The sequence below is a fragment of the Molossus molossus genome, unplaced genomic scaffold, assembly GCF_014108415.1.
Source record: "Molossus molossus isolate mMolMol1 unplaced genomic scaffold, mMolMol1.p scaffold_m16_p_18, whole genome shotgun sequence".
In the NCBI taxonomy this organism is placed as follows: Eukaryota; Metazoa; Chordata; class Mammalia; order Chiroptera; family Molossidae; genus Molossus; species Molossus molossus.
Window position 1 is genome coordinate 24,049,244 of NW_023425353.1, and position 70,766 is coordinate 24,120,009.

The window sequence follows — 70,766 nt, forward strand, 5'->3', positions numbered from 1 at the left end:
TTCAACGCTGCTGTCGACCTGGCAGGTGGCTGGAACCTCTTACAGCCTCAGTTTCCACATTAAGGAAATGGCCACACCCAGTTCTCAGTTCCCACCCTCTTTGTCTCGAGACCCTGGTTATTCCCAGCCTCGACCCAGGGAGGAACACTCTTAGATGGCCCAATGGCGCCCAGTCACATTTTAAAAGAGACATTTTTTTACCTCCCGGTGACTGTGGCTGCCAGGAGCCGCCGGGCTTCCAGGGGCTCCGGGATGTGTGTGTCGCGGCCAGAAGTCAGTTCCCTCCTCTGTCTGTGTGGATGCTGCTTCCCCCTGCCCAGACACAGACGTGACCCTCTACAGGCTGCCGGGGAAACGCACTCAGACCGATGGGTCAGTCAGTCCGGGCAGAAAACAGCACCCTCAAATTAGGATCAGTTAAGGGGTGCTTAACAGAAGGAAATGTTACAGAAGTGCGGGCAGTGTGTACAGAACCCCCGAGGGATCGTGTGGTTCCTTGGAGCTAGCAACAGCCACGCCAAGGCAAGGCGGAAGTGGAAGTAGGAGAAAAATACCCCAGCATCCCTCCTTCCTTCCCTCTGATGCCCTGAGCAAAGCGAAGCTCCTCCTTGGCCAAACCCAAAGCTCTGTGTTCGTCAAACCCAGTGAAGATCCCACTGATCAAACCCAAAGCAAACCAAGGGGCAGCACAGCCACGCAGGATGGCCTCCCACGCCTGGCGGGGCAGATGGAAGAGCTCCAGCCCAGCCAGCCTCTGGGCATTCCTTAGTCATTGCCCCTGGCCAGGAGTGTGTACGTCCACAGAGAAAGCCCACGTCACCCAGCACTGAGCTTCCCGTGAGGTGCCCCACCTGACATGGTGGCACCCCTTAGGCCTCAGCCCTGCCCTCGGCCACATAGTGATCAGCTTTGAAACCAGCACTCCCTCCCCGACTTCACATTCCCCTCCCTAACTGTGCAGAACAATCCAGAAAGCACCTGCCCTCTGTTCCAAGGGGTTATCACAGCATTTCCTTCCGACCCTACAGCGCCCGGCCCGGGGAGGCGGTCTGGCAAATCATTTCCTCATCTCATTTCACGGTTTACCATCTGTATTGCACAACTCAAACTCAGTATTAACTGCAACGCCTTGTTTGGGGCGTGTTGCAAAGAAATCATTTGCCTGATCGATCAGGATAAACGCGTGTCTGTCAGCGCGAACCCCTTCCCGGCGCGGCCCACTGGCTTCGCCTGCAGCTACGTGCTCGGGGCAGAGCGACGGAGGCTGTTCTGCAGCTGTATGAGCGGCCACGGAGGGCATCTTTCAGGAAAGTCTCTGAGTCAAGCCAGAGGAATGAGAAAAATAAGCAGATGCTTTGAGCCAGGAGGATTTCAGTGTTTGCATAATCAGATCGGGTCTGCCCCCCTACGAGAGTCTGGATTCGCTTGTGCCCAGGAACAAGCTCCAGCCCAAAGCCAGCGCCTACCTGTGCCGGGAGCTGCCTGAGCCCGACCACACCGGCTCTGCGGCCCCGCCTGTCCTGGTCACTCCAGTGCTAAGGGGAGAGGCTGTGTTCTGCCGCCTGAAGCAACTGGCCTCCTGTGCTCTGGGACCCACTCCGCGCTTTCAGGCAGAGTCACCAGGGGCCGCGGGGCTGCAGGAGAGAGGAAGGGGGTCGCCTGATGTTCCTGTCCTGCCTCAGACTGAACTCAGGCCGGTGCAGACAGGGTCTCCAGCCCAGCCCCTGCATCCTCGGGGGACACGCCCACCAGGGTCTCAGGTTCCCGTGTGACACTGAAAGGTCCCAGCTCACTGTCTCAGGGTGAGGGGGTTGGCTGTGGGACCCCCATGTCTAGGATGCGCAGAAATGCTGCCCCTGGACCTTGGTGGGTTTGCTGCCTAGACTCCCCTCTTCTTCTGGGAGCAGCACCCAGATGTTCCCAAAGGAGCCAGCCTTCCCTCTCTGGATCCGGGAGGTCTTCGTGGGGCTGGTCCCACTCTCCGGACCAGGCCTGGCTACTCAGCTCAGCCGTCACCCAGGCACGAGTCTGCTCTAGGCAGGCCCACGGCAGGCCGGGTGGCCCACGGAGTCTCAGTCCTGGAGCCTTTCCGTGGCCTCCCGGCGGAGGACCTGCGGGGAGAGTCTGTGGATCCTGGAACTCGGGCGGACAGCTTGCAGCAGCGCACGAGGCAGGCACACAGGGCGCTACAGGCACTGTTTGAACCTCCGGGCCCACCGTGTGCAGTTCTGCCGCCAACACAGTGCGTCAGCGGGCCGCGGAGCTTCGGGCCCTCGCTCCCAGGGTCCCCGTGCCCACGTGTACATCCAGGTTCCTTCTGCTGAATCCACGTTACTATTTCTCGGTGACATCGGCCACGTCTGTCGTCGGCTCCTCTGCACCTCTTCCTCGTCCGCTGCTAGGGGTCCTGCCTTGGTCTGGAGGCAGCAGGACGTGATGGATGAGAGTCCTTGTCAGTCGCACAGGGACATGGCACACCAAGCCGGCGAATCTGGCATGAGAGCACGGAGCAGGACCTCAGGGTGGCCAGAGCTCAGAAGCTGGGAGAGGAGACTCACGATGTGCACAAGCGGTCTGAGCAGTGAGAAATGAAATGGGACGGAGCTCAGGACACAGCGAGCCCACCAGTCAGCAGTTAGAGAGGGGACAGAGCCACAGTCAGGCTGTGGCCTCCGGAATAGGCGGAGCTGCCTAGGTGACAGCAGGGAAGGAAGAATGGCAGTGAAGATGAGGAAGAAGGACCTGCTGGGTCACATGAGCCCCCTGTGTTCTCAAAGCGGTTCTCCTCAATTCCCTACGAGAAAACCCAGAGACTCTGGTTCGCAACCGAACTGTCACATGACTTCTGGCAGGAAATTCAACCTCTGTGAGCTCAGATGTCTCCTCTTTGAAATGGGACTTAAACGAAATGGGCCCCAAAGGAATAATAAGAGCATCAGATTGAGACAGTAGATAGAAAACAGTTTCTTAAACAGGTGGTAACCTGCAGTAATTTGAAAAGCGCTTTCTTGCCCTGGCCGGTTTGGTTCAGCAGTTAGAGCCTCGGCCAGCGTTTCAGAGAGACCCGGGCTCAGATCCCCCTAAGGGCGTGTACCTCCGTTGCAGTATCTACCTGGATACAGTTGGGTTGTGCAGGTGGAAGCCACTCGATGTTTCATATCGATGTTTCTCTTTTTTCATTCCTCTCTCTCCGTCCCTCTCTATCTGAATGAAAAATTTTTAAAAATGTCCTCCAGTGAGAATTTAAAATTTAAAAAAAAAGGCGCTTTCTTCCATAATAAGAGGACATTATACAAGACCCATAATGCCTTATACCAAGATAGGAACTCGTTCTGATGAGGAAAAGGTGCTGAAGAGGAAGGATGTGGGGACTGGTGGTGCTGAGGAGGAAGGATGTGGGGACTGGTGGTGCTGAGGAGGGAGGATGTGGGGACTGGTGCTGAGGAGGAAGGATGTGGGGACTGGTGGTGCTGAGGAGGGAGGATGTGGGGACTGGTGGTGCTGAGGAGGGAGGATGTGGGGACTGGTGCTGAGGAGGAAGGATGTGGGGACTGGTGCTGAGGAGAAAGGATGTGGGGACTGGTACTGAGGAGGAAGGATGTGTGGACTGGTGGTGCTGAGGAGGGAGGATGTGGGGACTGGTGCTGAGGAGGAAGGATGTGGGGACTGGTACTGAGGAGGAAGGATGTGTGGACTGGTGGTGCTGAGGAGGGAGGATGTGGGGACTGGTGCTCAGGAGGAAGGATGTGGGGACTGGTGCTGAGGAGGAAGGATGTGGGGACTGGTGTTGAGGGGGAAGGATGTGAGAATTGGTGCTGAGGAGGAAGGATGTGGGGACTGGTGTTGAGGAGGAAGGATGTGGAGACTGGTGCTGAGGAGGAAGGATGTAGGGACTGGTGCTGAGGAGGAAGGATGTAGGGACTGGTGGTGCTGAGGAGGGAGGATGTGGGGACTGGTGTTGAGGGGGAAGGATGTGAGAACTGGTGCTGAGGAGGAGGATGTGGGGACTGGTGGTGCTGAGGAGGAAGGATGTGTGGACTGGTGGTGCTGAGGAGGGAGGATGTGGGGACTGGTGCTGAGGAGGAAGGATGTGGGGACTGGTGTTGAGGGGGAAGGATGTGAGAATTGGTGCTGAGGAGGAAGGATGTAGGGACTGGTGGTGCTGAGGAGGAAGGATGTGTGGACTGGTGGTGCTGAGGAGGGAGGATGTGGGGACTGGTGCTGAGGAGGAAGGATGTGGGGACTGGTGGTGCTGAGGAGGAAGGATGTGGGGACTGGTGCTGAGGAGGAAGGATGTGGGGACTGGTGCTGAGGAGGAAGGATGTGGGGACTGGTGGTGCTGAGGAGGAAGGATGTGGGGACTGGTGCTGAGGAGGAAGGATGTAGGGACTGGTGGTGCTGAGGAGGAAGGATGTGGGACTGGTGCTGAGGAGGAAGGATGTGGGGACTGGTGCTGAGGAGGAAGGATGTGGGGACTGGTGCTGAGGAGGAAGGATGTGGGGACTGGTGCTGAGGAGGAGGATGTGGGGACTGTGGCTGAGGAGGAAGGATGTGGGGACTGGTGCTGAGGAGGAAGGATGTGTGGACTGGTGGTGCTGAGGAGGGAGGATGTGGGGACTGGTGGTGCTGAGGAGGGAGGATGTGGGGACTGGTGCTGAGGAGGAAGGATGTGGGGACTGGTGCTGAGGAGGAAGGATGTGGGATGGTGTTGAGGAGGAAGGATGTGGGACTGGTGGTGAGGAGGAAGGATGTGGGGACTGGTGCTGAGGAGGAAGGATGTAGGGACTGGTGCTGAGGAGGAAGGATTGGGGACTGGTGCTGAGGAGGAAGGATGTGGGGACTGGTGTTGAGGAGGGAAGGATGTGGGGACTGGTGTTGAGGAGGAAGGATGTGGGGACTGGTGTTGAGGGGGAAGGATGTGGGAACTGGTGGTGCTGAGGAGGGAGGATGTGGGGACTGGTGCTGAGGAGGAAGGATGTGGGGACTGGTGTTGAGGGGGAAGGATGTGGGGACTGGTGCTGAGGAGGAAGGATGTGAGAATTGGTGCTGAGGAGGAAGGATGTAGGGACTGGTGGTGCTGAGGAGGAAGGATGTGGGGACTGGTGGTGCTGAGGAGGAGGATGTGGGGACTGGTGCTGAGGAGGAAGGATGTGGGGACTGGTGCTGAGGGGGGTGGGTGTGGGGACTGGTGCTGAGGAGGAAGGATGTGGGGACTGGTGCTGAGGAGGAAGGATGTGGGGACTGGTGCTGAGGAGGAAGGATGTGGGGACTGGTGCTGAGGAGGAAGGATGTGGGGACTGGTGCTGAGGAGGAGGATGTGGGGACTGGTGCTGAGGAGGAAGGATGTGGGGACTGGTGTTGAGGAGGAAGGATGTGGGGACTGGTGTTGAGGAGGAAGGATGTGGGGACTGGTGCTGAGGAGGAAGGATGGGGGGACTGGTGCTGAGGAGGAAGGATGTGGGGACTGGTGCTGAGGAGGAAGGATGTGGGGAATGGTGGTGCTGAGGAGGAAGGATGTGGGGACTGGTGCTGAGGAGGAAGGATGTGGGGACTGGTGGTGCTGAGGAGGAAGGATGTGGGGACTGGTGGTGCTGAGGAGGAAGGATGTGGGGACTGGTGGTGCTGAGGAGGAAGGATGTGGGGACTGGTGCTGAGGAGGAAGGATGTGGGGACTGGTGCTGAGGAGGAAGGATGTGGGGACTGGTGCTGAGGAGGAAGGATGTGGGGACTGGTGTTGAGGAGGAAGGATGTGGGGACTGGTGTTGAGGAGGAAGGATGTGGGGACTGGTGTTGAGGAGGAAGGATGTGGGACTGGTCTGAGGAGGAAGGATGTGGGGACTGGTGTTGAGGAGGAAGGATGTTGGGGACTGGTGTTGAGGAGGAGGATGTGGGGACTGGTGCTGAGGAGGAAGGATGTGGGGACTGGTGTTGAGGAGGAAGGATGTGGGGACTGGTGCTGAGGAGGAAGGATGTGGGGACTGGTGCTGAGGAGGAAGGATGTGGGGACTGGTGTTGGGGAGGAAGGATGTGGGGACTGGTACTGAGGAGGAAGGATGTGGGGACTGGTGCTGAGGAGGAAGGATGTGGGGACTGGTGCTGAGGAGGAAGGATGTGGGGACTGGTGCTGAGGAGGAAGGATGTGGGGACTGGTGTTGAGGAGGAGGATGTGGGGACTGGTGTTGAGGAGGGAGGATGTGGGGACTGGTGCTGAGGAGGGAGGATGTGGGGACTGGTGCTGAGGAGGAAGGATGTGGGGACTGGTGCTGAGGAGGAAGGATGTGGGGACTGGTGCTGAGGAGGAAGGATGTGGGGACTGGTGGTGCTGAGGAGGAAGGATGTGGGGACTGGTGCTGAGGAGGAAGATGTGGGGACTGGTGCTGAGGAGGAAGGATGTGGGACTGGTGCTGAGGAGGAAGGATGTGGGGACTGGTGCTGAGGAGGAAGGATGTGGGGACTGGTGCTGAGGAGGAAGGATGTGGGGACTGGTGCTGAGGAGGAAGGATGTGGGGACTGGTGCTGAGGAGGAAGGATGTGGGGACTGGTGCTGAGGAGGAAGGATGTGGGGACTGGTGCTGAGGAGGAGGATGTGGGGACTGGTGGTGAGGAGGAAGGATGTGAGGACTGGTGTTGAGGAGGAAGGATGTGGGGACTGGTGTTGAGGAGGAAGATGTGGGGACTGGTGCTGAGGAGGAAGGATGTGGGGACTGGTGCTGAGGAGGAGGATGTGGGGACTGGTGCTGAGGAGAAAGGATGTGGGGACTGGTGCTGAGGAGGAAGGATGTGGGGACTGGTGCTGAGGAGGAAGGATGTGGGGACTGGTGTTGAGGAGGAGGATGTGGGGACTGGTGGTGCTGAGGAGGAAGGATGTGTGGACTGGTGGTGCTGAGGAGGAAGGATGTGGGGACTGGTGTTGAGGAGGAAGGATGTGGGGACTGGTGCTGAGGAGGAAGGATGTGGGGACTGGTGCTGAGGAGGAAGGATGTGGGGACTGGTGCTGAGGAGGAAGGATGTGGGGACTGGTGCTGAGGAGGAGGATGTGGGGAGGTGGTGCTGAGGAGGAAGGATGTGGGGACTGGTGCTGAGGAGGAAGGATGTGGGGACTGGTGCTGAGGAGGAAGGATGTGGGGACTGGTGCTGAGGAGGAAGGATGTGGGGACTGGTGCTGAGGAGGGAGGATGTGGGGACTGGTGGTGCTGAGGAGGAAGGATGTGGGGACTGGTGCTGAGGAGGAAGGATGTGGGGACTGGTGCTGAGGAGGAAGGATGTGGGGACTGGTGCTGAGGAGGAAGGATGTAGGGACTGGTGGTGCTGAGGAGGAAGGATGTGGGGACTGGTGCTGAGGAGGAAGGATGTGGGGACTGGTGCTGAGGAGGAAGGATGTGGGGACTGGTGCTGAGGAGGAAGGATGTGGGGACTGGTGCTGAGGAGGAAGGATGTGGGGACTGGTGCTGAGGAGGAAGGATGTGGGGACTGGTGCTGAGGAGGGAGGATGTGGGGACTGGTGGTGCTGAGGAGGAAGGATGTGGGGACTGGTGCTGAGGAGGAAGGATGTGGGGACTGGTGCTGAGGAGGAAGGATGTGGGGACTGGTGCTGAGGAGGAAGGATGTGGGGACTGGTGCTGAGGAGGAAGGATGTGGGGACTGGTGGTGCTGAGGAGGAAGGATGTGGGGACTGGTGCTGAGGAGGAAGGATGTGGGGACTGGTGCTGAGGAGGAAGGATGTGGGGACTGGTGCTGAGGAGGGAGGATGTGGGGACTGGTGTTGAGGAGGAAGGATGTGGGGACTGGTGCTGAGGAGGAAGGATGTGGGGACTGGTGCTGAGGAGGAAGGATGTGGGGACTGGTGGTGCTGAGGAGGAAGGATGTGGGACTGGTGCTGAGGAGGAAGGATGTGGGGACTGGTGCTGAGGAGGAAGGATGTGGGGACTGGTGCTGAGGAGGAAGGATGTGGGGACTGGTGCTGAGGAGGAAGGATGTGGGGACTGTGTGCTGAGGAGGAAGGATGTGGGGGACTGGTGTGAGGAGGAAGGATGTGGGGACTGGTGGTGCTGAGGAGGAAGGATGTGGGGACTGGTGCTGAGGAGGAAGGATGTGGGGACTGGTGTTGAGGAGGAAGGATGTGGGGACTGGTGCTGAGGAGGAAGGATGTGGGGACTGGTGGTGCTGAGGAGGAAGGATGTGGGGACTGGTGGTGCTGAGGAGGAAGGATGTAGGGACTGGTGGTGCTGAGGAGGAAGGATGTGGGGACTGGTGCTGAGGAGGAGGATGTGGGGACTGGTGCTGAGGAGGAAGGATGTGGGGACTGGTGCTGAGGAGGGAGGATGTGGGGACTGGTGCTGAGGAGGGAGGATGTGGGGACTGGTGCTGAGGAGGAAGGATGTGGGGACTGGTGCTGAGGAGGGAGGATGTGGGGACTGGTGGTGCTGAGGAGGAAGGATGTGGGGACTGGTGCTGAGGAGGAAGGATGTGGGGACTGGTGCTGAGGAGGAAGGATGTGGGGACGGGTGCTGAGGAGGAAGGATGTGGGACTGGTGCTGAGGAGGAAGGATGTGGGGACTGGTGCTGAGGAGGAAGGATGTGGGGACTGGTGCTGAGGAGGAAGGATGTGGGGACTGGTGTGAGGGAGGAAGGAGGTGGTTGGAGGAAGGATGTGGGATGGTGCTGAGGAGGAAGGATGTGGGGACTGGTGCTGAGGAGGAGGATGTGGGGACTGGTGCTGAGGAGGAAGGATGTGGGGACTGGTGCTGAGGAGGGGGATGTGGGGACTGGTGGTGCTGAGGAGGAAGGATGTGGGGACTGGTGCTGAGGAGGAAGGATGTGGGACTGGTGCTGAGGAGGAAGGATGTGGGGACTGGTGCTGAGGAGGAAGGATGTGAGGGCTGGTGCTGAGGAGAGGATGTGGGGACTGGTGCTGAGGAGGAAGGATGTGGGGACTGGTGTTGAGGAGGAAGGATGTGGGGACTGGTGGTGCTGAGGAGGAAGGATTTGGGGACTGGTGCTGAGGAGGAAGGATGTGGGGACTGGTGCTGAGGAGGAAGGATGTGGGGACTGGTGCTGAGGAGGAAGGATGTGGGACTGGTGCTGAGGAGGAAGGATGTGGGGACTGGTGGTGCTGAGGAGGAAGGATGTGGGGACTGGTGCTGAGGAGGAAGGATGTGGGGACTGATGCTGAGGAGGGAAGGATGGGGACTGGTGCTGAGGAGGAAGGATGTGGGGACTGTGCTGAGGAGGAAGGATGTGGGGACTGGAGCTGAGGAGGAAGGATTGTGGGGACTGGTGCTGAGGAGGAAGGATGTGGGGACTGGTGCTGAGGAGGAAGGATGTGGGACTGGTGTGCTGAGGAGGAAGGATGTGGGGACTGGTGCTGAGGAGGAAGGATGTGGGGACTGGTGCTGAGGAGGAAGGATGTGGGGACTGGTGCTGAGGAGGAAGGATGTGGGGACTGGTGGTGCTGAGGAGGGAGGATGTGGGGACTGGTGGTGCTGAGGAGGAAGGATGTGGGGACTGGTTCTGAGGAGGAAGGATGTGGGACTGGTGCTGAGGAGGAAGGATGTGGGGACTGGTGCTGAGGAGGGAGGATGTGGGGACTGGTGCTGAGGAGGAGGATGTGGGGACTGGTGCTGAGGAGGAGGATGTGGGGACTGGTGCTGAGGAGGAAGGATGTGGGGACTGGTGCTGAGGAGGAAGGATGTGGGGACTGGTGGTGCTGAGGAGGAAGGATGTGGGGACTGGTGCTGAGGAGGAAGGATGTGGGGACTGGTGTTGAGGAGGAAGGATGTGGGGACTGGTGTTGAGGAGGAGGATGTGGGGACTGGTGCTGAGGAGGAAGGATGTGGGGACTGGTGCTGAGGAGGAAAGATGTGGGGACTGGTGTTGAGGAGGAAGGATGTGGGGACTGGTGCTGAGGAGGAAGGATGTGGGGACTGGTGTTGAGGAGGAAGGATGTGGGGACTGGTGTTGAGGAGGAAGGATGTGGGGATGGGCTGAGGAGGAAGGATGTGGGGACTGGTGCTGAGGAGGAAGGATGTGGGGGACTGGTGCTGAGGAGGAGGATGTGGGGACTGGTGTTGAGGAGGAAGGATGTGGGGACTGGTGTTGAGGAGGAAGGATGTGGGGACTGGTGTTGAGGAGGAAGGATGTGGGGACTGGTGCTGAGGAGGAAGGATGTGGGGACTGGTGCTGAGGAGGAAGGATGTGGGGACTGGTGCTGAGGAGGAAGGATGTGGGGACTGGTGCTGAGGAGGAAGGATGTGGGGACTGGTGCTGAGGAGGAAGGATGTGGGGACTGGTGCTGAGGAGGAAGGATGTGGGGACTGGTGCTGAGGAGGAAGGATGTGGGGACTGGTGCTGAGGAGGAAGGATGTGGGGACTGGTGCTGAGGAGGAAGGATGTGGGGACTGGTGCTGAGGAGGAAGGATGTGGGGACTGGTGCTGAGGAGGAAGGATGTGGGGACTGGTGCTGAGGAGGAAGGATGTGGGGACTGGTGCTGAGGAGGAAGGATGTGGGGACTGGTGCTGAGGAGGAAGGATGTGGGGACTGGTGCTGAGGAGGGAGGATGTGGGGACTGGTGCTGAGGAGGAAGGATGTGGGGACTGGTGCTGAGGAGGAAGGATGTGGGGACTGGTGCTGAGGAGGAAGGATGTGGGACTGGTGCTGAGGAGGAAGGATGTGGGGACTGGTGCTGAGGAGGGAGGATGTGGGGACTGGTGCTGAGGGGGGAAGGATGTGGGGACTGGTGCTGAGGAGGAAGGATGTGGGGACTGGTGCTGAGGAGGAAGGATGTGGGGACTGGTGCTGAGGAGGAAGGATGTGGGGACTGGTGCTGAGGAGGAAGGATGTGGGGACTGGTGCTGAGGAGGAAGGATGTGGGGACTGGTGCTGAGGAGGAAGGATGGGGGACTGGTGCTGAGGAGGAAGGATGTGGGGACTGGTGGTGCTGAGGAGGAAGGATGTAGGGACTGGTGGTGCAGAGGAGGAGGATGTGGGGACTGGTGCTGAGGAGGAAGGATGTGGGGACTGGTGCTGAGGAGGAAGGATGTGGGGACTGGTGTTGAGGAGGGAGGATGTGGGGACTGGTGTTGAGGAGGGAGGATGTGGGGACTGGTGCTGAGGAGGAAGGATGTGGGGACTGGTGCTGAGGAGGAAGGATGTGGGGACTGGTGCTGAGGAGGAAGGATGTGGGGACTGTGCTGAGGAGGAAGGATGTGGGGACTGGTGCTGAGGAGGGAGGATGTGGGGACTGGTGTTGAGGAGGAAGGATGTGGGGACTGGTGTTGAGGAGGAAGGATGTGGGGACTGGTGTTGAGGAGGAAGGATGTGGGGACTGGTGCTGAGGAGGAAGGATGTGGGGACTGGTGGTGAGGAGGAAGGATGTGGGGACTGGTGCTGAGGAGGAAGGATGTGGGGACTGGTGCTGAGGAGGGAGGATGTGGGGACTGGTGCTGAGGAGGAAGGATGTGGGGACTGGTGCTGAGGAGGAAGGATGTGGGGACTGGTGCTGAGGAGGGAGGATGTGGGGACTGGTGCTGAGGAGGGAGGATGTGGGGACTGGTGCTGAGGAGGGAGGATGTGGGGAATTGGTGCTGAGGAGGAGGATGTGGGGACTGGTGCTGAGGAGGAAGGATGTGGGACTGGTGCTGAGGAGGGAGGATGTGGGGACTGGTGGTGCTGAGGAGGGAGGATGTGGGGACTGGTGGTGCTGAGGAGGAAGGATGTGGGACTGGTGCTGAGGAGGAAGGATGTGGGGACTGGTGCTGAGGAGGAAGGATGTGGGGACTGGTGCTGAGGAGGAAGGATGTGGGGACTGGTGCTGAGGAGGGAGGATGTGGGGACTGGTGTTGAGGAGGAAGGATGGGGGACTGGTGCTGAGGAGGGAGGATGTGGGGACTGGTGCTGAGGAGGAGGATGTGGGGACTGGTGCTGAGGAGGAAGGATGTGGGGACTGGTGCTGAGGAGGAAGGATGTGGGGACTGGTGCTGAGGAGGAGGATGTGGGGACTGGTGCTGAGGAGGAGGATGTGGGGACTGGTGCTGAGGAGGGAGGATGTGGGGACTGGTGCTGAGGAGGGAGGATGTGGGGACTGGTGCTGAGGAGGAGGATGTGGGGACTGGTGCTGAGGAGGAAGGATGTGGGGACTGGTGCTGAGGAGGAGGATGTGGGGACTGGTGCTGAGGAGGAGGATGTGGGGACTGGTGCTGAGGAGGAGGATGTGGGGACTGGTGATGAGGGGGAAGGATGTGGCGGAATCCCCCCATGGTGCTGAGGAGGGAGGATGTGGGGACTGGTGCTGAGGAGGAGGATGTGGGGACTAGTGCTGAGGAGGAGGATGTGGGGACTGGTGGTGCTGAGGAGGGAGGATGCGGGGACTGCTGCTGAGGAGGAAGGATGTGGGGACTGGTGGTGCTGAGGAGGGAGGATGCGGGGACTGGTGCTGAGGAGGAGGATGTGGGGACTGTGGTGCTGCGGATGGAGATGCGGGGACTGCCTGCTGAGGAGAAGGATGTGGTGGGAAGGTGTGAGGAGGAGGATGTGGGACTGTGCTGAGGAGGGAGGATGTGGGGACTGCTGCTGAGGAGGAAGGATGTGGGGACTGGTGCTGAGGAGGGAGGATGTGGGGACTGGTGCTGAGGAGGGAGGATGCCGGGACTGGTGGTGGTGAAGAGCAAGATGTTGGATATTGAGCCCCAATTTTTTGAATTTCAGTCATATCTTTGTTCCTTATCTTAGGAAACAAGAAGAAAAAAATTTTTTTTGACCTTCTATTTCAACGTCTCTCAAATGAGGAAAGGAATCAAAGTTTCCCTGTAGTTCTAGAGTGGATTCCAAGTGAAGGCAAGAGAAGTCAGTAAAACATGGTAACTAAATAAAGAATAACAACAATAAAACCACGCTCTAGTGAGCTTTTACTCTGTGCTGAGCACTATCTCTTTTAAGCCCCAAAATACAGAAGTAACAGGAGCAGTAATAATTGCTGACCTGGGATGAACACTAATTAGTTCCGTGGACAGGGGAGAGCAGGTCCTGCCCTGGCCTCCCAGGCTTCTCGTGTCTCTAGTCCGCCCGGAGCCCAGGCGGAGGGGACAGGCCTCCCTCCCACTCTGCAGACGGGCAAGCCCTGGTACAGAGACTGATACATCCAGGTGGACTTTGAGCACACAGCTGGGGCTTGTTCAAGCGCCGAGGGGAATCTACCACTCACCGTGTGTGCGTTGTGAGGGTGTGCACACTGCACACGTCACACAGTGCATAACACGTAAGTGAGTCTGGTCCCGTGCATGAGTAGCGGAGCGAGGGGTCACACGGGACTCTGTTAGTCACCTGGCCCATGACCGCGACCCCAGCGGGGAGCCATGGCCAGGGCCCTCACTTGCAGTCCAGAATAAAGCTCTTTCTGCTCTCAGGTGTGCGGCAGAGGCGGCCGAGGCCCAGCCCGCGTTGGCAGCGAGAACGTGGGGCCCAAGGAGAACAGTGCATTTCCCCTGGGCAGCTGCGGGCCGGGGCCTCCCACCAGCCTGGACAGGGAGCCTGCTGTCGCTGTCAGCTGGTCTGCACACTGGTGCCCTGGAGTCCCTGGGGGCCCCCCTGCTTGCACGCGCGCACACACACACACACACACGCACACGCACACACTACATTTGCACCCAGGACTGAAAGCCAGACAGCCTGGCTCTGCACGTCCCTGGTGAGAACAGGGCCTGGCACGTCCTACGTGCTGGTAAGTGTTTGCCATGCTCAGTCTGCTGCAATCCGTGCAGAGGGAAACAACTTGGAGCTGTGTTGGCGCCTGCAGGGCCAGGTCAGAGGAATCCCAGAGCTCTGTCTACAGCGACCCAGGGGGAGGGCACGTGGGTTCCGTTAGTACAAGGCCTCCTGGGTGCAGTCCGGGGGACTGTTCGGCCGTGAGCCTCCAAGGTGAGATGCTTGGGCATCTAGGTGTCTGGGGGCATCGGAAAGAAACAGGCAAGTAGAGCATCTCTCCTTCCGATCTCTTCAAAGAACCAGGACACCGGCAGGGAGGTCAGACCAGAAGGAAACGTTGCCACACCCAGGGAGGCAGGAGAGAAGCTCCCTTCATTCACAAGAGCGGAGCCCCGTGCTGCACACCGCCCTCTCAAGGGGCAGGAGGAGCGCCCACTCAGGGAGCCCCCAAAGCTGCCCTGGACCTGACGGAGCCATTCTGGCCTCATCACTGAGATTCGCAAGTGCGTGGTGAGGGAAGCATTACATCCCCACCTTACGGAGGGGGACCCCAAGGCTCCCGATGAAGCTGCGGTGGCCTGTGGCCCCAGCAAAGACCAGCAGAAGCAGTCGGTTGGTTAGCACATCCGAGAAAGATGTGGCAGAGAACGCGGGACTCAGAAGGCTCTGGGGTCCCGGGGGCTGGATCATGACGTTCTGAGGCCTCAGAGAAGCCTATGGGCTCCCAAGGAAAGGAGAAAATCGGTGAGGGAGTTAACAGAGTTTCGGGAGGTCCAGAGTGAGCAGCTCGGGTGCCATCTTTCCGAGTGCCTTCCCTGCTGCCCACGGGCAGGTCTAGGCCCTCGGGGTCTCTGCAGCCTCCACTGCCTCAGCCCTAGCCTGTTCCTTAAAGGATGAAACCTCGGAAGCAGGAAGAAGCCAGGACAAAGGGACTGCCCTGGGCACCTGGAGCTCAGTCCTGTGGGGAGCACTAGGGGGCGACACAGAACACATCAGAGTTGTCCCTTTATTCGCCAACTCACCTGCCGCGGGTGGAGGCTGCTCCTGGGGCCAGCATCTCCGCAGCCCCTCCCACCGCCCAGCTCAGCGAGGCATCGTCACACGCCCGGGCACCAGGAGTGACCAAGGCAAGAGTCTCTTCCGGCTCCTGTTGCTGAGTCCTTATCCTGTCTACCTCCCCCACTAAACAAGGCAGAGTGTGGTAGCCAGACCGCCCGTGTTCAAATCCCTGCTTCTCCCTAGACGTGAGAGCTTGAGTTAAGTTCTCTGGGCCTCAGATCCCGTCTCTGTCAATAACGCCCGCCTGGCAGGAGTCTCGTCAGTTTATACGCATGACCGAGAACAGCACTTGGCACAGGGGTGCTCCTCTAGAAATGCTCACTGTGATTTTGAAGACCAGGAGTGTTCAAGGTCAGGTCAAGGCCTGCGTCACCTTCGTTTCCCCTGTGCCGGGCCGAGTTTGTGCCTGGCCCGGAGAGGTGGCTCAGTTCATGTCTAAAACAAATGAATGAGCGCGCTTCAGTAGCTAAGGAGTTAACTTAGACCATTACTTCTAGTCTGGCTTTCCACATGTCGCTATTGTTTGCCACGATGTTCCTTCGAAAGTATAAAACAGTTTTAACTGGAGTCTCTAATGAATAGAAAACAAACGAAAAACATCTCTGAAGACACTTTCTGAACTCACCCTCATTTCTCTGCGAGGGACCCCATAACCCAGGGACCACTGAGAAGGAGAGATCCTCATGGAGTTCTGATTTCACCCACAAGAACTCACTTTTACAGGGGACACTGCTCTGAGGTTTCATGTGCGTACACCTGCTGCCCTCTGGTGGACAGAGTTAAAAGCAGCAGGGAGCCTTGGAAATCAGGTGGTCTCCCTACAACCTCTCATGGCAAGGGAGCTCTCTGGGATCCCTTTTATAAGGACACTGATCCCATTTATGATGACTCTAAACTCATGACCTAACCACCTCCCAAAGACCCCGCCCCCTAATCCCATCCCATTGGGGGCTAGGATGTCAACATAAATATTGGAGGATGCAACATTCATTCTGTAACACCCTCCTTCCTTTCTTCCCCCAGTGCTGAGGGTCTGAGATCTTCCTTCCAACATCTGCCCCTCCTTGATCCCCTCACCTATGGTCCACTCAGGTCTCTGTTGAACTCCTGAACCAGGAGCACCACCCACACTGTTCACTTCGTCTCCCGCCATCCTGGCTGCCGTCGCTCCTGTTTACAGATGGGACTCTGGGCAAGTCGCAACTGAGCCAGGATCTGGCTCCAGACTGTGCCCACGGCGGCAACACCGTGTGGCTTTGTACCACACTGTGCTGTCTCCCCTACAGACCCCTGGAAGTCCCACCTGACTTCCCCATCACGGAACAGAAACTGTCACTAAAATGACAATGACTAATTTGGGCTTAAAAGATTAACAAGCTCCTCAGATCCTAGTCACATCTTTCTTTCAGCTAGAAATTTCAATTCTGTCAATGATGAGAAAAAAAGCAAAGAAATACCCCAGACTTGAAGACAGAAAGACAGACAGCAACACCCTCCTCCACTGGGGACCAGGTAGAAGGAGGGGACCCCAAATCCAGATGTTTCAGGGCCCTTCTGCACCAGACAGAGCACAGGGAAAATACCAACTACCCGGCGTAGCCTAGACAGAAATTTCCACGGGGCTTTTTCACTCTGAGAAACACTTCCTCAGAAAATAAGCTCACGTCAAGGGTTTCACTCGAAAGGACGGAAGGAATTTTCCAGGAGTGTCCTGTGGTCTGCTAGAGACACAGCCCATCCCTGAGACTCCCAGAGACTGGCTTGTTCCAGTGGGCTCCTAATTCCCACGGCAGGAGGTCCAAAGCGAGGAGGGGCAGGTGTCAGGAGGGGTCTGGGCCCCACCCCGCCCCGCCACCACAGCAGCCATGCTTTCATACCTGGGTCCCACGCATGATTTTGGGGGGGGCGGGGGGCGGGCGGCAGGGGGATGTAAATGACGCCATGAAACAAGGAAAGAAACAATGAGATCCAACCCAACTCCTCATAACGCAAAAAGAACAGTGACACCCAGGTCGAAGGACCCACGGAGCCCCACAGAGCTGGCGAGGCCTCCTGCAGTTAGAATCCAGCGCTGTGTTGACGCCACAGCCAGCACCCTCATTCGGTCCTGGGTCCCACTAGGCGGTGTCTAGTGATGGGCGCTGTGCATAGCGATGAGCTCAGCACAGGTCTGCCCACGAGGCTGGCGGCCCAGTGGAGGCGGACACGAGCCGCGGATCACGTGGTGTCTGCGAGCTGTGAGCTCTGAGGGGGTCCCTGAGATCTGCCCGCCCTGAGGGCCGGGGAGCCATGCCGGGGAGGGGGCCTGGGCTGCACTGAAGGATGAAGAAGGTGGGGTCTCCGGCAGTCACTGCGGAGCAGGAGGCTGGCTCACCCGCCACCTGGGGAGGCGCCGTGACAAGCATGCGGCACTCCCACCCCTGCCCAGGTGCTGAGCTCCCACTGACGCTCAGCCCTGAATACCTGGTCTCTTCTCCCTTTCTCCCCACCTGCACGGGAAGCCATGCCAGCCCACCTCACAGATGGGAAAACTGAGGCTCCGTGAGGCTAACAGAACTGCCCTGGGTCACACAGCTGGCAATAGCAGGGCCAGAATTTGAACAGAGTCCATATGGTTCCCACGCCGCGCTGTTTCCACAATCCCTGACCGCTAGGTGGATGCAAAAGGAGATTCTGAGTACAAGCCGCCAGGGCCAAGCTCCTGTATCTACAGGTTTTTCCTGCTGGGAAACGTAATTCCACTTGGGCTGTTTGTCCCAACCATAAAAACAAACACAGTTCTCTCATCATTCTTCATATCTAGGGCTGCACGTGAGTGGAAATTGAAGTCTGCCGGGGTGCCACAAATTGACCACGTGTGGAAGACTGGAGTGTGGGGAAATACTAAGAATGACAGGGACCTGGAAAGGAGGGAGGGAAACCAGGTGGGGGAGGAAGTCCCTCCTGCCCTCTAAGCAGTGACCCTCCCTCCCTGGCAAGCACTTACAGACATGCACCCTACACACTCATACTCCATGCACACAGATATACACACACAGCACGCATGCACCCACAGGTGCATATTCATACACATACGCCATGCATGCACCCACACACATACATATACACATGCATCTGCAAACACACATTCACCATGCATGCACAAATATGCACACAGATATACATACACCATGCACACATACACCATGCACACACACATATACACACACATACACTTATAACCATTAACACCAACGTGGGTCTTAAGCATTCTCATTTTATAAAACTCCCTGACTCCCACATTGATTCTTGTCCTCTGCATGCATGCTATCCCATGGTCTTAGGGCAGAGACTTCTGCCCTCAGTGAAACCTCCACTAAGCCCAACATGGCTCTGGCCACCCAAGAGAGACCCAATGACTGTTTAACAGGGCTAGTGTCCTCCTTTGGCAGGGCAATAAAGAAAAAGCAAGCCACTTGAGTGTGATGTTCTTCTAAAACAAAACAGAATTGTGAGCAGAGCCACATCTGTGGTGGCCGGTTCTGGGGTTAGGGCTGTGGGCTGTCGCCCCCCCCCATCCCACCCCATGACGTCAGCTGGGCCTAGGACGACACAGTCCGAGCCAGCACAGTCCTGGGATAAGAGAGAGGCAGAAACAGCAGATTAACTTATCCTGGCTGCAGCGAAGCACACACAGCCGCTATCAGCTGCCCAGAGCAGTCTCCACCGGGGACTTTGCCAGGACCATGGGACGAAGGGGCCTGTGGCTAGTGGTTCACCGGGCTCAGGTGGAACAGTGTCCCTTTGGATCCACTGATTCCCGCTAGGTTTTCTCACTGGGCCCGCAGGCCAACCATGTATATAGCCCACTGGGCCTAAACTTTACATAGCCCCTATTTATCCTAAAATGACATAATATGCTATTTGCATGTAATACACTAAATGACATAATCTAGCACCTGCATACCTTTTTTTTTTTTTTAAGCAATTGAATGCCCAAAGTGAAGTATCAAGGACAAATGAGAATAAGGTAAATTGTAATATGTGTATTTCCATCTGTGGGCGCTCGGCACGGCGCAGGAGGAGCCCCAGTGGAGTCAGCAGACAGTTACAGGGCTGGACTTCAGAGAAGTAGAGGGTCAGAGCCCCTCCAAACAAGACGCGTAGGAAAACCAAAGACCAGAGACTAACGTCAAATAAAAATCGGCCTTGTGTTACGTGATCACCAGAGAGTCTGTTTAACTACGTTCAACAGGAATGTCAGCGGGTTATCTACAAGGCATGCAAGGTGTGAATGACCCCGTTGTGGGGATGTCTCCAGGCACTGGGGACCGGCCAATAGTGTCACTTCTGATCATGACAACCACCAAACCTGTCCCTTCCATTTGTACAAGGGCCCCTAGAGGCAGGAGCGTCCCCTCTAAGAATCACAAGGGGAGGAGGTGTGGGGACACGGGGGACTGGAGCACACAGAGCTTCAGGAGGAAGAGGAAGTGGGTCGCCTTGGGGACCCTGTTCCCCGAGCCCACCAGGCCCTGTCCCTGCTACTCTCCTTAGCCAGCCCCCCACCCCAGGGTGCAGGAAGCAGCAGCGGCCTGACAGAAGAGTGGGAGCCGGGGCTGGGAGGTGGCTGGTGAGAACGCAGGTGCTCATCTGTGCATCATTTGATGCTGGTGCCTGGGGAATGGCCACCCCATCCAGCTGTGGGGTCCGCAATCTCCCAGCCCACGGGGGACAAGGGCTGCAGGCAGGAGCTTGGGAGTCAAGTGGGGGTATAGACTGGCCCTCTTGGGGTGTAGCAATTCCCTTCTGGGTCAGGAGCAAGCATAGTAAAATGACAGGGGCCTCTGGTTAGCCACAGCCAGGTGCACAGTGGCCCCCCCAGAACCCCCACCCCTTCCAAAGGCAACTGGGCATGCGGTGTGCAGGGCGTCCCCTCCACCCACCCAGCCAGGCTGCAGCGGGGGGAACCCCTGCACACGCCTGGGCACATACGTCCTGCTCAGTGGGCAGGTTCTAAGGTCAGCACGTAACGTAAGTCCCTGCACGCATCCAAAATCACTGCCCAAATCTCCCCTTGCACGGGCACCCCGCCAGAGGTCAGCATGCAGACCCTCAGCCCATCCAGCACAGCAGGCTTGTTCTCCTCCTTGGGAACAGACCCCTATTCCTTCCGCATGAGGGGCGCTGGGCCTCACAGCGCCATGTCGTGAGGAAGCCCAGGCTGCACCGAGGGGCCACACGTGGGTGCTCCGGCCGACAGCTCCAGTGGACACCCCAGCCCACGACCACCGCAACCACCGGATCTCCGGGGGGAGCAGCCTTCAGGTGACTTCAGCCCCTGCCCACGAGTCATCCCAGCCTTCAGATGTTCCAGGTGAGGTCCCAGCCATCACGCAGCAGGGGTAAACCATCCCCACGATGGCCATGTCTGAATTCCGGACCCACAGAATGGGGAGTCAAACCCCGGAACATAAGGGCACCTTGTGCCTCCGTGCACTCTTCGGGGTGTGCTGAGGGGCAGCGGCCTTGTGTGCCTCTCAAAGACTCCTCCTGGGAGGGGCACCCCAGAGCAGAGACCGACCCAGGGAAGAGCGAGATCAATCACGGCACTGGCCTGTGCTTTGTGCCCCCACCATTTAAAGTGTTTGTCCTAAAACGATGTGTGAAGTTGAATTTTTGTAGATGAAACAGGATGGATTCCACCAGAAAGACTTGTGGCTCAGCAGACGGCAAGGTGAATTCTCTGGAAGGACAGACACAGCAGGGTTGGTGAGCGATTGTCCAGCGTAGCCAACGATGAGTGGACTCAGAGTGGACTCAGAGACCGTGGTGGTCCTGCCTGGTGACTGTGAGTGGCGGGCTGGGGGGTGAGCCGAGCTGGCTCAGAGGATGGTGCAGCCACAACAGTACCGTCCAGGGTAGTCCGCCACATACACTCTGTGGTCGGTGCCGTAGATGTAGTACACGTTAGTCTTCCCTTGGTACCAGTAATGAACTTCTGTGAGGGGGATCAGCTCGACGGTCTGGCGCTGAGGAAACAATTGGCCAGGAAAACCTCAGTGTTCTGTTCGAGTCACTCACCTGCTCAAGAACTGTCGATAGCTCCCTACTACCTGCGGGATGAGGTTCATGCTCTGGAGTTGGCATTCTGCCTGCAATCTGCCTTTCCCGATGTAACTCCCACCACACTCCTTCATGTACCCTAAGCCCTGACCCAAACAGAACCGCCATCCGATTCTAGGTTTTATGAAGTGAGGCACAGGCGTCCCCAGAGGAATCGTGGGATGGGTGGAGCATCACCAGCCAAACAGGACATCTTCCAGAAACATTAATTTTTAGATGGAGGTCGGGGGTAGAGAAAGGTAGAGGATAAAGTCATTTTAAACATTTTTCTGTTACAACAAACATGGACATATTAGGAAGTGGATTATACAATTTGAAATAAATTTTCAGGTAAATATTGACTCCAAAGAAATTCCAAAGTTTGGTCGGCTGTTTCAGGCTACTTTCTCAGACCCCTCCCTCCCTCACCATGATTTTGCACTGACCTTCCTTTGAGAACAGTCTTTCTCAAACATTCCCCTCCTTTATCAAATGGGGAAAACTGAGGCCCGTGGGTTCATGGACTTTCCAGTTTGGAAGATCATCCAGGTCAAGCCCCATCCCCTTGCCATAGCTGGGTCTGTTTAACGCTCAAATCTCCTCCCCAGCATCCACCTCCACCTACGCCCGGGACACTCACTCCCTCCTACAGTATGGTCCTAAAGTCCCTCCTTCCCTGGCCCCTTCTCTGAGCAATGGCTCCACCACCTTCCCAAACTGAGGGGCCCTAAATGGAACCAGCAGCGCCGCCTTGGGAGAGACCCCCCCACTGAGGCACCCATCCCATTAGCTCTCGGGGCTGCTTGGCTATTGACAACTACAGATGCAACTGACACAGGAAAGTTACCCCTCATCATGGAAGCAAGCTTTCTTGGGGACATCCTGTGGGCCAGGCTCTCTGTCAAAACCCCTAAGTTCTTCTGCACTGACCCAGACCAGGTGTGGGGGTCCCAAACCCAGAGGGAGGTGGCTGGCTGCCCAGGGTCAGACCCTCTGACTCCCTCCTCAGGAAAAGAGCCAAGTGGGCGGTGGGAGGCCCTGGGGAGGGGTGGGGAGCAGCCCCCACTGTGCTGGGGAAGCCGAGAGGGGCATGACATTGTGGCAGGCAGGCGATCAGAATCAGGGTGTGCGTTTTCCACGAAGCTTTTTGTGGGAGCTCGCACTTCCTTTACCTGGACCTGTTTCCTCACCTGTGAAATGGGGATAAAACTTGCACTTCACAGTTGTTGAGGCAATGAAATGAGATTGTGAGACTGAGTTTTCTCCATCTGCTGGAAACTGGTCTCCAAGTGATAACTTTGGAGATAAAAGGTAGATGACCTCTCTTGACATTTCGGTTCAGAGGACCGGAAATATGAACTAAGAGGCAAGAGCTGATGGGAGCCCACGTCACTGCTCGGAAGGCCTGGACAGCGGTATCAGGACCACTCCTGTTTCCAGACTTTTCCACTAAGATCAAAGGGAGAGCGCACCCCACCGCCTCCACCACCCTGCGCTCACAGCTCAGCTTACTCTCCGGAGTCCTGTCCTTGAGATACGGAACCCTCCCCCTCCCAGGGCGGAGGTTGAGCCTGAGCCGAGGATGAGGATCGGGTGGTGCTGAAGAAGGAAGCCCGGCCTGCTGGCCTCCAGGACACCCTGAGGTGCGGGGGACGCTCAGAGCCCCCTTGGGGTCCGCAGAGGCTAGGCCGGGGCCTGCACTGCGCCCGCCCATGCGCGGTCTCTCCCTCCGCCCTGTCCGGCTCCGCGGGTTCTGCGGGGAGACCTTCTGCAGAGCCCAACCGAAGGCAAGGTCCCACCCTGCTGGTTTCCCAGACGAGGACACTGAGGCCCACGGGACGCGGAAAGGGCTCAGTGCCAGCAGTGCGCGCCTGGGCTGGCAAGCCGGCCCTCAGCTGGTACATGATTGTCCCTGCAGGGCCTGGCCCAGTGAGAATGGCCCCAAGTCTCCCCCTAGCCGCTGTCCCTTCAGCCTCCACTGACCTCCAAAGAGCTACTTGAGTCTCTTGAGCGCAGTGAAGACCGTTGGGCTTGGAGCTGGGAAGCTCGGGCTCTGTTCCTGGGCTCCACTAGGAGGCAGTGTGACCAGTTCCTGCCGCTCCCTGGGCCTCCTCTGCTTTACTGGGAAAGTCACAGGTTTAGACTAGACCTGGGACAGCCCATGACAGCCTGCAGGCCAGAGCAGGCCCACTGGCCCACACAGTGTTCTGAGCATTTTTTAAAATGTTGTTGTCAATATTGAAAAGTTAGAAGGTTTCATATAAAAATACAGACTTTAGAAGGTCTGAAATCTTGACCTCTGTGCCTACATGAAGCTGATGGTAGCCGGCCCCTTCAGATAAGAGGGTTCTCCCATCCACACTACCGCAGGGCTCTGGAAGGCCTGAGTTTGCAGTATCCCAATTCCATGATTTCTGAGGTCCATTCCAGCTCCAAGATGGTCATTTATTGATTTTAAATTAAATGTATCCTCTCTTCTGCAAATAGGGGAGCTTTGCAGAGCAAGAGGGGAATATTCATGTAAAGGGGACAGAAGGAACAAGGGCATTTTGATGACTGAGTTTCAAGGACTTAAAGAAAATTGTCTCCAATCAAAACAGCATATTGGCAGAAAAACAGACATACAGACCAATGGAACAGAATTAAAAGCCCAGAAATAAACCTACATATATATGGGCAAACCATTTTCAACAAAGGAGCCAAAAATATACAACGAGGAAAATAAAGCGTCTTCAACAAACTGTGCCTGGAAACTGGAAAGCCACATGCAAAAGAATGAGACTAGACTACTACTTGTCACCATACACAAAGGTTAATTCAAAATGAATCAAAGAACTAGAATATAAGAGCTGAAACAATAAAATAGAAGAAAACATAGGTACTAAACTTAATGACCTTGGTCTTAGAGATGATTTTATGAGTTTGACCCCAAAGGCAAGGGGAGTAAAAGCAAAAATAAATGAATGGGACTATATCAAACTAAAAAGCATCTGCACAGAAAAAGAAACCATCAGCCCTGGCCAGTTTGGCTCAGTGGTCAGAGTGTTGGCCCACAGACCAGAGAGTCCCAGGTTCGGTTCCCACTAAGGGCACATACCTCCATTGCAGTTTGTCCCCGACCCCAGTTGGGTCATGTGGGTGGCAACCAGTCAATGTGTCTCTCTCACCTCGATGTTTCTCTCTCTCTTCCCCCCTCTCTCCCTCCCACTCTATCTGAAGATAAATGCAAAAAAAAATGTCCTCAGGTGTGGATTAAAAAAGAAAAGAAAAAGAAACCATCAACACAACAAAAAGGCAACCAACTGAATGGGAGAAGATATTTGCAAACAATACCTCTGATAAGGGGTTAATACCCAAAATATATAAAGAACACATACAATTCAGTAACATAAAAACAAACAATCCAATTAAAAACTGGGCAGGTGACCAGAATAGATACTTCTCCCAATAAGATATACATATGGCCAATATATATATGAAAAGATGCTCAACTTCACATTAGGAAAGTGCAGATCAAAACAACAATGAAACACCTAGTCTAACAGAAAGACATGGGAAGAACTGAAGTGTCCCTTCTTTGTGACTAGACAAAGAAGACGTCGTTTGTACAATGAAACACTACTCGGCCATAAGAAAAGATGAAATATTGCCATTTGCGATAAAGGGATGGATCTTGAGAACACCATGCTAAGCGAAATAAGTCAGATGAAAACAGTTGAGAGTCATATGACTTCACTCATATGTGGGATATAAAACTGAAAGCAACAAATGAACAAACACTCACAGACGGCAGTATGGTGATTATCGAAGGGGAAGGGGTGGGGGAGGGTCAAGGGGGTCCAATATGTGGTGGAAGGAGATTTGACTTGGGTGGTGAGCACACAATGCTATATACAGATGATGTATTATAGAATTGCACACTAAAATCTATATAATTTTATTAACTGATGTCATGCCAGTAAATTTAATGAAATTTCAAAAGAGAAAAAGAAAATTGGCTCGTCCTTACAAAGTCCTGAGGCCATTTTAGCATTTCTTTCTCCACAGGTGAGAAACTTGGACTTCAGAGAGGAGGAAGTAGGTGGCCCATGACCAGGTTAGGGTGCAAAAAAAATAGGATCTGAGCCCACTTTGCAAGACTCAGGCCCCAGCTGACAGAACCCCTCACCGAACTGGCGCCGGCTTTCCCTGTCCAAACCCCCACCTTGCAGGGCTTCCAGCCAGCAGCTGCAAAGGCCGCTCCTGGGAACGCATCGTACACCACTGCCACCTAGTGGCTACCAGGATACAGTACAAAGCCACCCTAACTCCTGGGGCCGCGGGCGGGCACCACTGCCACCTAGTGGCCACCAGGATACAGACCAAAGCCACCCTAGCCTTGGCTGCCACCGGACACTTGGGAGGCTTGGGGAAGACAGGCCTGGGACTTGGGAAGTGCCCTGAGGGGCAGGACGCTGGGTCCCCATTCTTCCCTGGATCCCTTCCTCTCTCCGAGTGTGGAGGAGATTCGGATAAAAATCACACGGAGCCCCATTCCTGCTTGAAACCCTGCAATAGCTTCCTTCCACTCTCAGGATACCAGTCCAAACCTGTCACCGTGGACAAGGTGGCCTGCCCTGCTCACTGCCTCCAGCCACACTGGCCCCAGCTCAGTCCCAGTACCCCGTGTTCCTCAGGCTGGGGCTCCTCCCCACCATTCTGAGCCCCCAGCAGAGGGAACATCCCATTTCCTCCCTTCTGTGACCAGAGAGACAGTGCCCTTGGAGACCCACCTGGCCCTAGAAACCTCGCCTCCCAAAACCCCAGGTCCCCACCCACTCACCTGCTGAAGGACGCGGGCTCTGGAGGCCAGGGTGGCGCTGTGTTGGGCAATGCCCCGCTGGGAGGCCAGAGAGATCTCCCGCAGGGGGAAGTCCACAAGGGGGTACACCTGGGGAGAGACACCACCGCCTCGCTACTCTGACCAAGTGTCTGCACCTGGAGCCTGGGCAGTGGCTTTTAGGCGAACGGGAGCGAGCCCAGATTGGGGAGGGTCTGGGCCTCACAGCCAGAGGGTGGGGATTGCTTGAGTGCCACAGAGCCTTGATTACCCACATTGTGTTGGGAATGCCACCAAAAGGGGACTGTAGACAGGGTGCTCCCCCACCCGCAGCCCACTCAGCCACCCAGCAAGCCTCTGAGGCCGCCTGGCATGGGGTGGGGTGCAGGTTTCTAGGGGGACGATGCCTGCCATGAGCCTTTAGGAGCCGCAGTAAAGGGGGCAAAGAAGGGAGGCTGAGAAATAGTCTTCATAGGAAAGAAGGAAGACCTGACATCTCAACCTTGAGGCATTATGCTAAGTGAAATAAATCAGACAGAGAAAGACAAACACCATATGTTCTCACTTGTGTGTGGAACCTGAAAAAACAAAGCAATCAAACTCATAAATACAGAGAACAGATTGATGGTTGCCAGAGGCGGGGTGAGGGCAGTCAAAAGCTACAAACTTCTGCCCTGTCCTGTGCTTTCAGTGGTTAGAGCGTTGTCCCATGGACCAAAGAGTCTTGGGTTCAATTCTGTCCAAAGCCACATACCCCGGTCGATGGGTCTCTCCCACATCTCTCTCTCTCTCTCTCTCTCTCTCTCTCTCTCTCTCTCTCTCCCCCTCCCACTCTATCTGGAAATAAATGGAAAAATATTTTCAGGTGAGGATTAAAAAAGGGGGGGGGGGGAGCCTGGCCAGTTTTTGTCAGTGGTTAGAGCATCGGCCTGCAGTCCTGAGAGACCCGGGTTCGGTTCCCGCTAAGGGCATGTACCTCAGTTGCAGTTTGTCCCCAGCCCTGGTTGGTCGTGCGGGTGGCAGCCACTCGATGTGTCCCTTTCACGTCGATGTTTCTCTTTCTCTCTCTCTCTTCCTCTCTCCCCCTCCCACTCTATCTGAACAAAATATGGAAAATGTCCTCGGGTGAGGATAAAAAAAAAAAAAAAAAAGGTACAAGCTTTCGGTTATAAAATAAGTCCTCGGTTTGTAATGTACAGGACGGTGACTACAGTACCTAGTACTGCGCTGGATGTTTGAACGTTGCTGAGAGAATAGATGTGTATCATCAGGAGGGCATTGCCAGGAGAAGCCCTCTCCAACCCAGAAAGCATGAGGTGGTGGCTTCCTTGAGAGCATGGTATATGATTAATTAGAGGGAATAGCTCTTAAAAGTTCTCATTACAAGAAAAAAATAAATTATATAACTATGTGTGGTGATGGATGTTAACTAGACTTCTTGTGGTGATAATTTCACAATATATACATATAGCAAATCATTGTGCTGTACACCTAAAACTAATATAATGACATATGTTAATTATATCTCAATTTTTAAAAATGCATGTTACAAAGTGAAAGAAGCCAATCTGAAAAGGTCACATATTGGAAAGAAAGAAAGAGACGGAGGGAAGGAGCGAGGGAGGGAAGGAAGCCTGGCTTAGCACCTGCCCCTCAGAGAACACAGCACAGGGACCCTGGTCGGACATCCATCCCATAAAGGCCGAGCACCCTGCCAAGGCCTCCAGCAGGGCTGGCAAACCTGTCTGTACAGAGCCACATGGTAAACATCTCAGGCTTCGTGCCCAGAGGGTCCCCTCTCAACCACTGACTCGGACCTTGCAGCACAACGCCAGCCACAGACAGCACGTAAGCAAACAGGCTATGTCCCAGCAAAACTTCATTTATAAAGGCAGGCCGAGGGCCGGAGTTTGCCAGCCCCTGGCCAACAGGCCCCCCCTGATCTGCTGCCAGCACGTGTCATGTCGCAGCTCCTCCCTCTGCCTGGCTCACCGCCCTCCAGGCGCCGCTCTGCCTTCCTTCAAGGCCTCTGCCATGCCCTTCCCTCTGCTGGACACCCTCGCTCCGAGGGCCACGCAGTCGCCCCACTGCCCTCCGTCAGGTCTTTGCCCACCGTCACCTCCCTACCCTGAGCTGAAACACCCTCTGCCCCCGGTCTCCTCACCCTGGCTGCGTATTTCTCAGGGACTCTAACGCCGTGGTGAAGTGTTATCTTCTCTCACCAGGCTGAGATCTACGAGGCAGGGATTTTGCTGGACAGTATCCCCAGGGCCCAGCCTGGTGCCTGGTACAGGAGGAGGGTCTCCAAGGTTGTGGGAGGGAGGGAGGTCGGGGAGGGATGGGGAAACAGAGGAAGGGTCCAGTATGTGAACTTCAAGGGCGGCCTGGCCCCGCGGGGTCCCAGATGCCTGTCCCGTCCGGGTGGCTCTGTTCCCTCCCGCCCGTCCTAAGTGAACGTAGCCCCCGCGGAAAGCCCGAAGAGGGGCGCAGCTTCTGGGGGTGCTCGGCAAAGCCCGCCTCACCATGGTGTTTTCATCCTTAAAGAAGTTTTCTCCTTTGGCTTTAGCGAGGAGCTCCGCGGGGCAGTTCAGCCTGTGCTCAGACACAAACTCAAACAGGCTGTTCTTCCTGGAGGGGGAGGGGGGGATGGTTAGAACCTGGGTTTGGAACCAGACGGGCCGGGCTGCTGGTGGGCCCTGGGGAGGTCAGCAGCCTCTCGGCCTCAGCACGTCGGCTGGGAACTGGGAAACCAGTGAGGTGCGGACAGCTCCGTCCTGTGACCTCACCCCATCCTCCCCGTGAGCCCCGAGCAAAGTCTGCCGCAGGAGGAACCCTGGAGTTCAGGACACAGAGGGACTGCCCAGCTGTGGCGTGGCTGCCGCGCTAGAAAGGGGTGATGTCAGATGTGAACTCGGGTCTCGCCACCCGCGCTGCCTCTCCCCAGGGACCTCCCCTCCCCAGGTGCTTCAGCCCTTTTCTGCCAGCAGGTCCCTGTACTGTGAGAGCCCCAACCATGGAGTTTCTCTGCAGAAACCAGTCCAGGCCACGTCCCCCAGCTGGGCCGCCGCACTGAGACACTGCCACGTACCACATGATGACCAGCTGGATGAAGTGCAACAGTTTCTTTTCCCCCTTGCAGGTGGCACAGGTCTTGTTCCCCCTCCCTGAGCACGTGCTGCACCTGAGAGGGACACACCATCAGTACCACCCAGATACACACGGGGCCCTGGTGGCTTCTGGAGGCTCCACCCTCCTCAGAGTGGGGGGCTGTGGTGGAATGGATTGCTTCCACTGTCCCACCATCTAAAGCTTTTTCTTCTGGTGGCAGTGCCCCCAACTTCCCTTTGGAAACCACCCTTCTCTCACCTGATCTATGTGGTCCATCAGAGCCCCGCCCCTTCGATGACCAGCTTGGGACCTTGGCCTGGCCAGTCAGCTTTTCCCATCTCCCTGGCCATAGTGGCTGATACAAAGATGGGCACCCAGGTAAGTGCAAGAGATCCACCCTGGAACTTTTGTTGGAACTTTCAGAAAAGGGACATCCTTTTCTACTGAGGTTACTAAGCTTAGAGCTGCTGGTGGTCCCCTCTGCCACAGGAGACAGCTTGCCTGAGACTAAAACCAGCACATAGTGAGAATAGAGACAGATCCCTGATGACATGGTTTAAGCACCTGGATCCAGCTGTACCTGAAGCCATCCCAGAAATATATTCCTGGATGTTTCTGTTACATGGAACTATACATTTCCTTTTTTGCTGAAGCCAGTCTGAATTTGATTTCTTTCACTTGCATATGAAAGAAACCTGAGTTTCTTTCCACATCAAAGGTGGCAGGATGTCCAGGGCCTCAGTGAGCTAAAATGTATCTTTAACCAACACAACTTTGAACAGTTTCACCCTTCATGGTTTCCTGTTTTCCTTTAAAGATTTATGAACACCTTAAAGGACATGATTTACAAAATGCAATGCCCCACTGTTTGCAAAGCCCTGTGAGCAGAGATGAAACCTTCTTGACTATTTAGTCAGTGAACCAACCTTCCTGAACTCCTCTATTCACACCTTGCAATGAGTTAGAAATGAGGGTTTTTCCAGGCCCAGATCCTCAGAGTTAAGAGTCTCACCTTGGGTGGTTTTCTACGTTCACTTCCTGCCCCACCACTAAGCAGGAGCAGGTCCGTCCTTACGCGGCCCGCTCCTTCCTGCAGGACCTTGTTTCTTACGCCTGGCCCACAGATTGCTCGATGAGGTCCAGTCTAGCCCAGGAATACCAGGCCTCAAGAAGGCCCGCCCGTTGCACACGTATGTACCCAGCACCGACTATTCACAGAGCTCTGGGGACACGGCGTGGCAGGGCAGGCAGGGTGCAGACAACATGAGGCAGGAGAGCGGGGGGACCCACTCATACCTGTGCCTGCCAGACCCCGAGCACATCTGACACCTCCCAGGCTGCTTGGCTCTGCGCTTGGCTCCGCTGCAGGAGGGGCACCTCACCTGCGGACACACCGAGGCCTCAGTACCTCCCCAGGGAGTGGGGCAAAGAGCTTCCCAAGAAGTGGTTCAAATCCCAGTTTGGTGACGTTGAGCAAGCCCCTTCCTCTCCCTGGCCCCCATCCCCTCGCCTGTAAAATGGGAGGGTTGGACCTTGTATCTAAGGACCCCTCCAGTGTAACTTTCAGACTCTACATCCTGACATCCCTGGGACATCGGCCTGTCCTGCTCCTCGCTGATCCCCTGCACCATGGCCAGAGGGAGCAGGAGGAGGGGCAGGCTGGCCGGGGACCTGGTGTCGGGCACGCCCCCGGAGGTGATCAGACAGGCTCTCAGGGTTGGTTTGGGGGCTCCAGGACCTTCCAAAGGCCTGGGGGAGGTGGGGGAGGAGGAGGAGCAGGGGTGGAGGAAGCAGACACGCCCTCGGGGAGGGGCTCTGAGAAAGCCATGAGGCGGTGGCGAAGGGCAGGAGAGAGGGCACAGAGCAGAGCGGGCGCAGGCCACAGTCGACCCACAGGTGGTGCTCAGGGGGCAGAGGCTGGGCACACAGCAGGCGGACGAAGGGACCAACAGAGTAGAAGGCAGGCGGGCAGGTGGAAGGATGGAGGAAGACACAGCTCAGAGACACGAGTGGTCGGTATGTGTCCACGGGATTCGGTGTGAATGGGGAGGGCTCAGAACACTGAGGAGCCTGGCAGCACCCCGGGACCAGCAGTAACCCTGAACATTTCCGACCAGAAGGCTGAGGCCATGAGAGCCTGGCTGTGGGCCTAGGGCCGCACTGGGCCGAGCGGTGTCCCACCTCCTCCCCCACCAGGACCTCAGCATGGGACCCCTGTGGAACTAGACTCTGCAGATGTCATTAGTTAAGATGAGGTCATCCCGGACTAGGGCGGGCCCCAAATCCAATGACCGGTGTCCTTATAAGAAGGCCATGAGGACACACAGACAGAAGGAGAGGCCATGTGAGGCCATGTGCGGAAGCTGGAGCGATGCGGCTACAGGCCAGGGGCCACCCCGGGTGCTGGCGGCTGCCATGAGCTCAGGCGGCGGCGTCTCCCTCGGGACCTCCGCTGCCGTCCCGGTTCTGCACTCCCAGCCCCAGCACGGTGACAGAATCCACGTCTGTCGTTTGAAGCCGCCCAGTCTGTGCTAGTTTATTACAGTGGCCCTCGGACACGGGTACAGGGCCCCCCGTCTGTTGTCTCCGGGAGCGCCCTGAACTTCACCTTCTCGGCGCCCATCACCCTGTCCTGCAAGTGCTAGTCTCTGTCCCTGTGGGAAGGACCCCAGGTCTCAGTCCCCTTGCTGGGCCTAGTGCTAAGCAGGTACTCAGTGAATGTTCACAGATGGATGAGAAAAGAGGAGGAAAGTTAAAATCAAAGTGAAAAAGGCCAACAGAGACCGCCCAATCCAACCTTCCCATTTTATAGGTGGGAAAACAGGTCCAGCAAGGGGCAAGGACCTGCCTGAGGTCCCACGGTCAGTGGGGAGCCCCGGGCCCCAGCCCTTTGTCCCCGCGGGGCCCCTCCACTCACACTGCACTTACCAAGGCACATGTGACTCACCATGCAGGCCCCGTGGCAGCCGCTGCACTTGCAGTGCCCACGCCCGTGGCACCTGTGGCACTCCTGAGGGGAAAGGCGCTCCTTGGATCTAGGTTCTCAGACACCTGCAGCTCCACCACCTCCACCCCACCCCCGTCCCGTCACCATCCCAAACACCCCCGTCTCCCCGGGTGCAGCCATTCAGAGCCAGAGAGGGGAGATGGCCACTCCCACCTGACCACGATCCCCAAGGGCCTTGAATGCCAAGCCCAGGAGATCATGCCCCCCTTCCTCAGAGCCCCAGCCCCGTCTGACCCGGATGCTAAGGAGACTTGCTCTCCAAGTCCCATGTCCTAACGCATGTTCCCAGGCTAAACCACAAAGGCCGGAGCCCTTGGCCCATCAGGAGCTAAAGTGGCCCCTGGGAACAGAAGCCATAAAGAGTGGACAGCATGTTTGCGAACGGCACCACGCTAGCTACTGGGCTCTGATCACGGGCTCAGCATAGCTTCCCGCTCCGGAGGGAGGAACGGAAGGAGCTGCTGGGCTCTCGGAGTCCTCTCCCCTGTATGCTACGAAGACACACGGGTAAAAGTACATGCTTGGATCGAGCTCTAAAGTGAAGATAAGACAGGTAATGAGATGGGAACATAGCATAAAATGTCTCAGCTGGGCTTTACACTCGGTTCCCCTCACTTCGTGTCGTGATGATGTTTCTGTCCAATGGGATGGAGGTAAATTCTGCTCCCTGACTGACTTCCAGGAAGAATCCCAACAACGGTTTCACTTTGTTGTCTCTGTTTCCTTCAGCGCATCAGCCCCTGACTGTCAGGCCCAAGGAGGGGAGAAGGATGGACACCCAGAGGGTTTAGGACTGTGAATGTTCACGGTTTAAAACTGGTGACAGTTTTTGTGAATCGGGCCATTCTTTTGCTATGTGAATAGCCAAGAAAGGAACCCACAGCCTAGATTCGGGGTTTCCTTTCTGAAAGGATAATGTTTCAGGAAACTACAGTGCCTGGAAAACGAGCCCAGGGAGAAGGGCGTGTTGTCATAATCATGTTACCTTGACCAGTGACGAGTGAGGGACTTGGAACTTCCTGGTTTCTTCCTGAAACATCGGGGGGACCTGGACCTTGATGTCCCAGAGCCTGGGGGACGTCCCTCTTCGTGGCCCATCTACTAAGTGATCTGACACAGAAGCCATCATTGTAAGAACAGCAAACAGCCACCAGGACAAGCTTTCATTTATTCACCAAATAGGACAGAGCCTTCCCTCGGCGCCAGGCACTGGGCTAGACCCTGGGGCTACAAGGAAGGGTAGATAAGGGGTCCCTTGGAGTTCGTAGTTAAGCACCCAGCTTTGGGGTTGAAGAGACTTGGGTTTGACTCCTGGTTCTTCTACTTTCCAGCTGCGTAACTGCAGGCAAGTTACTTCACCTCTCTGACCTTCAGCTGTCTCATCTCTAAAATGGGGATAACAGTGGCACGTACCATAGAAGATGGTCGTGAAAATTACATGGAAGAAGGTATGTAAGTGCTTAGCCTAGGGCCGCACACACTGAAGCCTCGATAAACAAGAATTAGCCTTATATGGTCTCCATCCCCACCGTCCTCTTCCTCCTCCGATCAGGAGAGACACAGCTGCATGCATGAGGGTAAGTGCTTTGGCCAAGAGTCGCATAAAGGGCTCTGAAAACCCAGAAAACTAACTCATCCTGCTGGGGAGGGAAATTGCAGGAGAAGAAATCCTGGAAGGCTTCATGAGAGAGGTGACTTATGAGCTGAGTCTTGAAGGATGAACCAAAATGGTCAACAGAGATAACAGGTGGAGTGCAGGGCTTCCCAGACAGCACCTGAGGCCTTCGTGGGGGCCAGCAGGAGGTGGGCTGGCACAGTCACTCGGGACCCAAGGTGGCCTGGGGGGCAGAGAGATGCCCAAGTACACACGCTGCCTGTGCCATCTACCCTGGTGGCAGCACCAGCCTGTGGCCAAAGGCAAATGTTAGACTTTCTCGGGACCTTCTGCAAACAGTTTTCTAGCCAGGACGCCGTTGCTAAGATCAGCCCTGGGAAGTCTCCGAGATGAAAGCCCACCCTCTCGTTTCACAGGGGACGGGGAGCCAAGGCTCCGAACAGAAGAGCCTCCCATTCCAGGCCAGCGGCTGAGACTAGCTCCTGCCCTGTTTGCCCATTTCAGACGACTCACTCACTAGTAAAGGGTTGAAATGTCCATTCGCTTATCCTGGATTCACTGAAAGTCTCCAGTCGATACTACGGAGAAAAAGACAGCATGTTCCCACTCGTGACCCTTAGGAAGACCGAGCACTGTGCAAACAGAGGAAGCTCCCACCTGCCGGGGCCCCGGAGGAAACCAGGGCTCCACACGTGGCACAGGGATTTCTGTTCCACCCGCGCGGCCACAGCGGCAGGGAGGCCGGGGCCCCAGGACATCTGCTCTGACAGCTCCCCGCGGGGGCGATTCCAGCACCCCGCTTCTTTATACAGGGAAACATTCTAAGAGGCAAGTTTTGGAGCAGCAATTGCCTCCTGGCAGTTGGGGACCCCTGGCATCCACTGCCCTGAGGGTCCCCCTTTGGGGGAATTGACCTGCCTGATGTCACGATCCTTCTTGACCCTCGTCCACAGACTCAGAAACCAGAACGGTATCTTGGACATCACCTGGCTCCTCTTTTTTCATGTGAGGAATTGGAGACTCAGAGAGGTCAGGAGACTTGCCCAAGGCCACGCAGCTACACAGGGGCCTCTTCCCCAAATCCCTGCTCTAACCACTTGCCTGATTTCTGTGTGCCTGTGTGCTCACCAGAGCACGACTGTGCTGTGACATTAGATAACGGGAACCTGTCCCTTGGCCCTTTGTTGCAGCAGGTGACCTGGGAGCCTGTTGTGGTCCCAGCTGTGGTCTTGGTGTGGGCTTTCCCTGGGTGTCAGGCCCCAGTGATGAATAAACGATTCCTCCACCTGGACATGACTTGGGGGAGGCAGAGGAAGCTGGGATGAAGGGGAGTCGGTGGCCCTCTCTCAACCCACCGTCGTGGGAGCCGCTCAGCCTTGTGTTTGAAGACACGGCTTCAGCACCAGCAAACCAGAGTCTGAACCCCAGCTTGGTTGCTTCTAGCTGCATGTTTTGGGGCAAGTACCTCCGCCTCCCCAGACAGCCAATTGCTCCTCTATAAACTGATGACAACACCTGCACGGCAGGTAGCTGTGAGCACGCGCTGAGACGTACACGCAGCGGGTTTCACGGGACACCTCGCACACTGAGCTTCGGGGATGATCGATAATAAGGACTCCTGGCATCACTACAGACTGCAGACCAGAGGGGTCACAGAAGGGACGTCAGCGTCACCACCATCCACATGCACTGCCCCCGGCCCCTTCACCCCACTTCCCGGCACAGGAGCCCTGCCGGCCACTCTTACCCTGCACACAGTCTGCTGCCTCAGCTCCTGGATGACAAGGTCGCTGGCGGCCGAGCTGCCATAGCAGCATTTGGAGTGAACGAAGCTGAGGAGAGCTTCCCGTGCCACCTCCTCTGTCACCACAGGGATTCTGCCAGGGACAGAGCAGAGAGGCGAGGGGGTCCGGGGCGGCCCAGGGCTCCTCCAGGCCAGGCAGCCCCTCCCTGCGCACAGGGAAGCTGGCCACCGTGGTGGGAAAGCGCTCGGGGTCCAAGGGGGCACCCTGGCAAAGGGGGGTGTGGGAACAGAGGCCCGGGGCAGGAGAGGACAGCGGAGCGCGTGAGCTGAAGTGTGGAGCTCAGGAGACGGGCTGATAGACTCTGAGAACTAAAAGCAAACAAAACGCTTAAGGATGAATTATGCCATGTTGCAGATGAGGAAACCGACACCGAGAAGGTATCGCACAGCTGAAGAGGCAGCGCTGGGCCGGGAGGTCCTTGCCCTCTGGGAACTCCACCTCGGCCAGAGGAGCCAAGAGCCACTTCACGTGAGGACAGCCAAGAGCCAGCCAACAGCGGCCCGCAGCCCTCCCAGCCTCCGTCTGGACACCTCTCCCTCTCCTGAGGCCCAGCTGCCAGGTCCCCTCCTTAGTGAAACCCTCCCGCCCCGACCCCCGTAGGCAGGAGCCCTCTCCTCCTTCCTCCCGCCCACATCTTCCTCTCTCTCCACAGCAGCCCAGCTCCTGGTGGGCAGCCCTCCTCATGCACCTGCCTTCAGCGGGGAGGCCACGGGCAAGCAGGGAGGAGAGGTGGCCAGGGGGAGGCGCTCGGGCTCCCCTCTCTGCACCAGCTGGCAGTGACCTCGGAGCTCTGCCCCAGTCTTCCAAAAACAAGGAGGGCGTGGCCTCTCCAGGGAGCAGCTCGCTTTTTCTGTAAAGGGTCAGAGAGACTATTTTAGGCTCTGTGGGCCCTGCAGTCTGTCTCAACCACTCACCTCTGCTGTTGTAGTGGGAACAGCCACAGACCAAGAGCAACAGATGACAGGGACTGTGGGCCAATACAAATCAACTTTCAAAAACAGGCAGTGAGCTGGATTTGGCCCAGGACCATAGTTTGCAATCTCTGCTCTCGACTATGCTTTTCAACTCTGGCTTGGTAGCCAAGCAGCCTGCAGAGCATGGTAAGATGCAGATTCCCAGGCTCCATCCCTGGAAGTCGGATCCAGGAGGTCTGGATCCCCACGCACTGTCAGGGTTGAGACCTGTGTCCCCTGAGAGCCCCGAGGAGGACTCTCGGGGGCAAGGGGGACAGTGAGGACCACTATCCTGTGTGATGGCTCTAGGAGGGCCGCCAGAGCACACCTGCAGCTCACCTGTGTTCCAGGAACGAGGACCAGCACCTTTGTTCCGGGGGTCTCCGTGGGGCCTCCAAAGGTGGGAAGAATATCTGCTGTCCTGGAAGAGAGGGGAGGAGTCAGAGGCTAGCAAAGGAACAAATACCTGTGGGTGAAAGAAGGAAAGACTGGCTGAATGTGAGAAAGAACAGATGAAGAAGAACAATGATGGTTCTCAGACCAGCATCCTTCTGGTCTTAGGTGGACATAGTCATGGGATGTTCGTGGATTCCCTCCTGACAAACACAAGAGAAAAGGGAGCTATCCCAGTGCCGACCTGTTCCAGAGACTCTCCCCAACCAGCAGAAGCCCCAGGAAGAAGCCGCAGGAACCAAGACCCCACAGACTTACCGCCCCCTTGAAAAAGGTAGTCATAGCTGGGCAGCCTCTCCAGGAGTTCCACGGGGGGCGCCAGGGGCCCCTCAGCCTCGAAGCTGAGGTCCACCACACCTGCAGAAAGATGGCAGTGCTGAGCCTGGGGACAGAGGGGCATCGATGGTGACGTCACAGGAAGCTGACAAGTGAGGGCAGGTGCATGAAAAAACCCTCACCATTTCCCTAAGCCTCCTCACTCTGGCACCCTCGGACAGAACACGTCTGCAGGGGGAGAGGGGGTGGGGGAGCATTGCAGCAGCAATAACAGGGAGGGGAAATGGTAAGAGTGGCAGCTCCTGTTTGACGGCCACCTGCTCTGTGCCAGTCGCCCTGACAGGTGCTTTATAAACAATGTCCTATTCCAGGACCCTGGAGATAGATACTGAGCTACAGGCGGTCACAGTTCTGTAAGGTTCCTCTCTCACACCGAAAGGGGGGAGGGGGTGTCCTCTCCGTGAGCCTGGGCAGGTGTAAGACTGCTTCAACCCAAGGAACACGATGGAAGCAAGGAAGAGGCTGCAACGCCTGGATCCAGGAGCACTCCCTCCTGAGCCCCGAGCTGCCGTGTAAGAAATCAGACCGTCCTACTAGACAGACCACGTGGAGATGCCCTAAGACTAAATGGAGAGGACCCAGCGGAGCCCAGCCTTCCCGCCGCCACCCGGCCGCCAGGCACGTGCATGAAGCCCTCTTGGACCCTCCGGACTGGACCAAGCTGCCTGGTGAACACCGCAGAGTGACCTGCCAGTTTCAGAAGGACTAGAGGAAGAGCTTGCAACTTTGATCAGACAACGTAAATTAAGCTGGCAGGCCGCCCGTGCTGATGAACTGGCTATTCTGGTTGGTCAATTATCTAAAACTAGTCAGAAGAGAGAACAAGATAAAGCTGCCAACAGTATGAACGTATAGCTCCAACAATTAAGCAACCAAGTCCGATCTACTCGGGGTCTCTTAGTCAAGGGGAGAGGGGAGTCTGTTTTACTGTAAAAAGCCAGGTCACCATAAGAAAGTCTGTAGAAAACTGAAATGGGATTTACAAAGAACAAACAAATAGAGCCTACGCCTGCTCCAAGGACTGTGCCAGGGTATTTCCCCTTCTCCTTACTAATACTTTAGGAGAAATGAAAATGATGATAAAAAGGGACATTTCTAAGGCCCTTGCAGATAGTGGGGCTACTTTATCCCTTCTTAACCCTACCCAGCTGAGTCGTCCTCTCCCTTGGAGTAAAGCTTCTGTGTGAATGGAAGGGGTACCTAACCAAGCAGCGACTGTTTTTACATCTGAACCTGTCCCCTTTCAACTGGGGAACGTTACAGGGCAACAGATATTTTTACTGGCCAAATCAGCCCCAATTCACCTAACAGGGAGAGATTTTCCTGACACCCAGGATGCCCACATATCCTTTTTCCCGGAAGGGTGAAATATATTTAGAACTAAATGAATCAGATACTGAACCAATTGGGAAAATAATCATTTTAAAGGAACTTCGGAGGAAAATAATCTTGAAGCTGATCATTTGTGGCAGAATGTTCCAATGCAACATTGGCTCCTTTCCAGGAGATATTGGCAAGATCAAGTCATCCACTCCTATTAAAATAACTATTGATTATACTTTGCCTCTAACATTCACAATATCCTTTAAGACCTGATGCACTAGCTGGAATTAAGCCCATTATACAAGATTACTTAAAAGGGAAACATTTGAAAAAAGAAACAAAAAGGGGGGGCCTTATTGCCCCTCTAAAGCAGGGGACCCATCCTTTCTCCCCCCTGCTGAGTTACCTTGTGAATCCTTGATACTTTCCAAATTTTCAACCTGATAGGAGAAAAGTGGTACCTCTTTGTTTAAATTTCCCGTACTACTAGTGAGGGGAAACACCTTTGCATGCCTTTAATGGCCAGTTTAGTTTCTTCTTCTAAGAACTGGCTAGTTCCCCCATTTATTCTCCTATTGAATTTTTTTTTTGTCCTTTTCTCAAGAGGTTCATAGGAGACTTTGTTGTTGTTAATCCTCCCTGGAGGATATTTTTTCCATTAATTTTTAGAGAGAGTAGAAGTGAGGGAGCGGAGAAAGAAAAACATCAGTGTGAGAGAAACACATCGAATGGTTGCTCCCTAACACACCCTGGCCAGGGCCAGGGCCGGAACCTGCAGCCTAGGTATGTGCCCTTGACCTTGACTGGGAATGAATGCTCTAACCACTGTACAACAGCGGCTGGGGCCATAGGCAACTTTTTGTTTGTTCACATTCTGGGTTCTCACCCTTTGTTACATGTAGTGAAAATATTTCACCCCTCGGTCTTTGTTTGTTTTTCTTTTGTCAAACACAATTATAGATCCCTGTAATTTTTCTACCTTTCCAGTAATGAAACTAAGTGGAAAATGATCTCAGAGCTATAAATAAGATAGTTGTTCCCAGATATCCTGTGGTTCCAAAACCACCTATTTTATTATCAGCCATTCCTGGGCCTGCCAGTATTTTTCAGTAATAGACTTATGTAGTTCTTTTTTCAGCATTCCAGTAGAAAAAGACAATCAATATCTCTTTGCTTTCACCTGGGAAGGTCAACAATTTACTTGGACCATAATGCCCCAGGGTCATATAGAAAGTCCCACCTGTTTCTCCCAGATATTAAAAGCTGATTTAAATGCTGTTAAATTTCCTAGAGTCCACTGTAATCCAGTATGTGGAAGATTTACTTTTAGGCTCTAGGATGTTACTAGACTCCCAGAAGGACACAGTTTACCTAGGGCAGCAGCCAGCTACAACAGGACACAAGGTCTCAAAGGAGAAGCTCGATGTTTCTGACCTGAAATGAAATACCTTGGCTGTGTATCTAAAGATGGGTTACTGATTAACCCAGAAAGGCTTAGAGAAATCATCTTTTCCTCTTCCAAAAACAAGAAAGCAGCTTAGAGGATTCCTAGGTTTGACTGGATATTGGCGAACTTGGGTTCCAAACTGTTCATTAATAACCCAGCCTCTATATATCCTACTAAAGTCAGATCAAACTGATCCAATTCAATGGATCCCCAAAGGGAGACAGACATGCTGTAGAGGCTCCAAAGGAAGCACTGTCCGGAGCTCCTGCTCTGGGACAGCCAATGATAAACTTCCCTTCTTCTTTCTCACACGTGGAAGTAAGGGAAATGCTTTAGGAGGTCTAACTCCGAAACATGGAAGTCATTATAGACCTATAGGATGTTATAGTCAGCAACTAGACTCGGTAGCAAAAGGGCTCCCTCCCTGCATGAGGGCCATCCCTGCTACTGCCATGCATGTAGACAGAAGGGATAGTTGTGGACTCTCCCTTGACTATTTAGGGTCCTCATTCTGTTGGATCTTTGCTGAACTCTCATCACACTCAACACTTCCAGTTAGTCGATTGGGTTCTTATGAAGCTCTCCCGCTCTCTGCACTTGTTACTTTAACTCACCTGTACCCTGCAACTTTGTTACCCTCTTTGCAAGATGTAGACACCCACAACTGTGTCCTGCTTACTGACTGCCTTCTTGTTCCTAGGAATGATTTATAGGAAACTCCTACTGCTAATGGTGACTTAATTTGGTTCACAGATGGATCTTATCTGAAAGATGAACAGGGACATGACTGAGCTGAATATACAATAGCTTCCATGGTGCAAATAATTGAAAGTTCTTATCTACGTACCTGAAATAAGATCTGCCCATCAAGCTGAACTAATTGCTTTAACCAGGGCTTGTCCATTGGCCAAAGAACATGTAGCTGGTGTTTACACTGCTAGTCACTGCATTTGGTGTAGCTCATGATTTTGGAACGTTATGGAAGTAGCAAGGCTTCTTAACTTCCTCCGGGCAGCCCATAAACAAATGGAAAACTGGCTGCAAGATTTTTAGATGCCATACAGCAACCAAAACAATCGGCAACTATCAAAATCCCAGGACATTCTAAAGCTTCCCCTGTGGAAGTAAAAGGAAATCATTTTGCCAACGCTGTAGCTAAGCAGGCGGCATTGAACAGTCAAGTTATTCAGACCCAAGAGTGGTCTTTGTTTTCTATTAAATCAATAAAAGATTATCTTTTCCAGTTTCAACAGACAGCTATGGAGGAAGAAAAGAGAATACGGCAACAAAAAGGGGGAACCTGTGAGCCAGACAGATAGATATGGCTTGGACCCAATCAGAAACCTATTCTACCTCTACTCAACATGTACACGAGCTAACACATTGGGGTCCAGAAAAGATGATTTCATAGAGTAAACAATCTTACTGGAAACCTCTCCTACCGTAGCTCATAAAGTGTGCAGCAGATGTTCTATCTGTCCAAAGCATTGCCCAGAAAAACCACTCCGTGGATCCCAAGGACATCTCCCACCTCCTTTAGGTCCATTTGAGGTATGGCAATTCGATTTTATCCAAATGCCATCATTTCAGGGACACAAATATATTTTAGTTGTGGTTTGTATGTTTTCCCGCCGGGTTGAGGCATTTCCTTGCAGGAGATCAGCAGCCTTAACGGTTGCTGAATTGTTATTAGAAAAAAAATAATTTCCAATTGGGGATTTCCCTCTGAGTGACATTGTGACAGAGGGACTCATTTCACTGGGCAAATAATAAAATCCGTCTGCAACACTTGGCCTGTACTACAGCGTTTTCATTGTGCCTATCACCCCTAGTCTTCTGGATTGGTGAAATGTACCAATGGTACAATCAAAATTTAACTAGCCAAAATTTCAGAAGCATTTCATCTCCCCCCTGGCAGGGACTTTTCAAGGATGAGAAGCCATGGACCACGGAGGCAGATGGCTGTCGCAAGACATCAACAAGGCCTGTAGGCTCACAAACGGATCCTGCTCAAATCATGTTCTTATATCACCGAGTTGTTATTGATTGAATATACATAAAATGATCTTTATGTTGTTAGTATCCTTCTTATGGTTTCCTAGTGGAAACAGTATCTGTCTCCCCAGATCCCTCTTTTATTAGATATGAAAATTTTAACTTGGATACCTGCTAATCTTTCCCACCTACTAGACAATGATATTCTGATTATCAGTCATGATAATGAAGTTAACACTTTGTTGGCCACACATTGGTTTTCTCCTACTATCAATATGAGCTTTGGCACATTTTTTCTGGATATATTTATTATAAAGGACCCATCTTGGGCAAATAGCTCCAAGAACACCTCCCTGAAAATTCCCCTGGTAGAACTACATGTGGATCTAATCTAGATGAGTATTGTATAGTTATAGGAATGGATGATGAAAAGCTAAGAAAATTACCTGAATGTGATGGGAAAAGACTTGTGGAAACCTGCCCTGTCTGTCATAACATATCTTGTCCTCAGACTCACCAGCCATGCTCTTGTGGCTGAATGTTCATGAAACCAGAAAACAAATCAGTGGGTCCCCATTTCAAATATTAGTGGGATTACTTGGTGGGTAGGTATGTCTTTAACTACCTCACCCTCCTTGCATCCTGGATGCTTGTGGAAAGCCCTAAGGAACACTCAAACTCCATCTCATTTGGGGTTACCTCTACCCATTTAACTATGGCATGGGAAGTCAACATTTTGGGGTTCATTCAGTATACCCCAACTGCTTCCAAGCCATAGCTACCCAGTGGCAACGACAGTCCTGGTGGGTCCAACAGCATTGGCCCTCTACAAGAAATAAAAGGGGATACTTGGAGGAATAAGGGCAGGGCTTGGTATCCCGGAACAAGCTGAACTTGCAGCCAGTGAAGATGCCATTCATCAGAAAAAGGCGCTCTCCCTAAAATAGGTCGTAGAGGGAATGCCGTTTCAAGAAGGGAGAGGGTGAGAAGCAGCATGGAAAGACAACGAAGCCTCAGCTAAATGGACAGAACCAACTCGACAGACTGGAAACACGCATGCACAACCCCAGCAATGGGAGCGTGCCTGTACCCTAACCCAGCAAGGCCTGCTGCTGTCTGTGTAATGCAAATGGACTCTGACATAGCCATGAAACAGTGGTCGACTGTAATGGGTGCAGCAGGCCAGACACGTACGGGACTCATATGGTTTCCCTGGATTTTGGAAAATTCTGGATGGAAAATGCAATCTACAACATTGTATCTTAAAAGCCCAGGCACCTTGTTTAGATCCTAAGCTCAAATTCTCACTGGTTCAACTAGCTGGCATAGGGACCATCCTCCAAAACTCTAGAATACTTCCAATGAGAAGTAGCTGGGCCATGTTTTAAAATAATCAATGATGGGCCCTGGCTGGTTTGGCTCAGCGGTTAGAGCGTCGGCCTGCAGTCCAGAGAGACCCGGGTTCAGTTCCTGCTAAGGGCATGTACCTCGGTTGCAGTTTGTCCCCGGCCCTGGTTGGTCATGCGGGTGGCAACCACTTGATGTGTCCCTTTCACATTGATGTTTCTCTCTCTCTCTCTCTCTCCCTCTTCCTCACTGTCCCACCCACTCTATCTGAACAAAAAATGGAAAAAATATCCTCAGGTGAGGATAAAAAATAAATAAATAAAATAATGAATGACAGGACCCCATCTCACTGTCCGATTGTGAACATTGAAAAGGTGAGGGCTCTGCCCACAATCTATATGGAATACTGTATTCACCAATCCTGGCCTACTGTGGTCTAAAGCAAAAATGGTCTTCGGGTGAGGATAAAAATAAATAAATAAATTTTTTTTAAAAAAAGGGTAAACTGATGAAGATGTCTGTGGAAGAGCACTCTCTCTGCACGAAGTCACTGACGCACGCTCGGGTCATGCTTCCAGCTGCTCCACCGCCTCCCCGGGGGCCCTCTTTCCTTTCCCTTTTTCCTTTGGTTTTTTGTTTGTTTTGTTTCTGGATTTTTTTTTTTTTTCCTCACCCGAGGACATTTTTCCATTTTTTTGTTCAGGTAGAGTGGGAGGGAGAGAGAGAGAAAAACATCAACGTGAAAGGGACACATCGAGTGGCTGCCACCCGCACAACCGACCAGGGCCAGGGACAAACTGCAACCGAGGTACGTGCCCTTAGCGGGAACCGAACCCGGGTCTCTCAGACCGCAGGCCGACGCTCTAACCGCTGAGCCAAACCGGCCAGGGCTGTTTCTGGATTTTTTAGCTCTTTAAAGCCTATAGGTCTTGACCTCCACAAAAATAAAACTGTCCTTTTGCGTTTAATAAAAACAGAGGCCGACAGAGCAAGCAGGTCTCGTTTCAACTGGAGCAGCCTCGTCTGCTGAAGTGGAGACGCCAGGTGGTGAGAAAGCCTGAAACACTGAGACACGTGGCCAAGAGCGAGGAGGGTGTGGTCAGACAGATGAACAGGCCCGTTCTACCCCTCCCCACAAGAAGAGGTGTCTTTGTCCGCAAACCCATACAGGCCTCTAAGTTCCTTCTCCTTGCAGGAAGGAAGGAAGGGAGCTGAAACAGAAGACTGTCTGCAGGCGGGACAAGCACCCTTTTCAGCAGGAAAACATCTCTGTAAGCAGACGTTCTGCCAACAAACAGTGAGAGAGCCAGGATGGGCACCGGTGTGGCACGAAGTGACACGGCCCCAACACTTCAAACAGGCCTGCCCACGGGTGCCGAAGTCCCCAACATGATAATGTGGAATCACTGGTACCTTGGTTCCCCGTACCATTTTATCCCTAACAGTTATTAGCTTTCTTAGCTATTTTAGCCACCAGGGACCCAGGGACCCGCAAACATTTTCTATCAACAGTCAGGTGGTAAATACTGTAGACTGTGGGCCAGGTGTTCTGTCTCCATCACTCAGCTCAGTCACTGTGGCCTCAAAGCCACCACAGATAATCTACAGTCCAATAAGAGAGGCTTTGTTCCGATAAGACTTTGCAAAAAGAGGCCACGGGTCAGATGTGGCCCCTGAGCTATATTCGCCCTCCCTGACCGGGCAGTCACCTGTGTGGATGGCTGAGGGGGTCAGGATGGTGCAGGGGGTCAGGACGGTAGAGCTGGAATTTGAACTTTCTGGGACCAGGACCCAGGCACATCCATTGCAGTTCCCTAGAGCCCTGTTATCAGAAGGTGAAGGTCAGGGTTGGACTGCAGCCAGGGTGACTGGACTCGGAATCCCTGAGGCTCCGTGGTAGGAGCCTGGGCTCTGCCCCCCTGGAGCTGAGCCATGCGCTACCTGAGCCTGTGCCAGCCACACACCCTCGCAGAACTCAACTCCCCCGGCTGTGAAACAGAGCGGATGTCAGTGCCCTCCAATGAGACCATGCGAATGCAGCTCTGAGCCCTGAACCCGCATTAAATAAATGCTCAGTCAATGTCATGGGCCCGAGAGGCAGCGTCTTCCTCTTTCTTTGTGTTCCTCTAAGCCAGGGAACAGTGAAAATGTCAAGTATAGAAAGAAAGCAACAGCCCCCACCCACCCACAAGTCTCAGGTCAGCTAGGGCATCAAGACTGTCCTTCAGCAGGAGACAGGGAAATGCCATGTGGCTGCTATGTCCTGCTGGAACCAAACAAAGGGGCAGGAAGAGGGGAAGAATGAGAGGCGGGGGACTCGGAGCTCCATCCATCATGGGGAGCCACCCTGACCTCCCGGGTAGTCATAATTCGTCACAGCTAAATTAATCTCACCATTCTGTGGTGGACAAAAATAAAGGACTCCAGGCTGAACTCCAGGGCGGCGCGTCATTTCCCGAGCAGATCTCATCGGCCACAACAGGAACGCGGACGTCACGGGGCATTGTGTGACACCCGGCGCAGGGCACTCCAAAGAGGCCACCAGGCACTTCACTGTCTCCACGGTGTTGGGGCTGAGTTCCAGGGCAGCTGTCCCGCTGGGCCACCCACCCTAACAACACATTGCGTCCCCTGGCTCACAAAGGGATGGTGTGAGCATGATCTCTTTTGCGCTTCACAACAACCACTGTTTTCTCCATTTTGTAACAGGACAAGATGAGACTTGGAGAGGTGATTTGGAGCAATGAGCTCAGACTTCATAGCAGAGACAGAAACAATAGTTAGAACTCAGGTCCTGACCCCAAGCCCAATGACCTTTCCCCTTAGCTGACCACCCTACTGCTCCAAGCAAATGGCACCAAGTGGCTACAGAGAGTGTTTTGCACAGTGGTACCAAGGCCATGTTTCTTCTGCTCACCAGCCACCAGCTATGTTTTGCTTGTACGGAAAGGAATCTTCCTTGCAGAGAAAGCCATAATTCATGGATAACCGCTTCACTTTCTCTATTAGAATGCCTATCCCTTTATTTCAGAGAGTAAACAGAGCCCATGTCTTCTGCCCCTGATTCCAGATGAATCGTCCTACAGGCACTGAAATCATGCCCCTTGTCTGCTCAGATGGCTCCCCACTGCTCTCCTGCTTTAGTCTGTTTTCGATCTTATCTCCTTCAACAGGTGTGAGAGCCCCTTTTAGAGAGAAACCCCCCCTTTCTGCATACAGTCGGTGCACATAAATGCCTTGTGGTTTAAATTATACTTAAGATGCTGCAAGAGAGATCCAAGTGGTCCAATTCACAGAGACAGAAAGTAAGGTGATGTTTCCAGGCGTGGGGGTGGGGCGAATGGGGAGCTGTTATTGAATGAGTCTCAGCAGGGAAACTGGAGACTTTCTGGAGGTAGATGGAGGTGACGGTGATGCAACAGTGCGGAGGAGCCTTGGGCCACTGACCTGCTCACCTAAAAATGGTTAAGATGGCAAATGGTTAAGATGGCAAATGTTTCGGTATGTGTGTTTTACCATAATCTAAAAGAAAAGAGAAAGACAAGGAGGTTCGGACGATGAAGACAAAGAAAAGAAAGAAGCCCTGAGAAGAACAAACAAACAAACAATTGGCTGCACTAATTAAAGGCCTTCCTAGCATGACCAGAGAGCCTGACCCGCCGTCCCCTCTCCTACGTGCCGCAGTGGCTCACGACTGCCCACAGCTGACGTCTGAGCTCCCGAGCTGGTCAGACAAGGCCCTGTGCTACCTGTGGGAAGAAGGTTCTCGTCTGCTCACAGGATGGGGAAACTCTTCCTAGAGCAAGGGGAGAAGAGGGAAGACAGCTGACCGGAGGGCACGGTGCTGGGGACAACACGTAGAGTGGAAGGGGGAGGGAGAGAGAGACAAGCCTGCTTGGAGCTTGAGAGAGGAGTGTGGGAGCTCTGGGGTGGGGGCCACTGAGAAAATATTTGGGGGAACAAATATAACGTGAGTGAGACCAACATCAAGAGAAATGGGGGAAAGGAGACCTGGAGACGTCTCCCTGGAGTTATGTCTGGTACGGCAAGGAAGAAGACGGCAAGCGTTCCGACACATGTCACCACATGGGAAAGTACAACTCGTGCTCTGGGGAAGGCGCCATAGGGCCCAGGGAGGCCCACTCGAGGGCCAGGCTTTCTGAGAGCTGTCTGCTTTCTGGAGGGAATGCGTCTGCTCTGATGCTCACACATGCCCGTGCCATTGCTCCCGGCCCCTGCGCTGGCTGCTCCTGACCGTGACACCTCATCACTGGTTCGGCCTGACTCGGCCCAGAGCTCAGCTCCTGCAAAGCCGGCGGGCTGTGGTTCTCCTCTGTGATCTCGCAACGCCATTGCTTTTGAGAGAGAACGCCACTCTCCATCATTGCTCTGGCCAAATGGCTTTATGAGAATTATTACTTGTAAAATACCTGTGTGGGGACTGCCTCCCCGACTAGACTTCAGACACCTTGAAGATAGGTCGATGTTTGTTCACCCTTGTTCCCTCAGCCATGAGCGCAGCACAAAACAGCTGGCCTGCTGAGTGGTCTCAGAGGGAAAACCCGTCACTTTCTAGGGCCTGGCCGACCCTTCCCCGCATCAGGGCTCCGGGAGAACGCTCGCTGAGACAGGCGAGCAGGGCAGTGGGTAAGAGCGACCTGCGAACAGACGGGAGCGTCCTTGGGATCCTGTCCAGCTGTGATATGACATCATTCAAGATTTTCTTTCTTATTCCCCCAAGGGGACAGTAGCTTTCCCTAAGGAGCTTCCAGACCCACGATGCCCTTCCAGAAATGTGGCAGCCTGCAGGAAAGACCCGGGGCCCCGTGAGGCCAGGGCCAACCTGGCAGAGAAGGCCTGCGCTCCTGCTGGCTGCGCCTCCATCCGACGGGATGTGTGAAAAACGCTTCCTTTCCCACAAAGTGACTGATAGCTTCAGATCCGGTCTCGGATCTCCAACTCAGACCTGAGGCAAGGGGCACTCTAATGAACAAGACTTTGGGGAGAAAAACTGGTCCATATGCCAAAGGGAGAGTCCCATCTCTTCAGCACTGAGTCACTGGTAGTGACACTTTTGTGGCTTCAGATCGTTGCCCCCACCTCGCTAGGGACCAGTGCCCAGGAGTAAGGAGGTGCCACCAAGGTCCTATGGTCCTAGACCAGAGCAGCATCCTCCTAACATTACCAGGGGCTCCAGTTACAGCCCATCTTACTTGAAAAGGCTCTCATGTGCCATTTCTGGGAGGGGTGTAAGACTGCAAGAAAAGAAGTTATATTACAAAAGATATGATTTTTAGAATAAGGGAGGGGACTTTTTACTCTTCAGCTCTGAGTTAGGACATTTCCCTCTAAGAGAAGAATGAGTAAAAACACATGACATCTGGGACCACTGAAGAAATAGAACCTAGTGCAGCTAGAGAAGAAAAGATTCTGTTCTTATTTTAAACACAGGGCAGGCAGTTCTGAGTAGCCTGGGGGGACAGAATAAAAATCAAGGAGTAGAAGCTCCAGGGAAAGAGCTCAACTCAATATAGGAGAACTTTTGACAGTGTCGGCTGTAGAAGGGGGGCCAGCCCACCACTGAAGGTGCACCAGCCGGTGTGGGGAGATGCTACCTCCAGCTGGTGATGCGGTGGGAGACATCCCAGCATCTGACTGTGGCAGTGTTCAGTGGCCTTCAAGGTGGCTGTGGGTGCCACATCCCAGAATTTTCCCATCCATGTCACCTTTAGTCCCAAAGTGTGTCACTGGAGGAAGATATTCTCTCGCTAAAGCGACCCACATTATAGATTCAAAAACTAAGGGACAGCACTTGAGTGACTGGGAGAGGAAACTCAACCGGACAAATGGGCAGCCAACTCTCCCCTAAAAAGGGACATGAAGGGACATTTAAAGTACGGAAGTCCTATAGCAATTAGTACGTCTAAAACCTGGAGAAACGTTTACTTAGTTCCAGAGTTCGTCAGCTTAGCTTCTAAACACTTTTCTGAGCAACCCCATCCCTTGCAGTAGACCCTAAGTACTTACCTGAGGGCCGATTATATTCTCAATCAGCACACAGGGTGACCCCTGGGACAGAATCCGGGTCTATCATTCATTTCAGAATTTTAAGAGAACTAAAGCATTCCCCTTACTCTCACCTAGCTTACTGAAAGGATGATGCCAAAACAGAAACATCACAGGCGACAATATCTTTCATTAATAAGTTTCATTGTAAAGCTCTGGGGGACAAAATCTGATCATTTTCTAGAGTCAATATTTATTCAGTTCCTGCTCTCGCTGAGAGATGTCTTAGGTACATCCAATTAATCCTTGACTGAATCTGCAAGATGACACCGTCTCTGTTTTAATTGGGGGAAATAAAGCTCAGAGGTTAAGTGACTTAGAGTCACCCAGCAATTAGGAGGCACAGCTTGGATTTGGATTGAGATCTGACAACCCATTGCTACTAAGAGAAATTCCCAGTATGAATTGAAAGACTGCTAATGAGCAGTGTTTTGAAGAGGAAAAATTGCATTTGAATGTTAATAGGAGCTTATTAAAATAAGACTATCAATACCCGATTTCCAACATATCAGATTAGGTCCCCCTCAAACACATGCTAAAATATCTCCACACAGCTCCCACTTCAATATGAAAAAGGATCCCAACAAAATTTAAATTGACCTCTAAGATTAGTGAGTTCATTTTACACCCCACTTTGGCTATGAAGCTTAATGCTTTGGGATAACAACATTAAAGACAACAGACAGTGTTGGACCCCTGGAGGACCTTCAAGGTCACCGAGTTTAGTAACTATGAAAATGTACCTAGGGTCACAGGTCTCTCTGGGATTTTAATTAAATCTGTGGACCTCATCTCCAGAAAAACACATTCAGACAACATTTTACCCGCACCTTCGTGGTCTTCAAAGTAAGACCTCCTCACCCAATCTCCTTTCATAGATGAGAAAATTGGGGTTCAGAGAGGTTAAGTGACTTACTCACGATCACACAGCCAACATAGCGGAGGATTGAACCCTAGCCTCCCAGTTCCCAATCTGATACTGTACCACATTCCAAGTTCCAAATTCAGGCTAAAAAAAAAAAAGTCCATTTTTTTACACATAGCACATTTTTTACTAAAATACCATTTCTTTCTCCATCTCTTTAAATAGTCCTCAGATCCCATTGTATTTCTGTCCCAGTCACAACAGGATGGGGTCCCCCAGGCTGTTTCGGGAGCAGTAATGAGGTGTTGAACACGGGCTCTTTGCTAGAGAGGGACCATGAGTCAAGACCTTTCACGGTATTTCTTTAAAATCAACCTCATCCAGGAACTGAACCCAGCAGTGACTGATCTGAATCCTGACAGCCACACTTGTCCTTGTCTCTGCAGGAGTGGGGCTGGCAGCTGGAGAAAGGAAGGGTCAGAGTGGAGACCTGGAGGGTATTACCGTGGTCAGGGGAGAAAGTTCTCTTCTGGGGTTTCCCATCCTCCCCCGTTGCCCCGAGGCCCGTACAGAAAGCCTGCAGCTGGACATGGGTTTGCACGTGAAAGGAAGGAAAGAAGGAAGGAAAGAAGGAAGGAAGGGTGCTCTCGGCAGGGCAGATCCAGAACCTGGGCTCCACTAAGGGCTCAGTGCCTGCTGCAGAGGCGGGCGCCCCGTGCCCACCAGGCTGTACTTACTGTCCTCATCACTCAGATCCCTGTCCATGGTCCAGATGTCCAGCCAGAGAGGCTCTGCCCTTCCAGTGGACGCAGGCCACAGGGATCTGAGGGACCACCCTCGGCCCCTCCCAGCACAGCAGCCCATTGTTACGGGGTTTGAATACAACAGAGGGGAACGTCCCTCAGAGGGAAGCACCTTGCCGCAGGAGCAGCTCCACTCTGCAGGGTTCTTGGACCTCCCGCTCACCAAACGGTTCTATTGGCCAGCCTCTTGCCGGGTGCTCCAGTCACCTGTGTCCTCACCACCCTCTCAGGTGGGCACTTCTGTGAATTCAGTCTGAGCTGAATTCAAATCCTCACGTGTGTGACTCAGTCGGACTCTTGACCGTGGAGCTGTAGTGCTCACCTACAGGAGGCAGGTTTCGGAGAGGGGGTACAGAAAAGTGTAATAACGGTGAGCAGGTTACCCCCCCCCCCCCAAGGAGGAGGGAAGATATGGGCGGGGCCTCTCAAGTCCGAACGTCAGCATCTTCTCACTGGGCAAGAAGTGAGGTCACACAGCACATTGTGGGCCCAGTCAGCTCCCAACGCAGGCTGCGTGGGCCACGCTGTCCCCACACCAACCGAGCCCCCGTAGAACCTCTGTGGCTTTCTTCAGGGTCTCTTTCCAAGCCCTTGGAAGATCACCCTCTCCTGTGATGAGTCTGAACAATGCACACCTGGACCTGGGTCACCTGGTGGTGGGAGCAGAAAGCTTGAGCTCTGACTCCCCTGCGCTGCGTCCTCGGCAGTGACCCTCACTTCTGGGCCTGGAGCTCTCTGGCCATGGAAGCCTTGCTCCACAGGGCACAGCGAGTGGCCCGCCCAGCCCAGCGAGGCCCATGGGGATGCACGTGGCAGTCCTCCATGAACGCCGGTGCCTGCTTCCCCGGGGGGCACTGGCCGGGCTGTCACGCCACACCGCACAGGGGCGGCTCCGAGCAGGACACAAAGCGCCTCCAGTCTCTCTACTGCTCCCACCCTCATCACTGACTGCCCGCCCCCAAAGAACGCTGGCGACCGGCAGGGAAGCGCAGCAATATGTGACAAATGCTTCTTGAACCCCCTCAGACCACTCAGCACCCACACACAGGTTTTAGAGTTGGTAAGAGCACTGAATTTCTTCAGCTTGAGAGGTATGTACGTTTCATTACTGCCTACACATGAGAAAGACCCAGAGCCTGAGGAATGGATTAGTCTTTTTTTTTTAACGTTTTCAGTGATTTTTTTATAGAGAGAGGAAAGGAGAGAGAGAAATATCGATGTGAGAGAGAGACATCTATTAGCTGCCTCCTGCATGCCCCACAGTGGGATCGAGCCCAAAACCCGGGCATGAGCCCTCACCAGAAATCATACTGGGACCTCTCAGTCCATGGGAGGATGCTCAAACCACTGAGCCACGTTGGCTGGGCGTGGATTAGTCTTCTGATACCTTTAAACGTTAAGCAATGATTTTAAGCCCTTGTAGAATTGTCTCCATGGGAACAAGATGTATGTGACTGGCTGTGTGTATGTTTTACTCTAAACATAACATATATGTATATCTATGCCTGCGTTTGTGTATGTGTGTGTGTGTGTGTGTGTGTGTGTGTGTGTGTTTGAGCAGAAACATAGATAGATACATAGATAGATGATTGATAGATAGATTGACTACATGTGGCTTAACTAAAACAATATACCACTACTACAACCTTGAATACTCATTAAGCAGCAATACATACTTGCCTAAAACCCTCCTTGGCATTTGAAAAACAATCAAAGGAAATCATCTAAATGGCAAACAAAAGAAACAGAATGTTAAAACAGAGCTAAATTAAGAAAGGGACCAGAAATCTCAAGGCTTCAAAAATGCAGACAATCACGTATCTCAGGAGCCAGGGAGCGTGGATCAAAGGAGGGCAGGCCCTTGCTGACCTAGTTAGATGACACAGGAATGGGCTAATAAACCAAACGCGCGGAAGAGGAACAAACCAGCTACTGGGCCTCTCTAGCCTTCTTAGGCATTGGCAGGAACGCTTTCTGCAGCAGCATGCTCGAGTGACTCGGGGAAAACATGTGCCCATCACCACCAGCATTCATGGTGTCAGGAACGAGCACCACTAACTCAAGGACCCATAGGAGGCTAATCTTGGTTCCCACCTTCCACTGGCATCAAAAGGGTGTGAGGTGTGGTAAGGGAGGTCCCAGCTGTGTGCCAGGCACTTGGCCTTCCTTTGCCTGTTGTGGATGTCCAGAAGTGGGCTTCTTAGAACAGTTCTTCCTGAATGGGCCTCAGCAGTCATCATGGCATCTTCACGTCCCGCTTGGGGCAAGTACTCATGAAACACTGGTTAAGTGAAACAGCTGTCCAAGACCTAACTCTAGACATTTCTTGCTGTCTGAGAAGCCATGAAGTCTATGTAATGCCAGGGTTTGGTCTCTGAGCCTTGAAGCGACAGCACAGCTCAGGATGCACGTTCGGGTTAGAAGGCAGGTCTAGAAGTCACTCTGCACGGCTGCAGGTGAATGTGACGCGAGGGAAATGCCTAGAGACAGGGCACAACCAGGGCCTGCAAGGGAGCAGAACTGAATCTCAGGACACCCACCCAACGAGCACGAGTGCTGAGAGCTGGTCCAGAAGGACCCTGCCAACTCACCGAAGAGAAGATCTGTCCGGTGAACAGAGCTTCCTTCCATGGGACTGGGCCTCTCGGAAGAGCCTTAGAGCAGAAGCTGAGCAAGCACACAAAGCTGGCCGCGGCCCTGGGTGCAGCGGTCCGGGGCTTGGAGTCGGCGCAAACGGGGTTCCGAGTCCCACCGCGGGCGCTGCGGCACTGCTGCCCCTCTTTTGGAACATTCCTGAAGGACAGGTGAAGGGAAGTCTCCCAGGGGCAGACCTTGGAACGGTGGGCCTGGTTGTGCATTTGGCCGGGGGGCAGTAGCCACAGCAAAGCGTCTGCGGGGAAACGGTTGTCTGGATGGTCAGGAACAGCACCGGAAAATCGGTGACAACGAGGTTGGGACAGATGCACTGTCGACTTCTCTAAATGGACAAAGAATGTGAAGCTCTCTGTACCCCGTGTTAAAGCTCACCAAAAGGTGGCTTGAACAGAGGAGAATTTTAATAATCAAGTTGATAGCATGACCCATTCTGTGGACACAAGCCACGTCTGCCGTTGCCCAGAGGGTCAGCGTGGCGGGGATGGAGACGATACATGGGTTTCCACTCACCCAGGCTGAGTGCTCGGTCTCCCGGAAGCTGAGTCCCGATGTGGCGACTCCCTGGGGCAGGTTGATTGCATCGAACCACTTCCATCATGGAGGGGTAGCGCCCTGTCCTCTAGAAGGGACACTCGGGACACAGCTCTGCCTTCCCTGCGTACAGAACTTCCCTCAAAACTACATCTCTGGTCTCCAGCAAAACACCAGCTGGTTAAGAGACAAGTTTCTGGCAAGTAGATCTGATGTCTAGGTAACCAGAAAGCTCACCAGATGCTCATTCAGCAATCCGGGTGCCTGCCGTGCGCCCATCCTGAGAGGTAAACCAGGAAATTCCTGCCGTTAAGGAACTCCCAGTCCTAGGGGAGAGCAAATTCGTAACCAAGTACTTAAAATGCAGAGGACCAAAGGCCACACGAGGGGGCAGACTGGACGATCTGGAACATGGAGGATCAAGTACTCTGTGGGACCCCTGCATTGGGGTGGTCGTGGCAGAAAATGCTCTGTAAACTAGGCAGTAGTTCACACCAAACTATTGAATGAGTATCAGGTTAAACGTCAGTTCTCGCCAGCAAGCCCTGCCCTCAGCCAGCCTGGTCTATGATTTCTTCGTCTCAGAAGAGGCAGCTCGGCTCAGCCCTTGCTCAAGCTCCCTCCGTCGACCCTGCTTGCTTCCTCCCCACGACGATTCTCAGGACCCTGGCAGCTATCGCTGGTTCTTCTCCCACCAAAATGGTGGCCACCCAGAGGGCCACTGTCCCAGGCTTCCTAATCAATTCACTTGGGCTGGCCCTGGGCTCTTGTTTTTCAGTCAATAGGAATCACCGAGGGTTCTGTCAATAATACAAATTCCCAGGCTCCGCCCCACCCGAAAGCCGGATTCAGCATGTCTCAGGTGGAACCCTGGATCATGCATCCTTGTTACAAGACTCCCGGGTGATTGCATCTCAGGCGCTCTACACTTTAAGAAACACTGACTTGCCCTGGCCGGTTTGGCTCAGCGGTTAGAGCATCGGCCTGCGGTCCTGAGAGACCCGGGTTCGGTTCCCGCTAAGGGCGCGTACCTCGGTTGTAGTTTGTCCCCGGCCCTGGTCGGTCGTGCGGGTGGCAGCCACTCCCTGTGTCCCTTACACATCGATGTTTCTCTCTCTCTCTCTCTGTTCCTCTCTCTCTCTCCCACTCTACCTGAACAAAAAAATGGGAGAGTGTCCTCGGGTGAGGATAAAAAAGAAACGCTGACTTGCCCTGGCCAGTTTGGCTCAGCGGTTAGAGCATCAGCTTGCAGTCCAGAGAGACCCAGGTTCGATTCCCACTAAGGGCACGTACCTCGGTTGCAGTTTGTCCCAGCCCCGGCTGGGTCGTGCAGGAGGTAGCCACTCAATGTGTCCTTTTCACATCGATGTTTCTCTCTCTCTCTCTCTCTCGCTCTCTCTCCCCCCCTCCCCCCACCCCCTCCCATTCTATCTGAACAAAAAATGGAAAAATATCCTCGGGTGAGGATAAAAAAAAAAAAAAGAAAGAAATGCTGACTTAAGGAACCCACTCAGTACAATTCAGCGTTCTAACCTTTTATTTCGTACAAAAGTCATTTCAAGATACAACCCATAAAAGTTTAATGAGATTTCCCACCATCTGTCTAAGATTGTTTTTCCTTTTTATGGAGGAACTCTCTTCAGCTCGAGATAAAGATTTATTACAATATTAGGCTAAGTGCTTTCGTGAGATCATTCTATCAACCCACAGGAAAGAACCTCATTTTCCTTCTTGGGCACAAATCTTATGGGGGTAACAGTAATAACCACAATGAGAATTGGGAAGCATATCAGAGGCTTAGATGTTATCTCAGTTGGTGGCAGCTCCACCTTGAGCGACCTTAGGGCATTTAAGTACAAATGCCATCCATCCCATGTCTCCTCTCTCCTTCTAACCCCAAAGTGCCGCTGTCACCATCTCATAAGTTGACGACATCAAGAATTCACCCAGAATTTTGTATTGTTCAGATTCAGCCATTTCTACGTGTAGGCAAGGCTCAATTCCAGTTAAGATTATTTGTTTTCATTCAGAAGATGGTGATTAAATAGCACTTTTAAAAAGTTTGGTATTACAATAAAATACGCATAACATATACTTTACCACCTTAACCATTTTTAAGTGCACATTGCAGTGGCATTAAGTACATTCACGTTGTACACCCATTACCACGATTACCACCATCTAGCTACAGGACGTTTTCTTCATCCCCAACTGGAACTCTGTCCCCACTGAACACTAAGCCCCTGGCCATCACCATCCTACTTTCTGTCTCTATGAATCTGACTACTCTATGAACCGCATAGAAGTGGAATCATATGGCATTTGTGCTTTTGTTATTGGTCTATTTCACTTAGTGCAATGTCTTTAAGGTTTGTCCATATGGTAGCATATATTTGAATCTCCCTCCTTTTTTTTTAATCCTCACCCAAGGACATTTTTCCTTATTTTGTTCAGATAGAATGGGAGGGAGAGAGAGAGAGAAACATCGACGTGAAAGGGACACATCGAGTGGTTGCCACCCGCACAACCCAGCCAGGGCCGGGGACAAACTGCAACCGAGGTACATGCCCTTAGCGGGAACCGAACCCGGGTCTCTCTGGACCGCAGGCTGACACTCTAACCGCTGAGCCAAACCGACCAGGGCTGAATCTCCTTCCTTTTTAAGGCTGAATAATATTCCTTTGTATGTTCAGACCACATTTTCTGTATCCATTCATCCATCAATAGACACTTGCGTTGCACTTTACAGTTCACAATTGTTATCATTATCTCCACTTGACAGATGGTTTTCAGAAGCTCCAGGAGGTGAAGTGACCTACCTAGGGTCACACAATAAGAAGCCAGGCCTCCTAACTCCTGCTGTGACACTGCCCCCAGCCACACAGTGACAGGTGAACACTCATTCCAACTCCAGTCTCGCTCATTCCAGGCAAAGGTCTTGCCCAACATCCACAGAGCTCTGGGTGCCCAACGGTGTGCATCCAGTGAACACTCACTGAGCATCCACGAGGAGCCAGGCCTTGCCCCAGGCCCTCTCCGCAGTCCATCGAAACCTCAATCCACCCAGAACCCCCACGGGAGCCAAGACTGCCCGACAAAGGACTCCTGCCCCAACGGGCCTGGCAGCTGCGATAACATTGTCCCCGGCTTATCTGCAGGCCGGGTGGACGGAGAACAGTGGTGCCCATGCAGGAATTGAGGATGAAGTGGAAGAGAATGGTCGCGACACAAATAAGAAACTTGCCCAAGTGGGAGGTTCCTGGAACACTGCACCCAAGTACCGTCTCTCCCTGGGAGCCAGGGAAACTGGCACACCCTTCAGGCCCAAGTCGTGGGCTCCCAGCTGCAGAGCTGGAAAGGTGTTTCCTGCCTAAACCCTTACAACCACCCAAGATCGATATTACTCTCGATAGATGAGGAAGCAGGGGCTCAGAGAAGGTCAGTGATTTACTGAAGGTCACAGCTCACGTGTGGCCGAGCCAGGATTCCAGCAAGATCTGTGGGCACTAAGGCCCCAGTGCTGACCACTGCAAATAACTTCGTGACTGTGTCATGATAAGAACCTGGGGAAAGCACAGCGCTGTGTGTTCAGAGCTTTGGCCCCAGCAAGCCTGGCTGTCCAGTCCAGCGGATGGGAATCAGCGGAGGAAGGCTATGAACCCCACAGCTCGATACTTTGGCCCTCAGGAAGGCCCCTCCCCTTTTCTAGATGAGTGGTGATCATCCGAACCTCGTCTCCTTGACAACAGCAAAGCCACATTTGAACACGAGTCCCTCCCTTGTCTTTCTGGAAGTTCCCCGGGAATACTCACCAGCGCGTTGATCCACGCCAGGTGTGCTGCCACGTGTCACCCTGGCCTGCCACTCGGCTCCCGCAGGCCTCTCTGCTCCTCCTCCCTCGCCACCTGGACACAGGTGAGGCCCTTCTACCAGTCTCTGGAACCAGGCTGTCGCACTTCCCAGAATCCAGCTGTGGGGATTTGGGCAAACAAAAGAAAACCTCACCTGGATCATGGACACATCGCAGCTCCTGGATTCCACCATCCTGACTCCCCAGGGAGCCCCAAACTCTCCAACTCTCTTAATAGGCCTGGCCTGCCATGGCTTATAAGGGCTGGTCACGTCCCCCAGTGGGGTGCTTCAGGTCCCCGCCAGGACCAGGCCCTCACTCCCCAACCCACGGCAGCAGCAAGCGCTCAAGGCCCCAGACCCCATCCTCCCTGAGTGCCTGGGGCACAGCAGCTGCCTTGCTAAGGGGATGCCCCCTTGGGGAGGCCACATCCAGTGACCGACTTTCCATGCAGGGCCTATGCCTGAATCCAGGCCCCTCTGAAGGGCCACCAACCGAGCTCCCCACAGAATCAGCTGAGGCCTGGCCGCTCCACTCCCCCTCCACGCAGGCCTGCCGCTTGGCTCCCCCACGGGACTTGCTCCCACGAGCACCCTCCGCTGCCCTCTCACCTCTGCCTGGAGCCTTCTTCCGGGGAGACGGCCTGTGGTGGGGTCTTGAACCCGTCCACCGCCCACAGCCCCAGCGGTTCATTAAGAGATCAGGCATCATAGTTCTTTCTCACGCAGTTCCTAGGGGTGGTGAAGTAGGGGTGGCACCTCCTCACCCCATTCCTCAATATTGGGGTGCCTGGATTTATCTTGTCTGCATCAGCACTCACTCCTGGGTGAACTCATTCAGCCTTGTGGCCATCCGTACATAGACAGTTTCCAAATTTGCACCTCTCCTCTGAACTTAGACCCTCTATCCAGTTAGGAACCTTCGCTCAGATGTCTAAGACATCTCAGCCTCGCACTCTAACCCTGAACCCCTGATCTCCACCCCCAACTGCCTTCTTCTTCTCATAGCCCCATGGCAATGTCAGCTGTCACACCAGCCATGTGGGTCACGTCGCAGCATGAATACTTTCTCCCACTGGTACCTGAGTCCCTGCCCCTCCCACCCAGATTGTTGCAGGGGCTTCCTCCCCGGGCTTTCTGGGGCGCCCGTGCTCCTGCACCCAGAGCTTCTGTTAACAGAGCCCTGAGCCTCATTCTTCTGTAACTGCAAGTCACACGACAGCCCTGCTCGACGCCCTCCCTGCTGCCATCTCACTGGAGTTGAAAGCCCCACCCTTGCCACGGCCTGCAAATGGCAACCGGACCCTCTCCCCCATTTCACCTCTGCTCTGGTACCCCACTGCCCCATCCCCCAACCTCACCAGCCTCCCCGTTGCTCTAAGCCACACCAGGCGCACTCCTACCTCAGGGCCTTTGCACTGGCTGTGCCTCTGCCTGGAATCCCCTTCCAGATCTCCACAGGACCCACTCCCTCGGCTCTTTCAGGCTTCTGCTCAAACGTCACCTTCCCAGTGAGGCCTTCCCTGGCCCGCTACTTAAAATTAAACACCCCCACCAAATCTCCAGCTCCTATTCCTGGTTCCTGCTTTAGTTTTTCCTTATGGCACATATTACTAAACACATTAACTATCCTAGTATTAATTTTGTTTAATATCTGTCTCACCACCCTCTAGTCAGGATGTAGGCTCCATGGGGACAGGTGTTTGTTTTGTTTCCTGCTGCATGCTTAGCCCCCTGAACAGGACCTAGCAAGTAATACGCATTCCATAAATATGTGATGAATGAATGAATGAATGAATGAATGAATGAATGAATGAATACACAGTCCACATGATAATGCAGGGACTTTATCATCCTAGAGTTCTGAGTAGTTTTCTCTAAGGATAATTTTGTTCCATCTGTGGAGCAATAGGAAAAGAAAAAAAAAAAACTACTAATTTTTAAATATCAGACTTTCACATTTTCAAAAATAGAGGCAGCCCTTCTCAGGGTGTCTCATTACAAGGACAGCAGGAGGGAGTTCACCATGACCCTGAGGCCCTGAAGCTGCTCCCCCAGAAGCTGGAATAAGAAAAGCTCTGACCCTGGCAGCAAGACCCCCTGTGGCCGTGAGTCTGAGGGCATTTCTCAGGCTGCTCTCCAGCAGGTCCACGCAGACGCCCAGCCGGGGCGCTTCAGATCCACCCACCAGAACTGCTTTCTAGGGTCTGGCCGAGCTCCTCTCAGGGCAGGAAACGGCTCCTGACAGGCAAGGGGGACAGAGTGGTTTGTTTGCTGCAGAAGTCGAGATGCTAATCTCATAATGGGCAAGGCTGCCCGCCAGCAAGTCCACGCTGGGCGAGCTGGCCCTCCACGTCTCCCTGCCTTCCTCCTAACCCAAGCTATTTGTCTCCAAAACCAATTTGGAATTTTAAAAGGCCAGTCTATTTGGTCACTTGAATTTTCAAACACAAATTCAATTTGCTTGGTAAGGCACCGCCAACCTTCCGAGGCCCGGAGACAGCAGCAATCATTAGCCCTGGTGACCGCAGAGAGGTGCGCCGGTCATCGGAGCTGGGCGCTGGGCTGCGCCTCCCTCCGCCGTCCCAGCAAGGTGAGAAAGCCTGGAGGGGGCACACCCTTGTGGTGAACTCATGTTGGCACGGCAGAAATCCTCTTGTCCTACCTCTTCGTGGTCCACGTGGGGAAACCGAGGCCAAGAGAAGGGAAGGGACTTACTTGCCCAGAGTCATGTGGCAGGGAGTAGCAAGCTGTCATCCATTTTTGCACTGAGGGCCCCACAGGGAGCTGGGAGAAGGGTTGGGAGAAGGAATCAGGGGATTTTTTACTCATCATCATTAACAAGCTTTGTCTCCTTGCAGACATGTACTGGATACATAGTGATATCAGACATATTAAGGTGTCTCCCTGAAGCCGAAAATGGCAGAAATGATTTTTCCTCCACCCCCTGATGTTGGACCTCCCACCTCATGTCAACTGGAGACAAAGCTCTAAGTCAGGATGATGTGTTGCCATGACTCCACTCTAACTGCCTCCTCCCAGGTCAGCCCCTCCTTTCTTGGCCTCTTTTTTCCCAAAGGCTTCACCATCCACCTCCTCCACCCCACAGCCACACGAACTGGAAACCTCTGGTTATCCTTAACCCCAGGCCTCCCACCAATCTCCCCCCCCCATCTCCCCTCACCACCCCACCATCCCGCTGTCTGGACCCCTGCTCCCCTGCTCTGCAGTGCCCCCAGCAGGAGCTGGTCTAAAGCATGCGTGTGCGCTCCATGATGACCCAAAGAGTGGAGGTAATGGTACCTTGCAGGATCTCCAGAAGGGAATCAGATGATCCTGAGGACACTCAATATCCAGAAAACACTCACCTTTTCCTGTGGAGTCACCTCTGAGGTCACAGTGTCCCCTGGGTCCTTCTCTCAGGTCACCCCCCTCTGCACCATCCCCTTGCATGCACACCTGGGTCTCAGGTGCTCTGTGAGTGTCACCTGCAACCTTCTGCACCTGGCATGTGCTTGGCTTGACCAGCTCTAGATTCCTCCAAATACAACACCCACAAACCAGCAAAACTTCTGGTCACTAGGAGCAACCACCTCTCACAGCATAACCTCCATGCCCGTAATGTCTACCAAGATTCAGGCTTTTATTCTTATTGGTCCAAGTCCCCAACCCTAGGAGGATGAGAGAGGAAAGATAGGGGACAGACTGAAAACTCTGCCCTGCCACACTTCAATCTGGTAAGTCTCCTGCTTCGATCCTCTACGGCTCCCTGTTGTCATCATAATAAAGTCTAAATCCTCAGTCTGGCTCCAAACAGCTTTTCCAGCTTTACCCCTCATGGTTCCCTGGATCCACCCAGGCCCCAAGTTCTTGGCCATTCTGACGCCTACATTTCCCCAGCATCCAAGCCTAGTCACAGCTTCAGGCTTTTGTGTGCGCAGTGCTCTCCATTCAGAACACTTCCCTCCAATTTCTGCCTGTCAAACTCTTCCTCATCCTCCAAGGACCAACTCAGGTGCCCCTCTTCCTGGAAGCCCTCTCCCCCGCCCGATTTCCTTGGGGGAGAACCAATTGTTCTCTCTTCTGTGTCTCCACACTACTCTGTACAGGACCATTACTTATGGATATGGACTGCTTCCCCCAACCCCCAGGGCATTTTCTCAAAGAACAGGGAAATGCCAAGCTGGGGACCACTCCTTGAATGGTGGTCCTGAGGCATGTCCATTGCACCTGGCTTGCAAGCATCAACCTTAACTTGAAAAATCCATGATGAAAACCCCAAACAACAGCCCCAGGAATGAACAAAGCTAAATGCCTTTGTGGATCTGAATTAAGAACCACTAATGAGCCCTGGCTGGTTTGGCTCAGTGGTTGGAGCGTCGGCCTGTGGTTCAGAGAGACCCGGGTTCGGTTCCCGCTAAGGGCACGTACCTCGGTTGCAGTTTGTCCCCGGCCTTGATTGGTCGTGCGGGTGGCAGCCACTCGATGTGTCCCTTCACATCGATGTTTCTCTCTCTCTCTCTTCCTCTCTCTCCCTCCTGCTCTATCTGAACAAAAAATGGAAAAATGTCCTCGGGTGAGGATAAAAAAAAAAGAACCACTAATGAAGATTTAGTGCCATGCAAACCAATCCTGGCCACCACTATTGCTGGGCATGGGGGTGTCCAACGTTAATCATCCACCCAGAGCAGATGGGGGGGATGTCAGACATCATCTGCTCCAAACTCTTCATGTCTTCCCCCTTTTATTTATCTTCACTGTCCTTTTTTATATTTATAAAAGAACTACCCTAATGCTGTGAAAATAATCAAGCCTACAAAAGATGAAGTTACAAATTAATGCCCCCCCCATTTCCAATGTCCTTATGTGAACTTCTAGATAGATCTGCATATAAATGCATATACATTTAGAATCTTCCCAAGCATAAATGGGTTCATATAAATATTTCTCAGCATTTAAAAAAAATTTTTTTTCTTTATCGATTTTAGAGAGAGGGGAAGTAAGAGAGAGAGAGAGAGAGCAACAAGGGTGACAGAGAACATCGATTGGCCACCTCCTGCAGGCCCCCCCACTGGGGATCGGGCCCACAACCTGGGCATGTGTCCTGACCAGGAATCGAACCAGCGATCTCTTGGTGCATGGGTCAATGCTCAACCACTGAGCCACACTAGCTGGACGGCTCAGCATTTTTTATTAAAAACAAGACATATCATGGATGTCTTTCTGTGTTGGCACACATAGATTTACCCTATTCATTTTTTTATTGTTAGAGCGAATTTTACATTTGTGCATAGTGTACACTTACTAGGTCCAGGCACTCAATACCAATAACAGAGAAATTACTGAAATATTGTTCACCAGCCTTTTGTCTTTATTGGTAATCATTATTCTTATTTGGATAGGCTTTTTTGGATCCTTTTGTGCATTTTACTGAAATATAACATCATAAAAATGCACAAATCTTAAGCACACAGCTCAGTGAATTTTCACAAAGTAAAGGCACCTACGGTGATCAACAGTCAGATTAAGGACAGAATGTGACCAGCTCCCAAGGCCCCCTCATGCTCCTTCCCTGTACCACCCCCTGCCCCAAAGGTAAGCACTCCAGGGCCTGGTAGCACCACAGCTCAGCTGACCCTTATACACTTGTGCTCGTTCAGGAGGTACTGGAGTTACTCAGCTCAGGCTGCCATAACAATGGCTGGGGTGGCTTAAACAACAGGTGCTTCTTCCCTACACTTCTGGAGGCTAGAAGCCCAAGTTCAGGTGTCACCATGCTGGGCTCTGGTGAGGGTTCCCTCCCTAGCTTACAGACCTTCTCCTGGCGTCCTCGGGTGCTGGAGACAGTGAGCTAGCTCTCCCTGTCACCTTCTAAGGGCACTAATCCCAACACGAAGGCCCCACCCTCATGATTTCATCTAATGCTAATCACCTCCCCAAGGCGCCCCCCTCCAAACACCAGCACATTGGCAATTAGGGCTTCAGCGTACAGGTTGTGGGATCACCATGCAATGACCAGCAGGCCTCTCTGGCATCTGGCTTCTTTCCATCAACATTATGTTTGCAGAATCGTACCTGGCATCTTAGACCCATCTGTTTTTAACACTTCATAGCATCCTGCTGGAGGAAAGTACTGTGAGGTAGACAAGCATTCTCTTCTTTTTGTTTTTAATCCTCACCCAAGGATATTTTCCTATTTATCTACAGATAGAGTGGTAGAGAGAGAGAAACATTGACTGGTTGCCTCCTGCACGACCCCACCAGGGCCAGGGACGAACTGCAACCAAGGTACGTGCCCTTGGTGGGAATCGAACCCGCGACTCATTGGTCCGCAGGCCGACACTCTACCACTGAGCCAAACCAGCCACGGCAAGCATTCTCTTCTTGATGGGCTCCCACACTGTTTCCTGTTCTTTGCAACTATAGAAGCATCGTGATAAAATCAATCCTGTACATGTGCCTAATACGTGGGACAAAATCAATCCTGTACATGTGATAAAATCAATCCCGTATGTGTGCCTGTACATGTGATAAAATCAATCCTGTACATATAACAAAATCGGTCCTGTACATGTGCCTGTACATGTGTGCATGTTTCCACGGGGGAGATTAGTAGAAGTAGAACCCCAGTAACTACTTCATCTTACAGCAGATGTTGGGGCTCAAGGGGAAAAGGTCCACCTCCGTGTTTCAGTGGGTGGCGTCTCCAAGGCCCCAGTGAGCGAATGGTCTCCGAAGGTCACCCTGCGTGGGTGGCAGGGCAGCATGCCCCTCTGACTCTTCATGCCAGCCCATTAGTCCACATTACCTCCATCTACTTCATTTCAGTAAAAAAACACACGTGGAATTCGTTACACACACAAACAAGTTAGCATCCCAAACATGCGTCAGGCCAGCTTTCTGATGGACATCTGGAGCTGACGGTGCAGAGAGAGACACTGCTGCCCCTTGTTCAGAGGCCTGATTGACATCTGGAGCTGACGGTGCACAGAGAGACACTGCTGCCCCTTGTTCAGAGGCCTGATTGACATCTGGAGCTGACGGTGCACAGAGAGACACTGCTGCCCCTTGTTCAGAGGCCTGATTGACATCTGGAGCTGACGGTGCACAGAGAGACACTGCTGCCCCTTGTTCAGAGGCCTGATTGACATCTGGAGCTGACGGTGCACAGAGAGACACTGCTGCCCCTTGTTCAGAGGCACTCGGGCAGCCCATGACACAGCCAGGACCCTCGGCGTCTGCCGGGCGGAACAGGACGGTTTCTACAGCAGAAGCTGGGTCACTGGTCAGCGTGGGGCAGGAAGCAGAGTGACACCAAGTGCGATTTCCAAAGCCCACCCTGCTCTTTTTCAAGGTCTGGACGTTGGGGAATTTTTCCGATTTCTCCACTGTTTTTCCTTCCCCTTGTACCACTGTGGGGCAGAAAAGAATTGAATTTCAAGAGGTCATTGTTCTAACTAAATATAAGCCTGTGCTGCTATGGAAACAAAGTTTGGGGTTTTTTGTTTTGTTTTGTTTCTTTTTGTTCTTTTAATAATAATGTGTGTCCCACTCCAACAATGACCAAGGAAATAGTTTGAGAGAAAGAGAGACAGAGAGACCAGGTTGATGCAAATCTCAAGCAGAACACACAACTCAAAGGCATCGTACTCAGGCTGAGAACTGAGCAATTCAGATCTCGGAAAACACACACCCTCCCCTTTTTCATCGCCTGCGAAACAGCTAATTCCCATCAACAAGTCTAGCAGGAGAGGGAAGAAAGAGTCCAGCCCAGGACAAACTTTGGTGTCTGTTCCAACAACCTCTAGGAGAGGAGACCTCTTGGAACAGTTGCCACCTTGCCCGACCACCCTGCCCGGCCACGCTGCCACCCTGCCCGGCCACGCTGCCACCCAGCCCGGCCACGCTGCCACCCAGCCCGGCCACGCTGCCACCCTGCCCGGCCACGCTGCCACCCAGCCCGGCCACGCTGCCACCCTGCCCAGCCACTCTGCCACCCAGCCCGGCCACGCTGCCACCCTGCCTGGCCACGCTGCCCTGTCCTGAGTCCCGGGCCCCATTCAGGCAGCGCGGTGCTGGGGGAGAGGCATCCACTGCCGGACCATTCACTGGGGAGGTTTAGTTCCAGAGCCCCCAGGGAGAACGCCCTGGTTCTGGGTGCTGTGGAATGACGTGTGCAGGTCACAATGGGGGTGTCCTGTGGAAAATGAGGTTGGGTGGACCAGGGGAGCAAACAGCTGGCCCCTGGCAATCTGCCATCGCTGTCCTTAGAGAGCAAAAGCAACCGGAAGAACCACAGTCTGGATCCGAACTTCAGACAGGACCCCAGCAGGTTCTGCTCCCCTTCTCTGGGCTTTGGTGTCTCTGCTGATGAGACAAGGCTTGGGGCAGGTCCAGAGAAAGGGACCTCTAGAAATTTCCCCCGTCCCCCCACAAAAGGTATAATACAGACAGAGGCTGATGCGAAATGAAAAAGACTGAGTGGGAGTTTGATTCAAAGAAGATTCGGGGCCAAATTGGCGCAAAACCTGTCTGTGGATTGATCAGTTTAACTCTCCGACTCTCAGCTGCCCTTGACCAGCCACAGGCGGTCACTGCCTGGGACTCGGGGACAAAGAAAAGGCGCTTCCACCGATGGTTGCCATGCCGCCGCCACGGCCCCACCCACGTGGAACTAACGTGACCGAAAGCAGGAAAGGGCCCGGCATTCTTCCTTCATCATCTCACTGAGTCCTCACTGCAACCTTGTGAGGTGGGAATGAATAGTACCCCATTTTAGAGACGAGGAAACTGAGGCACAGGAAGGGAAGTGAGTTGGCCAGGCTCCTACAGCTGGAAGGGGCAGAGCTGTGACTTGGATATGGTTTCTCCAACCCCCACACCTCCCCTCCTTTTCCACAGGACTTGCCACCTGTTTGGTAACTGTTTCCTTCCTTAGGGAGACTCCCTGGTCCTAATGTTCTCTACACCCCAACATCGCACTCAGCACTTGCCGAGCAGATGGGTGGGTGGGCAGGTGAGCACCATCCCGTGTGCGGCACGACGGCCTGAGGTGTGAGGGCAGGGACACGAAGTGAAGGAGAGAAGCACAAGCTTCGGGCCCACCCTCAAGTAGCTCTCCGTCGAGCAGGGAAAACGTGGACACTTGAATGTCTCTAACGCCGGAGGCCACTTCCGCCACGGTGCCCCATATTTACAGACAGCAGGTGTGATAGGAGGGCAATTGGGAGGGACCGCACTCTGCTCTGGGCAGGGGTAAGTCGAGGAAGGCTGCCTGGAGGAGGTGGGCTGGAACTGGATACTGAAGGCTGGGAAGAGCTAGTCGATGAAGAGGAGGGAACAAAGGATGACTGAAGACCGGGCTCGTTCTGCGACATCCTACCAAAAGGTGACTACAGAAGGACAGGAGGGAAAAAGAAAGGGAAAGAGAGAGGGAGAAAGGAAGGTTATAAAGAAGAGAAAAAGAGAGGAGGGAGGGATCAAGACAAGCCTTCTCAGGTAACTCAGGGAGGATTCAGTCTGCAGGTTTCTGACCCCCAGCTCCGCCCCTCAGAGACTCAGGCTTGGTGACGCCCTCTCCCTCCAGTGTGCGGGCCTGCGGGCTGACATGACCTGCTGCGGGGGCTCCCCGAAGCTCTTCCCATCCTCCCGCTTTCCCAGCCCTGCGTGGCCAAGAGCACAGGCATTGTTTTCCCCACAATAACTCCGAGGCATAAAGAGCACTAGATCTGGGTCAGGGGCAAGACCAGGGCTAAGGCCGGCTCCTCCCTGTTCTGTTCCCCTGCAAGGCAGGCAACGAGGGAGGCAAGAAGGGCATCCACTGTGCAGCCAATAAGCCTGGGGGCAAGCCACTTCATAGCTGGTTAACCCTGGGCAAGTGACTTCACCTCTCTGAGCCTCGGTTTGCACATCTGAAAAACAGGGCTATTCCTCATAGAAACATTCCAGGATCAGAGATGGTGCATGTCACGCAGCCATCACAGTGCCTGACATCCAGAGAATTTCAGTAAGTGGAAGTCATGGCTATTGTCTTGAATCACTTTCTTAGGGGATAAAATTAAACACTAGTGCTTCTTGCCTGATGGTTTCAGAAGCTCTCTCAGTGAGAGTTCTGGTCTCCTAGTTCCCAGCTGAGAGATGACAGGGGGAGGAGGTGCCACTCCAGGAACTTTCTGGCACACCTGGCCTGCCTGCCAGGGAAACTGGTCCCCAAGGGGCTGGCTGTTTGCTTCTCACTGACGCCTGCAGAGACCAGCCCTCGCTGGTGAGTGGCTGGGGCCAGGCTGGGTGGGGCTGGCTCAGGGACTCTCTGGTGCATTCTAGCCCCATCCCCCAGGGTAAAAATAGTCTGCTTTGTTAACCGGTGCGTACACACTCCTTAGCCTGGCAGCCTGCCTGCTGGAAGGGCAAATGCCAGACTATTTCAGGCTGTGAAAACAAGCCCCCGCCAGGCCCCACAGTCAAGCCCCCAGCTAGTGGTATTAATATCTCCCTATCTCATTCTTTCAGGCTAAATAAATAAAGGAAAGTGCCGTGGCTACACGATTCCTCCTTCTGTTACCCACAACCACAGCTGCTCAAACCACTGGACAACGCACATGACCCTCAAAGGCACGTTCCCTCAAACAAAACAAACAGGGAAAGGCTGCAGTGGGAATAGGAACAGTAATAATAACAATAATAATAAAGCGCTTACCAGACACAAAGCACCACGATAAACATGTTGTTTTCATTGGATCATCTGCTCACTGCGGCCTTAGGAGGTGCCGATTACAAGCCCCATGTTCTAGGAAAGGAAGCGGAGGTTCAGAGAGACCACGTAACCTGCCCATGGTCACACAGGTAACAAGCAGTCTGAGGTTCAAGTCCAGTACTGCCTGACTCCAAATCGATGCTGTTTCTCCTGCCACTTCTGATGCCTTGTGAAAAGAAAGCCCATTTCGTAGCTTTTCTTCGTTTTAAGTAACAAACTCCACTGGGGCATTTTCAGTGGCTTTCTGCTGCCTTCAAGATAAATCCCAGACTCCTGAGCATGGCCCTAAATGCCCTTAAAGCCTGGCCCCTCCTACCTCACAGCATCCTCTCTTCCTTCTCTCTGAAAACATCTGCTCTACCCTCTGGTCCCTCTACCTGTACCTTTCCATTCGAATGTTTCGGTCCCACCCCCACCCCCATTCATATGTTGAAATTCCAACCCCTAATGTGACAGTATTGGGAGGTGGGGCCTTTGGGAGGTGATTAGGTCATGAAGGTGGCGCCCTCGTGATGGGATTAGTGCCCTTATAACAAGAAACCCCAGGAGCGTGCTCTCTCTGCTCTGCACTGCAGGACACCACCAGGAAGAGGCCCACACCAGATACCAGATCTACAGTGCCTTGCTCTCCAACTTCCCAGCCTCCAGAACTGTGAGAAATGAATGTTTCTAGTTTAAGCTACCCAGCCTGTGGCATTTTGTTAGAGCAGCCCAAGCTGACTAAACACCATCGTTCTGTACCCAGCTCCAGCCCCGCCTCCTCCAGGCAGCCTTCCCTGATCTCTTCCTGCCCAGAGAAAAGTGAACTACCTCCTGTCTGACCTCCTATCACAGCCTCTGTCTGTGTGCTGGGGGCAGCTCTGCAGAGGTGGCCTTTCAGGTGACAGACTGCCCGTGTCTGTGCCGTCTCTTCCCAAGTGGGCTGGAGCTGCTGGGAAGCCAGGGCTACAACTGTGCTTCCGTGTCTGTTCACGTCACTCCTGTCCCCAAATCCTCAATGACAAAGGATTACATGCATCCTCTATCCATGCCTCCATCCATCTGTATGTTTATCCGTTCACTTAACAAACAGTTACTGTGTGCAGCGTTAGCGATACGGAAATCAATCGGACCTACAGTCAGCGAGGAGAGAGAGACGGACGGGCAAGTGAAACGCAGCCAATCAGCACCCTGGACAGGGAGGCAGGGGGTCCTGGGAGTCTTTCCAGAGAAGGAAACACCTGAGTTGGATCTTATGGGAGGAACAGAGGTTAGTTAGGTACAACTAGGAGAACTTTCTTAGACAGGCTTCCTGACACTCCCTCCACAGTCTGACCTTAAATCTTAGTCCCCCATCAGCCATGGTACTGGTCAGGACCCCACAGGGAAGGTGGCTCACTCAAGCAAGGGGACAATTATACATAGAAGGGCAGGTGGGGGAACCTATGGGACAGTGCATCACCTGGCTGGCTAGTTGCAATGGAGCTGTTGCTACCCTCTAAGCCTGAAAGGGTGAGGACAGGGAGAGTCTACAGAAATCCAGAGGAGGAAGTTGGGGAGAAGCCCCATGAGAGGAACAGTGACTTTCTGCCAAAGGGCTCAGGAGCCCAAGGCAGCCTCGCAGGCAGGGAGCCACGAGGATCGTTACCCTGAGCTCACCCCCCCACCGACCCCCGCCTGCTGATCCTCCACTGCTCCTGCCCATTGGCTAACCTGGCCAGCCACCAGGGTGGAGAAGGGAAAGGTTAACTCTGAAGGCTTGAAGCTGCTCAGGCCATCCAGCCATGCATCCCTGGCTCCAGCACACCTGGGCTGATTGCTGTTCCCTGAACCCTCCCTTGGCCTTCAAACTCTGTGCCTTTGCTCATTCTGTTCCCTCTGCCTGCACCTGCCTTGCCTGGCTTCCAAGGCCGTCAAAATCCTATGCTGCCTTCAAGCCACTCCCACAGGCTACGTCCTCTGAGCGCTCTTTCCTTTTCTACTCGGAAGGCAGTCTTCTTGGCACTTACATCATTCTCCAGTGTGTCTTTTCCCTCCACCCCCACTAGTATCTGAGCCCTCAATGAGCAGGGGCTGTGGCTGATTCGTCAGTGAAATCCTAAAGCTTTGTCTCCCCTGAGTCCTGAGCCTGGAATCTGTCAAGAACTATGAAGGGTCTGAGAATTTAGCCTACTGGCAAGCTCGAGTTAGTCTGCCAGACTCATGGACGCTGGCA

The 70,766-nt window shown here is 53.7% G+C and overlaps 1 protein-coding gene across 1 annotated transcript; it reads right to left on the bottom strand.

The window, feature by feature from the left end:
- Window positions 1-20,610: 20,610 nt before the first annotated feature.
- Window positions 20,611-50,779, bottom strand: SSUH2 (ssu-2 homolog). Its single transcript, XM_036267300.1, has 12 exons — window positions 50,719-50,779; window positions 36,861-36,959; window positions 36,489-36,570; window positions 35,139-35,268; window positions 33,909-33,969; window positions 32,762-32,886; window positions 31,717-31,779; window positions 30,066-30,151; window positions 28,750-28,842; window positions 28,184-28,289; window positions 25,665-25,772; window positions 20,611-20,769 (listed from the first exon to the last, which is right to left on the bottom strand). The coding sequence occupies exons 1-12, from the start codon at window positions 50,744-50,746 to the stop codon at window positions 20,623-20,625; spliced, it is 1,128 nt and encodes a 375-aa protein (XP_036123193.1). The 5' UTR covers window positions 50,747-50,779; the 3' UTR covers window positions 20,611-20,622.
- Between the last annotated feature and the right edge of the window lie 19,987 nt (window positions 50,780-70,766).

Bases quoted from the DNA above. Each gene is read 5' to 3' on its own strand.
- SSUH2 (XM_036267300.1), bottom strand. From the start codon at position 50,746: ATGGACAGGGATCTGAGTGATGAGGACA. The intron at 36,960-50,718 runs GTAAGTACAGCC...ATCTTTCTGCAG, and splicing joins GGATCTGAGTGATGAGGACA to GTGTGGTGGACCTCAGCTTC. The intron at 25,773-28,183 runs GTGAGGCGGGCT...GTCTCTCCCCAG, and splicing joins TTAAGGATGAAAACACCATG to GTGTACCCCCTTGTGGACTT.